Genomic DNA, 72,089 nt, shown 5'->3' with positions numbered 1-72,089 from the left:
TTACTAGTGATCTCCAGAACTCAGAGATCAGTTTCCCTGGAGAAAATGGCTGCTTTTCAGAGTTCACAAACCCCGCCTTCACCATGCTGCCCCCCAAAATGTCCAAGAGTTTCCCAACAGTTGGAAATCCCACATCATGGATGTAAGCACATGCTTATCATCTGGCAATCTGCCACTGGTGGGGTTGCATGATGATTAATGACTAAAAATTTTTAATTAAATTATAGTTATGTACCTTCATCTTTGTACATATTCTGCAATCTAGCTTTCACACTGATACTCTGAATCCTGATTTGCACTCAGATCTGAAACATCTGGACACCTGCATTGCTGGTTTCCAGCAACCTCATTGAGTGATGAGGTTGCTGCAGTTGTTGCTAAACCTGATGTCTGCACAGACACTAGAAATCTTAAGGTAGCTTTTAAAAATGTGTTTTTAAAGGCTTTTCCAGATTCTTCGCAAATATGCTGACAGTAGGGGAAAATACACAATTAATAAAACTTCTGTGGTCAGCTTTAAAGAAAGCACCTAAACACAGAAGTGACATAAGATTTATGTATTCCAGAAATTAACATTCTGTTCCACCAAAAATACTCTACTTCCTCTGAAACAGAGTTCCCTGAAAGAAGATATTTAGGACATTATTGTCAAGCACGCTCATTTCTAAACCACATTTTAGTATATAGAAAGCAGGTCATCAGCTCTCCAGCTCTCCCCATTATTTACAACCCAGAGGGCACGTAGCGAAGACATCTGGCCCTGGGATGTTTATACTAGAGGCTGGTCGCTGGTACCTCCAAGCCGCCTCCCCCCCGGTTTCACACAGACAACCCTTATCTCTTAACAGAGAAGTGTGAGAAGGTTTGATGTTTTCAATAGCCTAGGATTCCTTAGCAGTAAAATAACTTTTGAACCTGTGACTCAAGTATGCATCTGTAATGTAACCTTTGATGACATCCTATATAGCAACTGTGTAACCGTTTGTAACCGTTTGTAACCGTTTGTACCCCATTACTCCCAAGGCTCCTGAGTTTCTTACAATAAACCTATCTTTTGATTCAAAACAAAAGGACTGTTATTGGGAAATATCAGCGCTTGACAATTATGTAGCCAACATGGGAAATTCTAGGTGGGTCTTACGTAGGCTTGCCATTCCCCCAGTGGGGGATTCCCTAGCCTCCATTGGCATTCTCTGCACTGCTATATTCTTCCAGGGAAACATAGACATGGCATAGGGTAGCTCTAGGAATCACCAAAATAACTATGGTAAACATTCAACTGAAATGATGACCACCACTGTGATACTGGATCTAAATGGATGCTTAAGATCACTGAATGCCATCTTTAAACTGTATTGAAATTAGCACCAAATTATTTTAAATTGTTTTAATCTAATGTTTTAATGTAAATGTTTTAATTGTTATTCTACTATGTACTGTGAGCCGCCCTGAGCCTGCTTCGATGCGGAGGGCAGGATATAAATCCAATAAACATAAACATTTCTGGCAATTAATAGAGCTTTCATACACCACTTACTGGTTTTTCCAGGAAGTGATCTAGTGGCACAGAGGTTGTTACGTATACCGTTTCCATGCCAACAATCCTTCTGCTGGGCAACCCTAGTCTTAGGTCACACTTAATATAAAATTTCTGGGACATGATACAGTCACAATGAAGCCCCTTTAAGATAATATCAGTGAGGAAACTGAGCATGTATTTAAATTGCTCCCATTGAAATACATCTTGAAGTCTTGAAATACAGCAATTTAGAAAACTGACTTAAAATTAAAACCTATAATTCTGAAGATTCCATCCAGCCCAAGTGATTGCTTCAGGCTAAGTAGGACTGCTCAGGTCTTATCAACAGGGCTTGCTCCCAGGACAGCGTTCTTAGGATCACACTGTAAGATTAGGAATTCATCATGTCCTGTACCATTGGTGAATTGGAGCCATTCTACCATTATATGAAGGCTTTTTCTGCATTTCTTTTTATTGTTCATCTCTCCCTGCATTTCCATCACTTCAAAAATTCTGTTTCCGGATACACTCTCACATCCCACTTTCCAGTAGAATTTTAGTTTTCCTTCCACATTTTTCTTCAAACATTCTACGGTCACATTACTATTTGACCACAGTTTCTAAGACTGGTTCTTCAGAGGAGTATTTCCTTCTCCTCCATTTAGTTCACTTCCAAGCCTTTAAAAGCAGATACATTTCCTTGGACTTTTCTTCCCCCCACCCCTGGCAGACTAGTTGGTCTCTCCTTATTGGTCAATTTTGAACTAGGCATGTCTTTTGAAATAGATTTTTTTGTCTGACTTGTTTGCAGGAATGGCCAGTTAGCTCAGTGCTATTGACTAGGGGGGTTTTGTTTGATTTCCCTTTTGGGCAATTATGTATTTTTTTTTAAAAAAAAGTTTCCTTTTAAATTGACTCTGACCTCAAACATTTCAAACATGATAATGCTGAGGAACCTACTTTGGGGCAGCAGCAGCCTGTTTAAAAGAAAAAAGAAAAAAAGTCTGGTCCATCTCAACATCTTGTCTTCCCCTTTTGTCATCTTAAAATCTTCTAAATAGCAAAGTGGGGGGGACTCAGGCTGCAGAGCATTGACTTCTCCACCTCCTCCCTCATGAATCGCCTGCCAGTGATTTTTTTTCCTCCAGCCATAGTAACCCCACAGTAAATTCAGCTGGAAGTATCTCCTAGTTAATGAACATATGAAGCTGCCTTATACTGAATCAGACCCTTGGTCCATCAAAGTCAGTATTGTCTTCTCAGACTGGCAGCAGCTCTCCAGGGTCTCAAGCGGAGGTTTTTCATACCTATTTGCCTGGACCCTTTTTGGGAGATGCCGGGGATTGAACCTGGGACCTTCTGCTTCTATAATAGATTTGCATATTCACACCCAGTTAAAGATAGAGGTGCTTACAGGTAATGAAAATCTCTTTGGTTGGATTGGCTGTCAGATATTATGAACCAATTGGTATGAGGAAACTTGCAGACCTATTGAAATGGGAGTGATTATAGAAATCAGATTCCTAGCACTAATACAAAAAAGAAAAGAAAAGAAAACCCTGTTCCACAATGGTACAAAAGAGCAATTCTGTGTAAGGAAAAGGGCAGTACCCTGATTGAAAGATACCATTCTACTGGCTGAGAGCATGGCCCTTTCTGCATTCTGCTTTTCCTCCATAGTTTCCCAGCTCTCAAGTCATTATACCTTTGATTCGGGTCATTTGCTTTCATTCTGCATATGTTGAATTGCCTCGGTAGATCACACCTGGAACGTCACTCTCTCCGGATTATGCTTTCTGCATTTCCACCCCATGGTGGGGCAGGGGGAGGTGGAATCTGCAGCTGCTAACTGTAGAGCAAAGCACCTGGAGATTGGCAACCTGACTGATTCCTTTCCAATGGTTCTTGCACTGTTTCCCTTATGCCTGCATCCTACAAACCGTCCAAAAAAACTATTAAGGAGGTTAGGAAGATCTCAAGATGATATTAGTTGAATGCTGCTGGTGTTTTCCTCTGATGAGGCATGAAAACAGAGAATAGGACAGTGTACCTTTAAGAGGAAAGGAAAGCAGGCAGTCACTCTGATGACCTCACAGTTCAGTAAATTTTTTTCACTAGTGATCCCTGAGTTTTAAAAAATTAAAAGTTTTTTTGTTTTGTTTGCAAAATGTACCTGTCCAACACAGGGCTTGAACAGGCAACTCTTGTATAATGAGTACAAGGCTTTAGACTTTGAGGCAATTGGTTGCTTTGTTTAAACTGAAGAGAAAGGCGAGCATCTTTCAAAGCTTTTAATTGCAGACCCAACCCCTCCCTTCCTCTGTGATTCTGCGAAAAAATGGAAAGACTCTTTTGTCTTTGGAGAAGAAGAGAAAGAAAACAACAGGGGGAGGGGGGCATCAACATAAAGAGAGAGGCAAAACCAGGAGGACAGTGGGCAGCACTTAAATGCACACAGAAACAATTCTGCTTTAGAAAAGATTAGCGATTCAAAAGTGGATGAGAACAAAGAACACAGCAAAAGGAGTTTTGCTTATCATGGGGCAGTAGAGTGCTGGAAGCAGTCTGGATGCTGAATGATGATATACAAATACAGAGGACATAAGAAGGAGTGCAGAAAGAAAGATGTGAAAGTGGAGTACAATGTAGAAGATACTTAGATGTGCTCCAAAACCAAGGCAAAATACAAATGCAGAAAAGGCCCTTGTCTCTCTTCAGGGAAAAAATGATGTAATTTTGTAAGTGCAATGGAAGGGACTTTTAACACACTGTACCTGCACTTTAAAACCCTTTTCAGAGCAGGAAACACTGGTAACTATTGAATTATTGAAGTCATGAAGTTGTCCAGAGTTGCCAATTGGGATGGGCACAACTCAGGGAAATGAAGGTTCATCCCAGTTCATGGTTCATGAGGTCACACAAACCTCCCTGAACCTCCGCATTTACTGAACCAGTTCAGTGCATGAGGTTTGGGGAGATCTTCCCTCTCTCCTTTCTGCTGGTGAGGACTCCCCAAGGCCAACAGAGTGAAAGGGAGGGAAGATCTTGTAAAAGCCATTTAGAGGGAATGTTCCCTTTAAATGTTTTCTGCAAGCAGGCGCTGCACACAAGTGAACAGATACAAGCCATTTCAGTGATCCTTCTCACTCCCCCCCCCCCCACTTCCCTTCCCAGCATGGAGCTCATGAACCTCCCTGAAACCATATGGAGGGTTGTGGATACAGATTGGCACAAACTGGTGATGTTAATCATGCAGTTAGGTCTGTAATGAGGTTTGTGCACATCCCTAGCTGCCAATTCTGCCTTGGAGAATCCGTGGAGATTGGGGGGGGGGGGGTTACTGGAGAGGGCAGAGTTGGGGTGGGGGGTGGTGGAGGATCTCAGTTGTTATTTCCTGCAGGAGATAATTATCTTGGTAGTTGGGAGATCAGCTGTAATTCTGGAAAAACTCCAGCCAAGAGTTGGGAAATTACTGAAGAATTTTTTTGCCGGGGGGGGGGGCACCTGAGGAGTGTGGTGTTTGGGGACAGGAGGGACCTCAGTGGGATATAATCCCACAAGAGTCCAGGAGTTCCCAGGAGAAAATGGCAGCTTCAGCATGCAAACTCTATGGTATACTGTTGATTCTAGGTGAAATCCCTCCCCATACTCCCCCTTCCACAGGCACTGCCTCCAAATTTCCAGGAATTCGCAGGCCAGAGTTGGCAACTCTACTTAATCCTGGGCTTGCAAGACACCCCTGTGAAGGTGAGGGTCCCCTGGTTCCAGGCACCACCACCCTGCTGCTGATCAGCTGGTCTGCAGGGGGGGGGAACTCACCCTGAAAAAGAGGAAAAAGCCTCCCAGGTGTAGCAATCTGTCATATGACACAGGAGTAACACTATCATTTCTAGGACATTGTGGGTGACACTCTGGTATATGGGCAAAAACTCTATGGTAGAAATCAAGTTTACTATAGAGTTTTTCTCCAGTTATAAAAGTGTCATTCACAGGGTCCTAGAAATGATAGTGTCATTTGTTCTTATTTCACTGCCACAGGAGGTGGTGGCGGCCACAAGCATGGCCACCTTCAAGAGGGGTTTAGATAAAAATATGGAGCAGAGGTCCATCAGTGGCTATTAGCCACAGTGTGTGTGTGTGTGTGTGTGTGTGTGTGTGTGTATATATATATATATTTTGCCACTGTGTGACAGAGTGTTGGACTGGATGGGTCATTGGCCTGATCCAACATGGCTTCTCTTATGTTCTTATGTGACACAGAGTGTTGGACTGGATGGGCCACTGGCCTGATCCAACAGGGCTTCTCTTATGTTCTTATGTGACACAGAGTGTTGGACTGGATGGGCCGTTGGCCTGATCCAACAGGGCTTCTCTTATGTTCTTATGTGACACAGAGTGTTGGACTGGATGGGCCGTTGGCCTGATCCAACAGGGCTTCTCTTATGTTCTTATGTGACACAGAGTGTTGGACTGGATGGGCCACTGGCCTGATCCAACATGGCTTCTCTTCTGTTCTTATGTGACGCAGAGTGTTGGACTGGAGGGGCCACTGGCCTGATCCAACATGGCTTCTCTTCTGTTCTTATTTATGTGTCTTGCAGCCAATAATGTATACATGTTGCTGTAGGCTGGATGGGCCTCTCTCTGTTCCCAGTAAGTCCCCATCCCTCATCGGTGGCCAGGAAGGACCTGACAACCCTACTTACTCCTCACCAAGCACAGGGAAGCAAGTAACAGTGGTATTAACCCTGTTCACAGATCACTGTGAATACATGATCCATCCATGTACAGTATACACATGATTGTTCTTAATCCATGCATTGGGTACATGTTATATTCAGTGCATATACAGCTGAATGTGTGACATAAACCCCACATTTATCCAAGGATTGTTTCCCAGTTTCAGCAGCAAAGGGACTATGCAGGGCTTTTTTTGAGCAGGAACTCACAGAAATGCAGTTCTGGCTGGCTGGGCATTAGGGAGTGTGGTCTAATATGCAAATGAATTCCTGTTGGGCTTTTTCTACAAAAAAGCCATGTGAAGCAGCGGTGACATTACAGGGTGTGGCCTAAGGTGTAAATGAATTCCAGCTGGGCTTTTTCTACCAACAAAAGCCCTGGGGATATGCGTTGTCTCTTTTTTACAAACAGGTGTTCACAAGTGCACTGTAGCATATGAAAAAGGTCTGTACAATCTGGCTTTAGCCATATGTTGGATGTTGTGCTATTGTTGCACTATAGCAATCATTGACAACTGGCTTTTCCTCAGAGGTTGCAAACAATCCAGTTGCAAACAATCACCATCACATGATGGTGGCACAACACCCAACAGTATCCATCCTGAATTCTTCTATAATATAACCCTCTTCTTCATTGTCATTATCCCGAGGGGGTCTCTCTCTTTGTTTGCATCTAGGTGATTTTTCCCCTAATTGTAACCAGGGGAAATGGGGCAAACTTTTAGATTCCAATTTGATCTGGTGACCTAGGTCACAGAGAATTACTCCAGAGCTGAAATCCCATCTGTAGGTGGCACAGCAGCTCTGTCTGCATGCAATAAAGCACCCACCTCCAAACCACTATGAGGCCTCACCGAAATGCCCTGGATTCTCCTTGATTTCATTCTGCTGAGCTACTTAAGGCTACTGAAACATGCCCTAGCAAAACCTTTGTAGTTTTCCCCTATAAACCAAACACCAATTCAGTGGGAGATGACAGATTACTTCATATAGCATGCAAGCAAGCCCAGACAATAGCCGTAGCCATGACTGATTGCCTCGCTGTAACCCACTTTATGTTAAATGCATTCTTGCTGTTCAATTCCACAACTGTAATTTTGTTCTTCTGCATTGCTCAGCCCTCTGTGGACTAACCAGGTTCCTTCAGTAATGATTTCTTTTCTATTGTATTGTTTTCTGCATAATCAAGTTGGTAGGTAGGGGTTTAGGTGACACCACCATCTGTCAAGTTCATTTGCTCTGAAAATGCATGGGATAATGGCCCCTACAACTTGGGGCTATCTGTTATGAAGGGAGAATATCAGCTTTTGCCCTCCCTCACCTTATTGTACTTTTCAAATTACTATTTTTACCCACTTCTGCCATATAAAAATGCATAAAAGTCCCTCAGTGTCACTGATGAGGATTTTTTTTATTTTTTTTTAAAAAGCCATCCCATGATTGCCTTGTATAGCAACGTATGCAAGCAATCCAATTAAGGAAAACAAAACTAACATCTCAGCTAATGCAGCTGTCTTGAAATTAGAGAGGCAGCTGCAAAACAGAAGCACCACAGAGTTATCGCGGCTGTTCTCCCTGACATGTTCTTAAAGTTTGCATAATGCAGAAAGGTAATGCAGGCTGGATGATGCTGAGAAAAGAGGGAGAAAACAGTGATTCACTTCTCCTTGCTCAAATGAAAGAGCTCATAATAATACCAATAAAACCGTTATCAAATGCTGAATGTTTACTGAACTGACACTTTTTCCTAGGGAGGAATAACATTTAAAAAAGAAAACAGCTTGCTGTGAAAATGTTTCACTTTTACTAGGTATACAGCTGAACGAGGCAAAAATTGCTTGCAGGTGGTACTCTGATGATGCTTTCTCTTGGAAAGAAATAGAAGCCTCCCAGCTGATTTTTGCCTGAGCACTCTTCCTGAAATGGATGGCATTCCAACTTTTGGTTAGTTCTGGGCAGTCACCAATGGCCACCACTCCATATGAGCAAAGGTGGCCAGGTCTGGGCTCTGCAAACCCTCCGCTGCTGCTGGGAGGAGCAGTGAAAGCAAAGCGAGAGAAAAGGCAGGACTGCTGCGAGGTCTCTTCTGGCAACATACCTGAAAGTGACATGGCTGCACTGTGGCAGTGCTCAAGGAATTCCCCAAAGCTCTCCATAGAGATTCAGAACAATTCTAGAATGCTGTTGTGACATATTTTCCAGGCACGCTATTAGACGTGACATCACAGTGTTGCATACTGAAATGGCACTATGCCCTATGTCTGGGGGAGGCCCCGCCCACCTCCTCACTTCCTAACCTAGGAAGGAGCAGCAGCAACCTCTCCCTCAGGTACTGAGACGATCAGCCAGGTTCAGAGCTACTAAGGTTGCCAACCTCCAGGTGGTGGCTGGTGATCTCCCAAAATTACAACTGGTCTCCAGCCAACAGAGACCAGTTTCCCTGAAGCAAATGGTTGCACTGGAAGTTGGTCTCTGTGGCAATATACCCCTGTTGAAGTCCCGGCACAACATTCTGCAGGAGTGTGTATGTGGGGGTGGTGTGTGACGGAGAGGCCCCAGGAGAAGGCAGCACGGTGACTGGCAAGATCTCAAGAGACAGTGCAGAGGGGACCTGAACTGAGCATCCTGGGGGAGTAGGATTTCCAATCTCCAGGGGGTGCCTGGAGATCTATTTCAACTGATCTCCTGGTGACAGAGATCAGATCAGCTGGAGAAACTGGAAGGTGGATTCCATGGCATAACACCCAATTGAAGCCCTTTCCCTTCCCATGTCCCTCCATCCTTAGGTCCCATCTTCCAAATCTCCAGGTATTTCCCAACCCCAAGCTCTGAGAGCCAGCAACCCTAATTGGAGACTGATGGGCAGATGTATCCTTACTTGTGCAATGCTGAGGGTAATTAACTGAGAGACTCTGGCATTACACTCCGTCTGTCTCCTCTCAGGCTGGAGGCGACCTTACAGAATCTTCTTTGAAGTGGGCCCTACCTCAAAGAAGTGGCTGTACTGTTGCCTTCAGGCTTGAGAGGAGACAGAAGGAGCATAATGGCCAAGTCTCTCAGTTAATTGCCCTCAGCATTGCACAAGTAAGGATACATCTGCTCATCAATCTCCAATTTTGAGAGAGAGAGAGGTAGGGAGGGAGGGCTATGGGCCTCCTGCTCTGATTGCTCAGGCACAGGAGCATCAGCTGGAGAAAGAAGAAGGATGGCCACCGGGTGGTGGCAGCTCCCTCCCCGCCTGTCCCCTGACATATCTACATGCAAGTTGGGTGTGTGTGCAAGGAGCAAACTGAGGGCAGGGGATCAGCACACTACTTCCACTGTGATGCCTCTGCTGAGCAGAGTCTGAGACTTTGCATGCTCTGCAACTGTTCCCCTCACAGCAGCAGGGCACTGGGCTAAAATGTCAGCTAAGACTGCTGTCATGTGCTGCGGCTCTCCTGCTCCCTTTACAATCCTCATCACGGCATGAAAGTTTTTAAAGTGCATGGAATTAATCCATTAATGGATTAATTTTGTTGCAAGCAAAGACAAATTAAGGACAAGGGGTCCTGAGAGATCTCACCCCGCTTCTTCTCCCACCAAGTCCTCCTGCTGGTCTATTTATTTGTTTGATTTGATTTATATCCCGCCCTCCCCTCTGAAGCAGGCTCAGGGCGGCTCACAACATAAAATCCCACAAACAATTAAATTAATTAGTATTAAAATTACACATTCAGCAATAAAATAGATATGCAATGATTAAAACAGTTAAAACAGAAAATATATATATATTGAGTAGGTGCTATTCCGGTGGCGACGGCCTTCTTTCACTTCTCTTAAATACCAGTGACGAGTCAATTGAATTCCAGCCGGAAGAGGACAATCTTGCAGGGGCTGTGGAACTGCACAAGGTTTTGCAAAGCCCTCACTTCATCTGGCAGTTGGTTCCACCAGCAGGGAGCTACAATTGAGAAGGCCCTGTCTCTGGTTGATTTCAATCGGGCCTCCTTTGGCCAGGGGATTACTAATAGATTTTGTGATCCCAATCTGAGTACTCTCTGGGGAACATGTGAGGAGAAGCAGGTAGGCAGGTCCTAGGCCATATAGGGCTTTAAAGGTAATAACCAGCACCTTGTAATGAATCTGGTATGCTATTGGCAGCCAGTGCAGTTCCCATAGTCCCAGCTGAATTTGCTCCCACCTGGGGAGCCCCAATAACAGCTGGGCGGCCACGTTCTGCACTAGCTGCAGCTTCTGGGTTCGGCACAAGGGCAGCCCCATGTAGAGGGCATTACAGTAATCCAGTCTTGAGGTGACCATTGCATGGATCACTGTTGCCAGGTCACCGTGCTCCAGGAAGGGGACCAAGTGCCTTGCCCGCCTAAGATGGAAATACGCGGATTTAGCAGTGGCTGCTATCTGGGCCTCCATTGTCAAGGCAGGCTCCAGTAGCACCCCCAAATTCTTGAACTTGTGCGCCATTGCCAGTGGCGCACCATCAAACACTGGTAGGGGAATTTCTCTTCCCAGACCACCATGACTCAAACAAAGGACTTCTGTCTTCGCTGGATTGAGCTTCAATTTACTCAGCCTAAGCCATCCAGCCATGGCTTGTAGCGCCAGGTCCAAATTTTCTGGGACACTCAGGCTGGCTGTCCATTAGTAGATAGAGCTGGGTATCATCAGCGTACTGGTGACAACCCAACCCATACCTCCAGGCAATATGGGCAAGGGGGTGCATGTAAATGTTGAACAACATTGGGGAGAGCACCGCCCCCTGAGGCACCCCACAGTCAAGTGTGTGCCTCCAGGAGAGTTCACCCCCAATCGCCACCTTTGTCCCCGACCATCAAGGAAGGAGGAAAGCCATTGAAAGGCCAACCCCTGAATCCCTGCGTCAGTGAGACGGCAGGTCAGCAACTGATGGTCAACCGTATCAAACGCTGCCGATAGGTCCAACAACATCAGTACCACCGAGCTGCCTTGATCCAGATGCCGCTGGAGGTCATCCATCAGGGTGACCAGCACTGTCTCCATCCCGTGATCTGGGTGAAAGCTGGACTAGTTAGGGTCTAGGACGGAAGTGTCATCCAGAAAGCTCTGTAACTGTAGTGTTACTGCCCTCTTAATAATTTTACCCCAAAAGGGTAAATTTGAGAACGGCTGGTAATGTGCCAATTCGGCTGGGTCTAATGTCGATTTTTTCAGGAGGGCGGACCACAGCCTCTTTCAGAGGTGTTGGAGAACACCCTTCCACAAGGGATCTATTTATGATATCCTGTATAGGATATCTGAGCTCCCTCTGGCAAGCTTTAATTAGTCAGGAGGGGCAAGGGTCCAGATCACAAGTTGTTGGGTGTAAAGTAGTGAGGATCCTGTCAACTTCCTCTAGGCTGAGTCTATTGAAGCGGTCCAGAACAGAACCAGAAGACAGGCATGAGGCCTTGAGTTCACATACTGTCTTCAATGTGGTGGGGGGGTCGTGGTGCAGCGACGAGATCTTATCTGGAGATCAGCCTCACAGCTGATCTCCAGTTCCCTAGAATTTGGCCTGCCTTGTGGCAGTGTTGTAAGGGTCCGAATTGTACCGGGCATGAAATTGCAGACACAATCTTGGCCGTAAAGTAAGTTTTCTTTGTGGCTTTGACTGCCATCTCATAGGACTTCATAAACTCTCTATAAGATGTTCTAGTCGCTTCGTCTCGAGTATGTCGCCATTGCCTCTCTAGCCGTCTGAGTCATCTTGCCAGGACTGAGTCAGGTCATTCAGGGAATCACCAGGGGGCCAGGAATCCCGTAGAGCCATTTGGAACCATTCTGGGTCCGTTTGGCTCCGCGGGTGAGTTAAAATGTGCTCACTGCCTAAATGGGCTTGGGGTGGAACATCCACACGAGCCTTGAGGGCATAGTGGTCCGACCATGGCACTGCTTCAGCAGTAATACCCTCCACTAAAACTCCTGCCGCAAAGATCAAATCTAGCATGTGCCCTACCTGGTGAGTGGGCATTGTAACAAGTTGGGAGAGTCCCAGTGTCACCAGGGATGACACTAGGTCCATCGCCTGACTGCAGGTCACGTCATTGGAATGGACATTGAAGTCACCCAGGATCAAAAGCCTTGGGTACTCCAATGCCCAGCCTGTTACGGCATCCATCAGGGATGGTAAGGCGCTGGCTGGTGCATTAGGCGGACGGTACACCAGCCGGATCGCAAACCCCTCCCCAACATCCCACGCCAGACTGGCACATTCAATGCCATTAATCTCTGGGGCCGGAAGAGCCCAGAAGGAAGCCTCTCGTATGAATACAGCCACCCCTCCCCCCCACCAGCTAGTCCGTGACTGGTGAAAGACTGAGTATCCTGGGGGAATCGTCTGGGAGAGAGCTACAGTCTCCCCATCTCACACCCAGGTCTCAGTCACGCAAGCCAAGTCCACATCCTGCTCAAGCAAGAACTCCCGAAGGATTGAGGTCTTATTATTTATGGACGTGGCATTACATAACACCAATGACGGAGGTGAGTAATTCAACCTGACCCCTCTACATGCCACCATCGGGATGGGACGCAGACTGGAAGGGGGCCGAGCGCTATCATGTCTCGGCCTCCTTCCCTTATAATTCGGTCTGTTCCCACCATCATACCTTCCCCTCCCCAGGAGTACTGGAATCCCCAGGCCGGTCATCCCCTGCTGGTCTCTGCTACAGCCTCAGACCAGCTGTGAATAGGCGCGGCTCATCACCCTACTCTGGGTGTTAAACAACAAGCTAACTCCCCAATCCTCTCCTCTCTCGCCAATCAGTCAGTTTCCTAATTTAAACTAACCTGCTAATAATTTAATCTAATAGTTAATTTAATCTAAAACCCCAACCCCACAATCTTCCCTTTATTTAATCAGCTAAAATAATTTAATGAATTCTGATGGCTCCTTAATTGCAAAGACCCTCCCAGCCAGTTACCCTCCCCCAATTAATTTGCCAGAAATATAAAATTCATTGGATAGTCAGTTAATTAACCAATAGTCCAAACTTAATTAACCAATATGACAATTCCTTAACAATCAATTTAGCAGTCAGCAATTCAAATTCCCCTTATGTATTGGTGGTTAAGAACAGGTTAAAATGGTGCTGGATAAAAACGCTGTAGTGCTTATGGTGCAAGGTGTTTTTAAAGTGCAAGGTGTTCTTAAAGTGCGGTAGTGCTGTCCGAACTCCAGCCCCCCCCCCTCGCCCCGCACAGTTTAGGAGACCCGCGTGGGTGGAAGCCTCCACAACTCTTTCCCTCCCAGACCCTGCTTTTCTGCCCACCCAGATCAGCCTCCAGGGTCAGAGTGACCAGGCATTGTGGCTCAAGCAACAGCCAGTCCCGGGGGCCTGGGCTGAATGGGAAGTTGGGGGGTCTTGACAGGAAGTTGGGAGTAGGACCCCAGGGGATCCACCAGCTACAGTCCTGTCCCCCCCCCCACAGTGGCTTAGACACAGCGATCCATACAATGGTCATCTCCAACTGTAACTCGGTCTATGCAGGGCTGCTCTTGACCCTACTCCAGAAACTTCAGCTGGTTCAAAATGCAGCAGCATGCCTGATGACTGGGCCATCTTGTGGGTGGAAATGCGGCTGGTGTTGTGCCAGCTGCATTGGTTGCCATTCAAGAACCAAATCAAGTTCAAGGTTATAGCATTAACCTTTAAAGCCCTATATGGTCTGAGACCATCATACCTGCAGGGCCGACTCTCCCCATACATTCCCCGGCAAGCTTTGCACTCCTCTGAACACCTTCTGGTGGTCTCTGGCCCCAAAAGCATCTGCTTAGCCACAACCAGGACTAGGGTCTTTTTGGCTCTGATCTCAGTCTGATGGAACGCCTTGCTGGGTGAGATCAGGGCCTGCAGGACTTACTACAGTTCCACAGGCCTTTGGCAAAGGCGGTCGGTGTCCAGTTAGACTGGCCTCCCTGGCTTCACCTGTCCCTTCCGTTCCATCTTAATCATTCCGTCTTCCACCCCCCAATCAACTGTTCCATCTGGCCATTCACACAGTGTCCTCTGGGAGCTTCTGGAATACTTTTTGTCATCTTGTGGTTATGCTATTGGGGTTTTAAACTGGATTATCGTTCAACTGTTTCAAAATGTTAATTATTTTTCCAAATGTTTTTACTCTCTAGAATTTTGTTGTAAACTGTCCTGAGCTTGCTTGCAGAGGAGGGTGGATTAGAAATAAAACAAACAAACAAACAAACAGGATCCTTCATAGCCATCCCATGGCCTACTTACTCAGCCGTGAGTAAAACCTGAACTGGAACTGCTCTAGATTCAAGTATCCTGGAACTATCACAGGTATGATGCCAACACAATCCTCTTGGATTCAAACAAAACTCATTTCCCCTTCCCTGCCCCCTCCCTCTCCTGCAGGCTGCAAGGTTGAAATGCCTCCACTAAAATGATTTTTTTTAAAAAAAAATCAACAACAAAAAGAACCCCACCAAAAATGGCAGCATTGAACATAGCTCTTTGGAAAAATTCTGCCGTATAACATTAGCATGCATGTGCCTCATATAGCTGACAAATTTTGTAGCTAGATAATTGTAGCTCTATATCATCTATCTATCTATCTATCTATCTATCTATCTATCTATCTATCTATCTATCTATCTATCTATCTATCTATCTATCTATCTATCTATCTATCTTTATCTAGGATGTGGAGAAGAAAAGTATATTATTATGCAACTGGAAGCAACAGGGTTGACTGGGAAATGATAACATTTTTATAAACTCTTATTCGGGAAAGAACACAAGAGGAAAATAAAATGAATGGGGATGAGATCAGACCAATGCTTTAGAAGAAACATGGGCCTGCTACCTAAAAAAAAATGGTATCCCTGCATCAAGATCTCCCTATTCTCCTCCATAACATTATCATGAAGCTGATCTCCTATCCTGATGTCACACCCTTTATACATTTGTTTTTCTCCTAATCACCAGTATTGACAGCCCCTGGAATGCTCCAGAAAATGACTCCCTTTATTGACTAAGAAGAAAGGGATTGAGATGTAAAATTCAGGACGACTGCCTTCTGCAGTGTTGCCAAAGCAAGTGTTCTCAAGCTCTGAATGAATAAGACAGAATCTGTGAAGAAAATATTCATTTCAATTTTTTTCAAGGGGAGAAAAATGGCAATACTTTCACACATTCAACACTGTCCCATAGATTTATTTCCCTCTCAAACATTTCTCACAAATTTGCCAAAAGCTTCTCCCTACCTCTGCGACATGGGTAATCTCCCACCTGTCGAGCATTAATATGGTGTACAGAATGGCAGATTTATGAGTTGTACCAAAGACAAGCATGAAACGATATATTTTCCCTTTGCTTGATAGAGACTCGGCATGAGATCAACTAATATATTACTGTAGCCAAGCGCTCTTGTTAGCCATTTCCCTTCCCTGAATTAAAACAAAAGGGAAGGGGAAGAGAGAAGGGGGGGGAATCCATCCTGCATTGTATACACTCATCCTGGTTACTGAGCCTTTAAAGTTTATTAAAGTTTATTGACCATGTGTATACATTTCTGGATTGCGGCTCAATTGCTTCTCTCCAAGCTGGAACATTGAATTAAGATGCAGAGCCTCGCTGTGGCTCTCGTGGACTCCAACTGAGCTACAGGTAGCAGAAGTCTCCTTCAATTAGACATAATCATCACTCACCGTCAATAATTGTGCTAAAGGCAGCTTTCAAATCTGCGAGGGATTCGCATTTAATGTACTGATTCAGCTTGTCTGAGCCAAATTCACTGTGTACTGAAACCAAAGCAATTTAGATCTTGCCTACGGCCCTTCTGGCAGTTCATCTAGTACTCAACACTGTTAGGACTGTGAGATACAATTTAATCGGAGACATCTGTGCACAGAAGAGAGGACCTTCCCCCCCCCTCCCCATTGTAGAGAAAAAAGCTAAGTAATGGCTAAGCTGTAGCTTTATTTGGAGAACCATACCTTATCTCTTCCCTGAAAAATAAAATATTTAAGATACAGCAGAAAGGATTTTTGGTTTTGTTTTTTAAATGAAATCTTGGGTTTAGGAAATGCTCACTAAGGGTATGTGTAGTTTTTTTTCCCCTCTCTAAATGGCATAAAGTACCTTTGAGCCTTGATTGTGGATAAACCATGTAAAGACATTACAACCTTTATCATCAGCTGCAACAAGCCGGGAAGATATGTTATTAAGGATGAAAAGGAGATGACAACTCACTCTGCAAATCTCTTGAATATCTAACAGTGAAATCCAAAGCAGACTTACACCCTTCTAAGCCTATGAAAGTTAATTGCTTCAGTGGTAGGGCTGCCAGTCTTCCAGTGAGGGCAGGGAATAACCTGTTCCCAGCTGCTGCCTCCTGCCACATTGGCCAGTGGGGGGGGGGGGCTGAGTGGCAGCGAAGGGAGGCCTTGACTGGCAAGGCAGTGATGTTGCTGGTTATGTGGTAACATAACTTCTGGCATTCACTGGAAGTTATGTCATTATGTTGCTAGTAACATGGGATGCTCTGGTATTTGGGTAATAAAAAAGGTAGTTCCCTGTGCAAGCACCAGTCATTTCCAACTCTGGGGTGATGTCACATCACGCTTTCACAGCAGACTTTTTTATGGGGTGGTTTGCCATTGCCTTCTCCAGTCATCTACACTTTACCCCCAACAAGCTGGGGATTCCTTTTACTGACCTCGGAAGATTGGCTGAGTCAACCTCAAGCTGGCAACCTGAACCCAGCTTCCACCGGGATCGAACTCAGGTCGTGAGCAGAGAGTTTGACTGCACTACTACAGCTTTACCACTCTGCGCCACGGGGCTCCTTATTTGGGTAATAACTCTATGGTCAAATGGCTGCTACCATAGAGTTTTTGCCCAGGGTGAGAACCTGAAGTGATGTCAGTGGCATCACTGTTATGATGCCAGGGTGCCCCCCCTTGATGCTATTAAGTTCCTCTTGCTTGTTGTCAGGGGGAGCTGCCCAGAGGGGACCTGGCTGCCCTATGGTGTAACTCTGTTTAGAAATGCACTGGAGATTTCTCTTACAGAGAGGTGTCTGGGTCTGCATGTATGTGTTTGGTGTGTTCCAGAAGTATTTTAGAAGGCTCACTTTTTCTATGTGACCTTTAGTGTTCTGCATTAACATACATAGCACATAATATTTTGGAGTTTTCATACCAAAAAAGCTAGTACGATCACCTTCATATTTCAGTGTCTTAAACTAACCAGTTAAGCAACTATAGACTGAAAACAGAATTACTTTTTTCTTATTTAATCATTTAATGCTAAGTATTAATTATTTGCCTCCTTTCCAGGGAATGAAGTGTTCTGTCCAATTATTCACACAAATACTTTTCACATTTGGAGTGAATGTGGGGGCGGGGCGGGCAGCATTTCAGTTATGGAAAGATCAGACTATGAAAGTGATGTTGGATAAATATCATTTCACTTTTCAGTATTAGTTCCTGGTTTTGTTTGATATTTTTTTTCTCCCATGAAATTCAGCTCAAGAGATGCCTCTTCCCTACTGAGGGGTGTCATAGGGTGCAGTCAGATGGGGAGTTTGCCATGGCAGTATCTTGACTTTAAATATGCCACTTGAGTTTGAGGTGGTTTATGTCCATCAGACAGCACCCCCTAAGCCGGCATCATAGTGCCACTGGCCTGTGGTTAGTCATCCATATCGCTAATACGCTGCAACCGCAGACCTGCAGCTGGGTTGTTTTTTCCCCCAGATTCTCTCTGTGCAGTGTGCAGAAGCAGACAAGTGCACAGATGCTCCTGGCCATGTTCTATGGGGCTGCTGAAGCATACGTTGGAGTGGGGTTGGGGGGATGACATGCCAGAAAGGGAGTGGAATGACCATGCCATTCATAGATGCCCAGAAACCTGCCATGGAAGCATTTTGCCAAGGTAGTCATTTGAATTTGCCAGTGGCTATTTAATTATTGTGGGAGTCGTTGTAGCATGAGGTAAGGATGAGTGGGGCATGGGAGCCAGATGTGCCCGTTTGATCATGCCCATTTAATCTGGAGGGGAGTGGTAGCCATGTCAGGCCAAACTACTCATGTGATCACACCCATAGTATGGATCTATGCCAGCTTTATATATCAGGGGAAGCACCAATTTTCCAGCACCGGTCTCTGATCATTATTGCCTCCAGAGAAATGTTGAGCTTGCTTTTTAGTGGTGTGTTCATAATACATTATTGCTTCAAAACACACTCACCCCAACCTTCCTTTATAGACAATAGAGTTGAAAGCTGCTAACCTTTGAGGTTAACTGTAATTGGAATACCCTTAAATTAGGGCTCTAATGGGTAAATAAGATCATTATTGTTTAGGTCAGCTTCTGCTAATTTAGTTTTGTGTACTGCAGGTGTTTTGCTCATCTTAAAACAACAGCAGTAATATGATTATGGCACCCATACCCACCCTATGCAATGTGGGCCATGTTATCCTGGGTGCCAATTTGGCATCTTGTATGCATCTTCTTAATAAGGTGGGAAAGACATTGTGCAGCTAAGTTTATCTTCATTTCATAGGCTGCCATATTCTGTTCAACAACACCAAACATACAGCCTCACTGTGAAATGTGCTGCAAACAGCTATATGTTCTAATACTGCGTGCAAAAAAACATAATAAAACATCAATAAAGTTATATGAAAATTCAATATATTTGTGTGTGTGTGTGTGAGGAACAGTCAGGGTTCACGTGTTAAATTTTGTCCCCTTTACCCAGTACCTCAGAACCAGAATTAAACCTTGTCAGAAAATAATGAAGCACCAAAACCCAAAGATTGAGGTTATTAAGTACAGAAAGCAAGCAAGGAATGAAATAATAACTGTTGGATGGTTATAAAAATCAGTTGACAGGCAGGAATTCAAATTGCAAATAATCTGAGTACACTAAAGATGTTGGCAGGCTGAAGTTGTACTATAAAAACAAATGAAAGTGTTTCCCTCTCACTGGTTAACACTCTTAATTAGAGAAAGATTTATAAAGTAGTTTCAGGCTTTTCGTATATAGATCCACACACTGAATCACTGACACAGAGGACTGACTGAACCTGTGACAGATACATCCCTTCACAGACCCTTTCCTCTAGTAATCAGGTACACTCCAGTTGGTAGAGCAATACCCAGGAAGTAACACCCCTGAGAGCTATTCACTCCAGCACCTCAATCCCCTTGTGTTAAGTCCCACACAGCTAGGATCTCTGACTTTTGGGATTTCCACACAGCCCCAAGAACCCTTTTTGTCCCTCTCCCAGTGTGTTTGTGTTCTATATTAGAACCAGGAGTCTGTCCTTTGGCACTGACAGAACTCCTCAGCAGAGCCTTAAAGTTTCCCTCTGCCTTGTGACACGATGTGCCACAGCTTTGAGAGCTTTCCTTCAGAAACAGCTTTGGATTTGCCCCTTCTCACAAAATAATTCTCTTCCAGACAAAAACTACAAAAACCATTTCTGTCTCAAGGAACTGAGCTGACAGTCTGTTCTTAGCTCCTATCTCCAGCTGAACTTCAACTGAACTCAACCCTGAGGAGATTTTCCCCCTCTGCCAGCCTCCTTCCACTAGATACATTCATTTCCATGGAAGCGGCTCAGCCAATCAGAGTGAGTTTTTCAACCCTCACTCAGATAAACTGCTTTAAGCTTTATATTTTATCAAAAATCAATATTTTCCTCAAAAATCCACCATGTATCATTGGCACATAGGTGATACTTTAAACAACATATATACAGATTGGAAGCTGTACAATGACCCAAATATCTATATTTCAATAAATGATGCTATGGATAGTCAACAATTACTCAGTCCATTTCAGAAACCACTGTTCTTTTTTCAAGGGTCCAAATGTATCCAACTCTTCTGGTCATGCAACTTCAGTAAGGCTTCCCATTTTCTTAAGGTCTGCCATTAGATTGAAGCATCTTATATGTATGTGCTCTAGAAAAAGTGTTATAAATATTGTACAAAGCATAACCAAAGTCTTCTAAGATTTGTAAAAAATTATAAAACTGGGTACAATTCACATTTACTCACCACCACAGAGACACTGGGTAGAGCTTCTACACAAAATCAGAGAAGTCAGCAATTTTTTGGACAGTGTCCCAAGAGGGGGAGGGGGGGAAAACCTCAGTAGTAAATTTATCCCATAGCACACTGTCCCAGATAGAACTTAAAGTTCTAGGTCAGGAACATAATTTCATTCTGGCGCCACATTATGATGGTTTTCAGGTGAGAGTGGAATTGTTTAAATTGCTGAGACTCATCAAATTAAGAGCTTTTTAGGGGAATAAGAAAAAATTAGATTAAGAAATTACACTTGTAATCAACATTTTAACCTCAAGTCAGTGATCCAGCTATACCTACATTTGAGAAATTGTTACTTAGAGACCTCTCGTGTTTGGAATGTAAGGATCGTAATAGGTTCCAAATAGGTAATTGTCTACTATCTGTAGGGTCATTTATGAAAATATAGATATTTGGGTCATTGTACAGCTTCCAATCTGTATATATGCTGTCTGAAATCTAGCCTATGTTCCAGTGATACATGGTGGATTTTTGGAAAAAAATATGGATTTTTGATAAAATATAAACAACACATACAAATATAGTGAATGTTTGTATAACTTTAGTGAAGTATTTATTATGGTTTTTTAAAGTAGTAGCAGAACATACAGCTGTTTGCAGCACTTTTCCAATGAAGAAATTCCACACACACTAGATAGCAACTGCCATGGAGAGCCCTTCTTATTCCATTAAAATTTCCATGCTCTGCAGACTGTCCTTCATGCATGGAAATCATTCATAGGATCTAAGCACTTGTTTCTTACAGCAAGATGTAGCGACTATGTTAGACCCATATGAGGTATGATGTATGTAAGGGCTGTCAAGTTGCAGCCAAATTAGGGAACCCCTGGCAAGGGTCGTTCAAGGCAAGTGAGAAGCAGAGGCACTTTGGAGTCTTCTGTGGTGGCCTCCCAACCAAGCTCTGAGCCTGCTTAGCTTCTGAGATCTATTCCAAGTTGCCTTCCCTCCCAGATTCTTATACAGGACTGGGCTATGGGGCATCATTTTGAGCTCCACGGCTGTGAGACAGTACTGAAGAGGGATTTTCAGAGTATTGCAGTTTTTGTTTTTATTGCATATATACAGGGCTTTTTTGGTAGGAAAAGCCCAGCAGGAACTCATTTGCATATTATGCCACATCCTCTGATGTCACCATTGTTTCACATTGGACACTTTTGTAGAAAAGGCCCAGCAGGAATTTATTTACTACTACTACTACTACTACTACTACTACTACTACTACTACTACTACTAATAATAATAATAATAATAATAATAATAATAATAATAATAATAATAATAATAATAATAATAATAATTTTATTTCTATCCCGCCCTCCCCACCTCGGCAGGCTCAGGGCGGCTAACAACATTTAGGCCATCCCCCTGACACCAAGCCAGCCGGAACTGTGTTCCTGCTCAAAAAAAGCCCTGCATATATATTATCTGGCTAAGACTGATGTCAATTTTTTTACTTTGAACCTTTGAGAATAAAATTAGACCCATCCAAAATCATCACTGCCCTTTGGGAGGCAAAGCATTGAATGTTCTATTAAGAATTCTTGATTTCCTTCTTGGATCTTTTTAAGTAATACAGATGGCATACTTGTAATAAGAACAAGACAGCAACCACCTCACCAAATGTAAAAGTTGGGAAAAGCCCTGTTTTGAGCCACAGGTCAAGAGCAGACTGCTGTTGTCAGACAAACAGGTCATAAATCCCATCTTGAAAGCATTACACTTTCTACACAGGAAGTGACAAGTTCAGCGATAATTAGTTGCATCTTTACGGTGTGTTTAATTTTCATGATGCTGCAATCACTCTGACAGCCTGATCACAAAGGCAATAGAGTTGAAAGCTGCTCACCTTCGAGGTTAACTGTAATTGGAATACCCTTAAACTAGGGCTCTAATGGGTAATAAGATCATTATTGTTTAGGTCAGCTTCTGCTAATTTTGTTTTGTGTACTGCAGGTGTTTTGCTCATCTTACAACAGCAACAGTAATATGATTATGGCATCCACACCATGCAATGTGGGCCATGCTTGCCTGTGTGCCAATTTGGCATCTTGTATGAGTCTTCTTCATAAGGGGGAAAGGACATTGTGCAGCTAAGTTTGTCTTCATTTCATAGGCTGCCATATTTTGTTTAACAGCAGATTACAGCTAAATGGTTTTTAAAACAAGGAATTTCATGTTTAAGGGCCAGTTCACATTGCCTTCAAAGTAGGTTGGGAGTCAGCTTGAGAGAATGCATATTGTCCTCATGAACTGGTCACATCATAGGCACATAGCGGCTGCTTTTGTTTGGGGATCAGCAGAAAACTTCCTTTTGGATCATGACTCAGAAACAACATCAACAACAAAAAGGATGTGTAGCTCCTTAGAATGAGGGAACACCATTCATGCCAACTGACTTAAAGATGCTACTGGACTCAAATCTGGTTAACCCCAGTGAGAGAGAGCTTTGAGGTTTGAAGTGGGGTTTGGAGACAGCACGTGAAACAAGCATACTAAAGTAACATCCTTTACTTTCAACTTTGATTTGGCAAATTCATCCATGCCCACCTTGTTTTCATGTTATGGAAGGCAGCAGGTGGTGGGTGGGGCACCAAGTTCATGGATGGTCTTGCTTTTCAGTCTTAGTAGATTTTTAAAAATCAACACAATAAACATGGATGTTGACTCTGCGGCATATAGAACCCAACATGGGTTTCATAATTATTTTTTTTTCTTTTTTAATAGGGAAAGGGTGTGTGGTTAGATGGCATCCTGTTTTGCTTTTTCCTGCCAAAAGCCTCCACCAGATAGTAGTAAAAGGGCCTGTAAGGTTAAAGACAGATAAGTGCAGGGACACAGTTCAGAGTGCTGAAGTTTGAAGTCATCTGCCAGTATAACTAATCTTCAGTTATGTGTCATCTCCCAGGCATGGTGAAACGCAACATTACTTTTCACAATAAACTACATGAAAAGTAGCTATTAGGAATAAATACTTTCACTTACTGAACTGTTGATGCTTGCCCTTTGTAAATCCCAGCATTGCAAAATTTCTCCTAAGATGAACAGCACATAAAAAGGTTTATTGTTTCAGCAATCTGCTGATTACACATTCCTTAACCACTCCTGGGTTGCAATCCTCAGAAAATGCCGGCTCCCTCCCAGCGAGCGGCCAATGGCTGCTAAAGCTGAGGGCCACCCGTTGCTGCCCCGGAAGGAGCAGAGGCAGGCCGTTCCTCCCCAGCCATCTGGGAGCTTGGGGGGTGCGGCACAGCCCTTAACTAGGCCAGCCCCGCCCCCTGTGGCGCACTTTGAATGCCGCTCTCGTCCGGGAAGGAAGCCTTTTGCTTCGCCAGTTTCACAGCGAGGAGGATCCCGGGGTGAGGCTTGGGGCCCGCATAGCCAAGCTCCAGTGAGACGGGCCAGTCTGTGGGAACCTTGGGCATTGCAGGGGGGCTAGCAGGCGTGGGGCAAGCAGTGGCCCAACGGTAGGGTTCTCTGGAGGGCGTTTCAAGGGGCATTCACCCAGTGCATTCCCCTGTGCCCCACTTCCCTTTTATCCTTCGAGTGGCCTTTGGATTTCCTAGCTGGTGGGCCTGAAGGGTCCTGGTTAGGTATTAGCCGGGTGTAGGGCAGTGTGATCATGGCACCCAAGAAGGACCAGGGCAAGCAACCGGTCAAAAGCCCACCAAGTGTCCACTTCCCCCCCCCCCCCAGCCTATGTAAGAAGAAGAGGAGGACAGCCAGATGAGGCAGGCCATCTTAGAGCAACTAGTGGCTCTTGAGGAAGCTAAGGGTGTAGGTGGCCTGTTGCGCAGATTTGCAGGGCTGAAAGATTCGGAGCGGGTGGCAACTATGTCTTTTCAGAAGGAGGTGCTCGTATGTTTATCTGCTTTACAGGAGGTGGGTGAAGGCTGCAACAGCGCTATGGATACAAGACCAGTCGAGGAGGAGACTGATGTGGTGGCAGTGGTCCCCCCCAGAGGTGGATGGTAGGTTGGGCATGACACAGCAGGATCCAGTTTGGCCATGGGGCACCTGGGGACCAAGTGGGGCAAGTCTGCAGGTCCCAACTGTGGTGGCAGCGAGCCCTGTGCCCAGTTGATTCCTGATCCTGACCTACTTGATTTCCTTGGCACTCTGACTTTTTGGCTTTTGGACACTTACTTCTGATTCTGGTTTGTGATTCTGCATTGGTGACTTGACTCCTGCTTGACTTCTTGGACTTTGACCTTGGACTGGCTTTGGACTCCTGCCTGCCTGCACCCTGAGAATGTGACACTTTACGAGTTTCAGAATTGGTAGTTATGTCCCGTAATGATGCCTCAGTTAGGGCCTTGCAGGTGGGGGACATCAAGTTGGAAGATGATTAGGTGGCCCTATATGTGAGATGGTCTAAAACCTACCAAAGGCAGAGGGGTTCTGTCGTGACCCTTGGGGTCTGCTCGGAAAAGGAGTTCTGCCCAGTACTCGCCCTCAAAAACTATACGAAGCTGCGGGGGGACGGGTCAGGCCCCCTGTTTTGTCATGAGGATAACATTCATTTGACGAAATACCAGTTCTGGACAATCATGTGTCAAGCATTGGCTGTGCTGGGTTTGGGTGGCGTGAAATTCGGCACCCATTTTTTCAGGATTGGGGTGGCTTCTACAGCAGCAGCCCTGTGGTATGGGAGTGACGACATTCAATGAGTGGGCCGCTGGAGGTCCAGGGCTTATCGAACCTATGTTCAGCCCCTGACTTTGCAGTGATACCAGTTCCTTTCCTGTAAGCTGCAGCCCGCCCCCCCACCCTCCGTCTACTTTTCCTACTGTTTAGTTATCTGTTAAAGTTGATGTTGTGAACCCCTGTTGACTATGTTTCCTTATAGGTGCTGTGGCCCATGCTGAGAGGAAACGGATCCTCATTTGTATGATCTTTTGGGCTGTGCATCAAGCCAGAAGGATGGCGGTGAGGTCGCGGCTGGGCCTGAGCAAGTGGGCCGTCATTGAGTGGCAAGGATGCCGCGGCATGCAGTGGCCGGGGATCTTGCCACTTCTTTTTGAGGGGTTAGGGTTAGAAAATGTGATGATTCTGAGTTTACAGTTTATGAAAGGGCTCTCAAGTGCACCAATTTATGGTTTCCCCCTAGGGGTTTCAAGGCAAGAGATGGTCAGAGGTGGTCTGCCATTGCCCTTCCTCTGTGTAGCAACCCTGAACTTCTTTGACAGTAGTAACTAGGCTTCCCAAATCCCCCGCTTTGCCTGGTGACCCCCGATTTGAAGCCTTCTTCTCCCGCTAGCCAAAACTCTGGAAAGCGGGGGGGAATGGCGGCCCTTTCCACCCAGCCTCGATCTCAGCAACTTTTCCTTGCCCTGCCCTTCCCACCCAGCCCCGATCGCAGCAGCCTTTCTTCAGTTTTCCCAGGCTGCTTCCGGTCCCAATCAGCTGGCTGGCGGGAGAGGGGGGGAGAGAGGGAGCCCCGCCGGCAAAGGACCATGTGCCTTTGCACCTCCAGAGGCTTGACTTGAAAGGCTTCCATTTAGGATGGTGTGTCTGTGTGTGTTTCTGTGAAGAAGCTGGCAGCAAATGGTGAGTTGAGAGGCTGATCCGCTGCTTCAGACTGGCCAGAAAGAGGGGGGGGGGGGAGAGGGAAACGTCTTCATTATTTCCTATGTGATCGATTCTCATAGGGTATAATGGGGAATTGTTCTGGAGGTTTCAGGGGCTCTGGGGGAGCTGTTTTTTGAGGTAGAGGCACCAAATTTTCAATATAGTATCTAATGCCTCTTCCCAAAGTACCCTCCAAGTTTCAAAACGATTGGACCAGGGGGTCCAATTCTATGAGCCCCAAAAGAAGGTGCCCCTATCCTTCATTATTTCCTATGGAAGGAAGACATTTAAAAAGGTGTGCTGTCCCTTTAAATGTGATGGCCAGAACTCTCTTGGAGTTCAATTATGCTTGTCACACCCTTGTTCCTGGCTCCACCCCCAAAGTCTCCTGGCTCCACCCCCAAAGTCCCCAGATATTTCTTGAATTGGACTTGGCAACCCTAGTAGTAACCAGTACTAACTAACCAGGGCCTACCCTACTTAGCGTCTGAAATCTAACAAGACTGAGCTAGCCATGTATAGAGTTAGGGCCTGGTTTTGCATCTGCACAGTTGGTGGCATTTGCCTTATTGGCCCATGCTTTCAATTGTTGAATTGCATATAGGTTACACACACATACACGGACCCCTAGTAAGTGCCTTCTGAATATAAATCAGTTGAAGGTCAGTGTATCATATTTTTGATATGACATCTAGATGTTACTGGAACCTTTGTAAAAATAATAATGTTCAGATGGAGGAGGGAAGCCTTTATGAATCAGGTTCTCAAACCAAAAACCATTTTAATGGTTGAAACACTGGCTAAGCACAGTTTATGAGAATGATTCATAGAAAGCCTGAAGGATTGGCATTTTCTATCATTGGCTGCATTATCTGTACTTGATACATGTTCTTATTAAGATTAAACTACTTTGGTGTGTGGCAATAATTGCAAGTTAAATCCTGGGTGTGATTTATTGCACTGGATGGCAACATGATACATTTTAATTCTGTCAATGAACATGTGGCAGTTATTAATATATGTATAAAAGAATGATAAATTACCGGCTACATTGGGCATATCTCTCACAATTAGTGCACCAGTTCTATCTTGGGAGGGGGGGGGGGCTTTGCAAAAATTAGGCAGTGCAATAATTGTAACAGATTGCTGTCTGACAGACACAGGCTGTGATGGTATACTTATGGATGATTCCAGATAAAGTCTTAAAATTCAAATAGCTATTCATATACCCGGTCCTATATGTATTTCTGTATTATCCTTCCTGAGTGATGATGAGATAGAGGGAAAGCTCAGTGGAAGATCCACCATATGTAGAGGACTGAGAAAAGACCTCTGCTTGAAATTCTGGAGAACAGAGTACTCAGCTCTGATTTAGGCTGAATCCACACCATATTGTGCTATCCTTGTCATTCACAATTAAGTTTTCCATTATGAACAAGACAATCAATAATTACTATAGTGTAACAATAGTGCAATATTTATCAATGGATGGATTTTACATGGTCACATGGTTTAGTTATAACCTTTATATCAGGGGTGTCGAACATGTGGCCCAGGGACCAGATCAGGCCCCCAGAGGGATCCTATCAGGCCCACGAGCAAATCAAAAGTAGGTTTGCAACTTACAGATACACACTTGAACAACACCTGAACAGCATACTCAAGATTGCTACAGCACAGACAGTGTCTCCAGTTTTTGATGCAGTAATTCAGAACAAGAGGCGTCAGTTATTAGGGACTGTTAAATAAACAAAATGTTGCAAGAGTGCTGTGTTAAGCATGTTTTACATTTTTTTAAAAAAAAATCTTTAATTGTGTCTGTGTCTGCTACCTGGCATTACATTATATGACACACATGGCCTGACCCAACAAGTTCTCATTTATGTCAGATCTGGCCCTTATAACAAATGGGTTCTACACCCCTGCTTTATATGGTTAGACAGGCATTTGACCTAGCACACTTTAGTACTAAAGGCCAAGAAATTCCTGGTACAAATGTCACTTTATTAATAAATTGACTGAGTAATGTGACTGCCTAGCATGACATGGAAACCAGCAGGAGAGCTGGCTGGGGGGAAATGAGGGGCCCCTTTTGGTGATGGCGTGATGTGACTTCCCTGGAGAACATGAAAGTGATGGCATGCCTCTCATAATTGCTGGAAGCTCTATTATAAAGCCACCATTGAAACAGCCCTCTCTCTGGGTGCCAAGAGGGGGCATCAAAAACAAGATTTAGGAAGCAGATCTTAGCTGGTGGCTAAACACTTTGGGAAAAGGTGGTCCTTCAGGTAACCCCGTCCACTGACAAGGTACATATGTTGCATGTAGGTCAGATTTTTTTTTATTTATCTAAGATTTATATCCCGCCCTTCCCACTAGGTGGCTCAGGGCGGCTTACAACACATAGATGTTAGGAAAAGATCAGATGTTTGAAATTATTGAGTGTAAAGGCTTTCATAGCCTGGGACCAACATACCTAAACAATTATCTTACCCCAAACAAGGCCTTCAATAAAGTTGTCAGCCTCCAAATGTGGCTTGGTGATCCCCCCAGAATTACAACCAATCTCCAGACTACAGATATCAATTCCCCTGGAGAAAATGGCTGCTTTGGATGGTGGACTCCATGACATTGTACTCCAGTGAAGTCCCTTATCCCACCCCCCACCCCAATGCTGTCCTCCCCAGGAATTTCCCAACCCATTGTTGGCAGCCCCGGTGACTTCAGGTTTCCACTAGGGGTGTGCATTCAGGTCTACCCAAACCAAAAATATATTCCAAAAACAACTTATTGGTATATTTCAGCATCCCAAATATATCTGGGATTTTTTTGGGGAGAAGACAAAACCCCCAAAATCCTGGATATATTTGGGAATTACCAGCAAATTCAGAATGACAGTTGAAGGGCTGGAGAAGATCAATCCTACCACTCAGCTGTTTTATGGGTTTCTTCTGCAGTCCCTTTAAATGGGGTGTTTAAAGTGATTGCAAAGATAGCCCATAAAACAACTGAGGGGAGGCACTCTTCCCATTGGCTCAGCTGGGGCTCTTTTGGGGCTGTTTGACTGAACTGCCAAAGAGAGCCCCGGTGGAATCACAGAATCAACTGCTTTGCAGGCTCTACTGGGCAATCCAGGTTAAACCCAGTGGATCCTGTGTGGAGATATCTCCCTGGAGTATCAGCTACTCTGTGAGCTCTTTTAGGTAGGCCAGAAGAACTGTTCCATATAAAATAAATCTCCTCATATTAGAGTGAAAACTAAGGTGAAAAGCCTTCTCTCCTCCATTTAGTTTTCTATGTAGATATGTTTTTTAAGACAGAGAGAGCATTCTATCATAGTTTCCTAATTATAGTCTGAGCTAATATAGCCCAGACACAACTTTACCACAGGGTGGCCAGTTCTTAGTTGGGAGTGAGGGACAATTCCAATTGTGTACCAACTATATCTCCCAACTGTATCTCAGCACCATTCAGAGCAGTGGTGGGAGAAAATGGCCTTTGGGTGAGTGATATCACTTCTGGGGTTAAGCAGAAGTAATGTTACATCTTGGTAGAAACTGCTTGCAACTCATGTTTTATCATAATATTTCTGGTGATTCCTAGGGAGGCATGACATCACTTTCAGGTTTTCCCTGGAAGTGATGTCATACCATCACCAGTAACCACTCCCTTATATTGCCATGCCCCCATCTCCCACTGGTTGACAGGCCTTGACTGACAACCCTAGTTTATCCCCTCAACTAGGACACAGCAAGAAACAAGGAGTGGGTTGAGGTCAAGTAATCACTGACAAGCCAGTTATGCAGTTCCTAGAAATCCTAGATCGAATTACATTAGGAATAGTTCATACATGCATGTTTATCATATGTTGAGTGAAATATCCCATATCAGCTAGCCACTGTGAAAGAGCTAAGACAGTAGCCTACAGAGATTCTTTGAATCACTCCAACACAGATATTTTTTCCCTTTCTTTCAGTGACAGCAGTTGGTAAGCAGAAGGTCCCAGGTTCAATCCCTGGCATCTCCAACTAAAAAGGGTCCAGGCAAGTAGGTATGAAACACCTCAGCTTGAGACTCTGGAGAGCCACTGCCAGTCTGAGTAGACAATACTGACTTTGATGGACCGAGGGTCTGATTCAGTATAATGCAGCTTCATATGTTCATATGTACACATCCATTGGTGAGTCAGTATGGCCTGGTTAACACATAACATGTTCACCACTAGACAAGGAAAGGTTTGGAAATACATATGGGACTTTTATATCTCAAACATTTCAGGGAAATACATTTCACACATTTATCTACCAGTCATCACAAGTCAAGGGATATACACACAGGTGTGAACCCTCCCTATTGATCACTAGATGAAGAAGCTTCACCTATTCCTTGTCTAATTCAGCAGTTTAATGAGCATGCATACACATCCCATAATTATATTGTATAATCAGAATAAGATTTGAAGATATAGATATAAAGATACTTTAAGAGCTAGCATACTATAGAATGTTGAACAAGGATCTGGAACTCAGGTGTAAAGAAGAATAAGAGTTGGTTTTATACCTCCTGTGCCATGTAAGCTCCCCTCTGGGGTGGATCTGACCATCCTCCAAGTACTTTCCTCCAGCCTGAGATGCTTTCCTCTGACTTACCTGGCACTTCTTAATCTTTGGCGGAAAACTTAAAATTTAAGCCCAAAGAAGATGTGGTGTATAAATGTCTTACTTCAATCATTAATTAGTAAACTGTGCTCATTGGAGTAGCAAGTTACTACCACCCACCCTTGCCTTATGTCAGGTGTGGCCAAACTGTGGCTTGGGAGCCACATGTGGCTCTTTCACACATATTGTGTGACACTCAAGGCTCCCACCGCCCCATCGGCTGGCTTGGAGAATGCATTTAAAGTTGCTTTCTTTCTACCTTTCCATCCCTCCCTCATGTTTTTGCTTTCCTTCCTTCTTGTGGCTCTCAAACATCTGATGTTTTTTCTTTGTGGCTCTTACAGTAAGCAAGTTGGGCCACCCCTGGTCTATGTGATCTCACCAGGGCTTTTGTTGAGCAGAACGCAGTTCTTGGTGTCAGGGAGTATGTCCTGATACACAAATGAGTTCCTGCTGGGCTTTTTCTACAAAAAAAAAAAAAGCCCTGGATTTCACAGACTAGGACTAGATGACCCTGGAGGTCCCTTCCAACTCTATGATTCTATTCTTTCTTATAAGAGTAAAAATGGAGGAGTGGAGAATGATACTGTGGGACGCTTTGGGGAGAAAAGCAGAGTGCACATTTCTAAAATAAATAAACCATCTCATTACAATTATGCTTACATTCATTAAAGGGACGGCTTGCCTCCCATCAGTCAGTAGAGTGGGCTTCTTGCAAGTCTCTGCCATTGGAGGAACTTTGCTTGAAACACAGGAAGGCTTTAAACTGCTGCTACCAATTCTAGGCTGGGGAATCCCTGGAGACTTGGGAGTCAAGATCAAGAAGGGTGAGGTTTAGAAAGGGGAGGGGACTCAGGAGCGATGCGACACCCTACAAAGCTGCCATTTGCTCTGGGAAATTGATCCCTGGAGATCAGTTGCAATTCTGGAGATCTCCAGGCCCCACCTGGGGGTCGGCAGCTTGATTCCATTTATTAAAGGAATGGCTTGCATCCTATCATTCAGCCATGTCTAGCCCTCTGGAGGCCTCTTTAGAGTCTCTCTCTTTGGAGGAGATCTCCTTGTACCAGAGGAAGACTTCAAACTCATCTGAATGGAGTTGTGGGATAAGCTGGTATGTTGTGCCTCAGCCTTGGTAAGTACTTGTCTAAAATTCATTTTTCAAAGCAATCCTAAACAGAAGTACACCTTTCAAAGCTCATTGACTTCAGTGAGCTTGAAAGAGTGTAACTTTGTTTAGGATTGCACTGTTTGTGTGGCAGCCTGCATTCAGCTGGTATTTTGCAAGGAAGCAGGGCTTTTTCTATAGCAGGAACTCCTTTGCATACTAGGCCATGCACCCCTGAAATAGCCAATCCTCCAAGACCTTACAGTAGACCCTGTATGAAGAGCCCTGTAAGCTCTTGGAGGATTGGCTACATCAAGGGTGTGTGTCCTAATATGCAAAGGAGTTCCTGCTCAAAAAAAAAAAAAAAAGCCCTGCAAGGAAGAAGGAGCCTGCTTTGGCTGATCTGCATCAATCCATCATGAGAGGGGGGGGGGGAGGATAAACACACAAAATAGGGTTTTAAAAAATCATTCTAGAGTATCTGAGCTTGTCTTATGGCAGCCTTAGAGTTCATTTTTCTAGAACCTATTGCCAGGGAAGTCAGAAAACACCCCTCTCCTGATTCTGCAGTGGCATTGAAGGCAGATGCCTGTGCAGCTTCCTTTTTGCCAGCAAAGGTCAGGCATAGTGTGAAGAGAGCACCCTCGGGTCAGACTAATACAGTAGGAATTGGCGGGGGGGGGGGGGTGGAGGCACTTAGGTTAGCATATTGTCCGGAGGTTAAGAGCCTTTTCTGAAGCCCTGATCCATCTTCATCCTTGTAATGAGGCTATTCTTACTTTCAAAGAAACTGTTGCTACGAAACACATTGGCAAATTTGCAGCCTGCTTATTGAAGCACTCAGCCCATTGTTCCAGGCAGTGTAATTGGTGATCGAGAAAGTTATAAAATGGCCCAGCCATTAGAATGGCCTGAATTGAAACTGAAAAGGAGAGTGTTTATACACTGGTCACTGCTGAGGCAACTTTCACCCTCATGTGAACCAGAGTCTATGGAAACACCCCCCAGCATCTCTCTTGTTTAACCTCCAGGAGAACTTGGGGGGGGGGAGGGGGAATCAAAAACTGAAATGGAATTAATGGGCCTTCACATATTGTCCTGTTTCTTTTGTTGTGAAAAAAGCTGGTGGGAAATGGAGTCAAAAGGGGGAGGTTGGACTACAGCCTCCATTAATATCAGGTTATAAATTCTACAAAACATTAACTTCATTACATAGCAATTACAATCTGTAATTGGCAGAACAGAAGATTTTTCTTTCTCATCAATTGCTGGTTGGAGAGGACTCAGCATTTTTCTCTCTTGCCAGCAAAGGTCAAGCCACTGAGAATACCTTCATGCAAATAACAATTTAGAAACAGAACATTTTCCTTCTTTAAAAACTATATCCAGTTATTGTGGGATGTGGATTAGTGGTCAGGAACCTCTAACTTGGTCTGAGGCCTGTGGGCAAATAAAAATGATTGGAAAATATGGGCATTTTTTTAAAGGAGAGAGAACAAAAGAGAGTGCAATGTTACTTTAGAGTTATGCTGTTGTATTGGGATGGTGTGGTGCATTTAGCCAGAGGAGAACTAAGTTTGATTCCTTTTAAAATTTGTATTAATTGTATTTATTTTACATTATTTGTAGTTCACCTTTCTCACTTGGAATTAAGATGGATCACACAGAGCAAGTTAAGACAATCAAAAGGAAGGGACATTCAGTAAACAACACAATAGGATTAGGGCTTTAGAACCAGAAGTCTAAAAAAAAGAACTGAAGCAAAGCATAACATGACACATTTAAATGATGCAAAATTCCATAGCAGGATCCTAATTTCAACAAGCACACACAGGAGTACAGACCAGAGTCTATTTATCCTATTAACTTTAGTACAGTTTAACACTGTTGCTTGCATCGAAAAAGTCCTCTTGAATCATTCCATTTTGCATCATTTGCAGAAAGTCAGGAGAGTGGGCGCCTTCTGAACCTCTCCAGGCAGGCAGCTCCAGAAGGTGGGGACTGTCACAGAGAATGCACATAGACAGGCAGTTGTTGGCTTGGTCCACTCCATATGCAAGTTGGCACCAACAGAAGGGCCTGCTCAGATGTGACAAATTTGTTGTGGTGGAGTGGAGGGGAAGAAAGGAGGAGGAGAGTTAGTTTTAATATTCTGCTTTTCTCTACCTTATACCAGCCTTCCAGCTGAGTCCCCAGCTTGCTGGGGGGAAAGTGTAGATGACCGGGGAAGGCAATGGCAAACCACCCCGTAAAAAATCTGCCGTGAAAATGTTGTGAAAGCAACGTCACCCCAGAGTCAGAAACGACTCATGCTTGCACAGGGGACCTTTCTTTTCCTTTCTCTACCCAAAGGAGTCTCAAAATGGCTAACAATCACCTTCCCTTCCTCTTCCCACAGCAGGCACCCTGTGAAGTAGGTGGGGTTGAGAGAGCTCTGAGAAAACCATGACTGACCCTTCTCAGTTCTGGTGCCAGCCTAATGGAACATTCTCCCAAGAGAGATCTGGGCCCTGCAGGTCCTGCAAAAAGGAGATGTTCTGCCAGAACTATGGTTGAACAACAGTATACACAACTCAGTTGTTATAGTGACAAATTACTATGTAATAAAGTACATATACAAAATACAAAACATAATTCATGAAATTTCTTCCACAAAGTCCCGGTGTGCAGGCTGTTGACGTTAAAAAGCCCTGCTTCGATTGTCACTCTTCCAGCAAAGGGTGCTCCATAAATTTTCAAAACTATAATACAAAATTTGAAAATTACATCCTCTTATAGAAAAGGTGTTGTGATCTCAGCTCCAATACACTTATATCTAACCACAATGCTCACAATGCCCATTCAACACTGCTCACTGTTGATCTTTCCAGTGCGTTGCTTACTGCTAAACTATGATAATGAAACAATAATAAAACAAGGCATAAGCCACTTCAACGGAGACATAAAATTTTACTCCCTTTCTCAGAATGATACCTACTGTTTTTTAAGATAGTGTGGGAATGTAACTTCTCCAGGAGGATTCCAAATAGGCATAATGCTCTAAGGCGGCTGAAGGCAAACTGCTGCCACCACCCGAACCTTCTTAAAGCTGTAATCATCAACACCTGTTCTTACATAGGAGAGGTCACTAACATACTTACACACATACCCTTATACAATAATGTCACAGTGCTCATACAAAAAATCATTTTACAATTTCATAATATTACAAAACCATAATATTACAAAATCAGCCATGTTACAAAGTCATTTTTCAAATGTAGTTTTTACAAAAAACAAGAATAATCAAGACTACTGTTCAAGTCATATGGTATGACTGAATTTAATCTGTGGATCCAGAAACATTCTTCTCTAAGTAAGTGGGTTGCCTCATCCTCAGGGTCACCCCACGGTTCATATTTATACAATACAAAGAATCTAAAGCTATCATAAGAATGATTTTTTTTCCTGGAAATGGCTCACAAGAGGTGCGTCCATAACTGAATTCTTAATTCTACTACGGTGTTCCAAAATTCTCACTCTCACTGGATTAGTGGTATTTCCAATGTAGGGGTGCCCACATCCACATTGGATTAAATAAATGATAAGTGGCACAGGTAGAGAAATGATTCAAAACAATAAGAGGACCTCCATCAGAGGAAGTAAACTCCGTAATCTGCATTGACTGTAAACATGCTGCACAATGCTTGCATGGATAATGTCCTTTTAAAGGTTCATCTTCCTTGTTTTCACCTCGCATACCCGAATGTACCAACCTATCTCTGATACTCTTAGGGCGTTTTCGCACTGACCTTAACAGCAGCGACGTCCCTCTTCACCGTGCAGGATCTGTGCGGATTTCGCACCAATTGCTGCGGAGCACTCAGAAGAGCCGCAAAGTCCCGCGGCTTTTGCGGCGCAAATGGAAACTGGTTTTTGGCGGTTTCCATTTGCACCGCAAAAGCCACGGGACTTTGCGGCTCTTCCGGGTGCTCCGCAGCAATTGGTGCGAAATCCGCGCAGATGAAGAGGGACGTCGCTGCCGATTAAGGTCAGTGCGAAAACGCCCAGAGTTTTTCTTAACCCAATATATGGTGTAAGTTGGCAACTGGGTATATCACTCAACAAATGCCAATGTCACAAGATGATTCTACGTATCTCATCAGACAAAGATGTGTAGTCAAAACCACACATGACACGTTTACTTTGTTGTCTTTCTATATTAATAAACAATGACTTACGATCCACCCAGTGTGCTCTCAACCTAGCCCTTTCCACCACTTGCCTGGGGAAGCCTCTACTCTGGAAATTATCAGCCAGCCTCTTGCTGTCATTCACGTAGTTTTTTTCCTCAGCACTATTATGTTTAAGTCTCAAAAACTGTCCAAATGGAATATTGTTTCATAAATGTACAGGGTGGAATGACTGATAATGAATTTCTATCAGTCACTTTGTAATATATACATATTGCCAACCTTCTGTTTCACCGCTTGTAAACACACGTCTCCAAAAAAGGTACTGCTTCTCTATGATGTTTCTCTGGAAATCTAATTGTAGGATGTATCCCATCTAGCCATTTCACAAGTTGCGTAACACATGTTTCACTTTTTATAATCAGGAACAGATCATCAATATATCTCTTGAAAAATACGATCTGTTCAAAAAAAGTATTGGTATCAGCATTACAAATCCAATCCCTCTCCAATCTTCCCATAAACAAATTGACTACACTTGGAGCGAAGCTTGAGCCCATTGCTACGCCTCTAGTCTGGAGATAAAAATCTTCCTTGTATTTAAAGAAGTTTTTTTCTAATATGATTTCTGTCAACTCCAACAAAAAATAAGTGGGTGGAGAAAGAACCTCCGTTTTCTTTAAGGTTTCCTCCACTACCGCATGAGCTTCCTTATGAGGAATGTTGGTGTACAAGGATGCCACATCTAATGTAAGTAAAACGCTTCCTCTGGGACACTAATCCTTTCCACCATGCTCACAAACTGTTTAGTAACTCTAATGTATGATGGCAATTTAATGACAAAACTTTTTAAAAAGGAATCCACATATTTGGACAGGGACTCAAGAATAGAATTAGAGCCTGAAATAATGGGGCGCCCAGGCGGAGGAAAGCCCGGTTTGTGAACCTTAGGGAGAATACATATTACAGGAGTCCTAGGGTATTCATTCCTTAGATACTTATGAGACTCATTCTTTATAATTCCTAAACTCTCAGCTTCTTCTAACACAATCCTAATGATTCTAGCAATATGTGGGCTAGGGTCACATTGTAACCACTTGTAGTTGTCAGTATCCCGCAGTTGTCTCTCTAACTCGCTACAGTAATCCTCTTTATTCAGAACAACAGTACTGCCCCCCTTATCAGCAGGTTTGATGATAATACTCTCATCCTGTGATAATGTTTTTAACACCACTGCCTCTTCTCTAGAAAGATTACTCCAAGTTCGATTGAAATTGTTCTCTGCTATTTTAATATCTCTCAGTACAACTTTTTCAACGATGGTTGAGGCAGCAGAGATCTATTAATACTGGCCTCCCCCAGCATCCTTTCATGTTATATTGTTTCTACTCATCTGCCCATCTTTCATATTAGCTACTGTCTACTGTGCACATATGTGGAGCTCACTCAGGTGTAAAGAAGACTAAGGGTGTTTTCGCACTCACGTTTTACTGGCGCCACGACCCTCCTGACGCCGGCGAATCTGCATGGATTTCGCAACAGAAGCGCCGGCGCTCCCAGAAGCGCCGGCGCTTTCCGTCGCTAAGCCAGCGCAAACGTTTTCCTGCATCTTTGCGATTTCCGTTTGCGCTAGCTTAGCGACGGAAGTAGCCGGCGCTTCTGGGAGCGCCGGAGCTTCTGGTGCGAAAGCCATGCAGATTCGCCGGCGTCAGGATGGTCGTGGCGCCAGTAAAACGTGAGTGCGAAAACGGCCTAAGAGTTGGTTTTATACCCCACACTTCACAAAGGAGTCTCGGAGTGCTTTACAATCACCCTTCCTTCCTCTTGCCACAACAGACACCCTCTGAGATAGGTGGGGCTGAGAAAGATCTGAGAGATCAGTGATTGACCCAAGGTCGCCCAGCTGGCTCATGTGGAGAAGGAGCAGGGAATTAAACCCCATTCTCCAGGTTAGAGTCCACTGCTCTTTACCATTACACCATGCTGGATCTCCAGAGGTGATAATTTGGTAAAATCTACCTCACAGGGTAGCTGTGATGATCATTCTTTCCTGTCATTTATACCCACCCTTCTTTCAAGCTACTCAGCATGGCATAATACTGATGGGGTAATCCTATTTTTTTTCCCTTACAACAATTTTTTGAGGTAGATTAAGCTGAAAGAGAATGATTGGGCCAAAGTTAGCCAGTCAGTTTCAAGGGCATTGTCTGTTTCTCCTGTGTCCAAATTTAACACTCTTAGCCCCTCACTGGGTCCCATTTATGCTACTCTGAGCTCTTGGATGGGGTGGGTATTCTAGCAAAAGAAATGTTAATTAGTTATCAATTTACTTCATTTATACCCCACTACAAAGTTTGGTGTAGTGGTTAAGTGCATAAACTCTAATTTGGGAGAACTCCTCCATGTGCAGTCAGCTGGGTGGCAATGTTCCATATCTCATCTCCCCCACCCCCAAAGCAGTTGGGACACAGAGGTCATTTGCATATGCGGCCTGATGGGTCCTCACCCACAGCATTCTAAACAGTATGCATTTACTATTGCGAGTCGAGGGGTGGGACGTCAGCTAGTAAGATAGTGGACTCAGAGTAGCTGAGCTCCTTTCACCCAGATCCCCTACCACCGCTAAAAACGCACAGATCCCCTACCACCACTAAAAACACACATCATAAAATGATGATGATTTCATACGGATTAACCCAGCTAAATAATGAGAAGAATGGAAACAACACAAAAATGGCTTGATTCTCCCCCCCCCCCCAAAAAAAATCAATAATCTGTCAATATCTAAAGGAGGAAAACAAAACCAAGAGAGCGGCGCAACGAACAGGCCCAAAATCCAACATGGCCACCATCTCAGAAGAGATGGAATCCAATCTGTTTTCACCAGCAAAAACATGTATGACTGACATACTCACTTCTTTTACAGACAAAATCCTTAAAGAAATAACTTAAATACACCAGCTCTTGAAACCCATGTCAGAGCAATTAAACATAATTCAAACAAATCTCCAAAAAGTAGTATTGGGAGTCACTGAATGTGCTCTGAGGTAAAATGCACCTCCCATTTTTCCTCTAAGAATTCACTAGGGATTTTACATAAAAGCCAGTATGGAAACTGAGCTTTTAAATGATCAGGGGAAAATGGTGCACAATTCTTTTTAGGGCCCATTTGAATATTCATCTCATATGAATATTCATCTCACATGAATATTCCAAAGTGTCCACCACACCACCTCTCCCTCAGGCCAACTCCCCCCCCCACACACACACACCCTCTCACAGCCCCCAAGAAAACTCATGGAATTTTTTGAGTAGATTATATTGGGGGGGGGGTGGAGAAAAGAAAACTTCTGGTATATGTTGCGTAACCAATGCTACAAGGAGGAAGCGACTTAGAGATACAGCAAAGAAATTTGCAAATAGTACTTACATATTGTAGTGAAGCATAGGTATCTAGCTATCTATCAATCTATCGGTGTTCTGATTTCACTTGTTTCTCTGATGTGATTTTATAATGCTTGCATGACAACCTCATCCACTTTTCCTCAGGGCCTAGATTTTCCCTCCATTTTTCTCCCTTTCTGACTTAGCAGCCATTTATCTATTTTCTTCTTTTGTGAAGTGCAATTATTGTCCCACGCTATCACAATGTGAAATTTTGCTGCTGGCTCAGCCCAGGGACAAGAGGGAAGGGTTGAGAATCCCCCTTTAACTTAAACCACTGAAAAGGTACTGGAGGCTTTTTCAGAGTTCAAAAATAACAGAACATGTCATTCAACATAAAGGGAACAGGTTATGTGAAATTGGGGGTAAAATATCTGAGGTAAATCAAGGCACAGACTGCAATTCATATATTCCAAGCAATTTAGTTTCTTAAGCTTTTCACAATGACTTTTAATCTTTATGATGAGAGTCTTTTGTTTTAGTGTTTCCCAAACATTCCAGTATACTTTTTTGAGTGTACTTGGCTCTTTTGGTTTCCAGAAGGTGTACCCAAATTCCTTCACTAAAATATCAGTACTCTTCTTGAGGTTTATTCACTCTTCAGCTTTCAAAAGGCAGTTTCTAAATACAGCAGACCTAGAATTTCTGTACTCTTCAGAGCTATCTCTCTGTTTTAACAAAAAAGGGAACTTCTCTCTCTCGAAGATGTGTCTTCTTTCTTTGGTCCAAATGGGTGTCTTACCTAACTACCCATTCATCCTTGCCAACCTCCCCAGTACTTCATCTGTGTTAAACTGCTCTCAGGGCTGAATTCAGATTGAATTTCTCCTCAGCATTTAGCTCTCAAATCTTTCTTGAGATGCTAACCAATCAGATTTTTTGGAGCAGCCAGTCATCACTCAAGATGCTCTGGTTTTGTGAAGAATTAACCGTTCACAGTTCTTCATCACATAGCACTTCTGAGATTTTAAAGTGCAGTCTGTCACAGCTTGTTTTAACAATTCTCCACTCCGGTGACCCTAAAAGGGACAAAAAGGCAAGGTACAGGTTTTTGGGGGTGGTGGTGGTGGTAAATATAAAATAAAAATAAATCAATGAATCCTGTTCTGCACAAGGGAGTAGTGAGAATTCATGAGACAGGAGGATGTACAAGCCCAACAGGAAGTTTAATCATAGGTAAAGTGGACATCTGAATGCAGTATATGTGTTTGTCAACAGTGTCCTGGATCTGACCTGAGTCAACAAGATGCTTCTGGGAAGCGCAACAGCAGGACAAGGAGGCAACAGCCCTCCCATTTTGTTTGCTCTTCCAAGCAACTCTGACTCTGAATATGGATTCCTCACTAATTGATTACACACTTGGTGTACACTTATGCTGTGGCAAACACTGTGTTTGAAACATGAGTACACATATGATGCTGAATCAGACCCTTGCTCCATCAAGGTTAATACGGTCTACTCAGACTGGCAGCCTATCTCCAAAGTGTTGGGTAAAAGTCTTTCACATCACCTACCAGTTGATCCTTTTAGATAGAGATGCTAGTGATTGAACCTGGGACCTTCTCCATGTCAAGCAGCTGCTCTACTCCTGAGCCACTGCTCCTCAGAAACAGTTCATTCATTCATTGCTCGTATCACTGCTAGGTGTTGCACATCACATATGCACGTTCATTAAATTATGGATTCTGTTTCACACTAATTACATTTATTGCCAGCCGTTTATATAGATCAATGTGGTCAGCCTGGAGTTTAAAACTGATGCAGAAGCTTTTGGACATGATGGATTTCTTCCTTGAGCCAAATGACCACTCTTGGTTGGAGTCTACATTGCATGTTCTTGAGAAGGGGGAAATTTGGCTGCTGGAGTAGATGATGACATAGGAAGGGTAGGTGATTCTTGCTGGTTCTCCAGTAACAGTTCTGAAAATGGCCAAGGAAAACATGAGACTGCTCGTTCATCCTCTGGTATTCAGATGAAGACTTCAAACTGTATAAAGGGTGGGGCAGTAAGAAGAATAGATCTTTGGCATAGCACTATGTTTAGCAAAAATTTACAGGCAGGCCTGGACATTTTGATGACCTTATTGCATAATACAGGTGGCCTTTCCTCAATGGAATCCAGCATCCTTAGTGTTGGAAGGGGTGGTGTTTATTCTCAGCACAGCAATGCCTTGTGAGGCTATGCCTTACTTTTCCCTGCAGCAATAAATTCATAAAGATATGCACACATGAAGATCAAAGCAAAACAAGTACTCTATTGGCCCAAGCACCTTGCACGGTGCATGTTTAGAACTTCTGTGAAGAGCACAGCTGACTGTCTATGGAATTCAGTGTTAAGTCATCCATCCAAATCCTTTTACGAAGTGCCTTGGGCTACTTCAGTGCATATTGCCATACATCAGATAGATATCTCCCATGTTCTCTATGAATGTATAAACATCTCGTTAGGACACCTCATGTTTCATCATTGTTTTCTTTAAGACCTATCTGGTATGTTTGGTCGGAAAGCAATGTTTTGCAAATGTTAAGGCATAAATGTGAGTTCCATTTATGGGTGTGTGTGTGTATTCCTTTTCAACATCTGAATCTATATCTTGTATGTATTCCTTTTCATGTAGTTTGAGTTTATCAAATGAGAAATGCACAATCTCTTTAGAATATAGATTTTGAGCATCATAGAGTGAGAAGCTCAAAGAGGTTTTTTCTCACACCTAGACAGAATCTGGATTTGTCTAAAAAGCCTGATAGAATTCGATGCTGTGGATTTAAGTAGACAATGCCACTGAAAGAGCAAAGGAGGGCTCACACATTTGAGCATTTCCCCATATAACAATACAGATAAAGGTGTACTGTTGTTATAAGTAGTTTGGTTCTGAAATCATGGAGAACTGCTGTGTATTTAAATGGAGTCCTCAGATAGACGGATGAAATGGAGTCCTCAGAAAGATGGATGAAATAGTAGAAGAGACTATCATATGACCTGTTGGTTTATTTTTCAGATTTGTTTCACTTTAATCTGTTTTGCTTAGTTTGTGCGTAGGCTGTTCCGTGACTGTTCTGTGACAGTGTCATCCTAAGAACATTTACAACCTGTGAAGTCCACTGTAGAAGGGTTCAACTCTGCTTGGAATTTCATATGAAAGGAGAAATCTTAAGCAAGTCTATCGAGATCCCACTTTATTAAATTATTCTTATTCCCAGGGAAGTGTTTTAAAGAATGCAGGCAACCCTCATTTTGTCCCTTAGAATAATCAAATGAATTGGGCCTTTATTTTCTCCCTTCATGTGCTTCCTCTGTTCTTCAAGAATAGATCACCTATCCATTTTCACATTCTGCAAAACACTGGTTTAATGGAAGATGTAGATAAGCCTCCTTTGAGTCCTAAGTCTTGAAATAAAGAAAAATACTTGTCAGGGAAATACATCTTACTTTGCTTTCATTCATTTTCTGATCGTTTTAATTTTACACAGCTGAGGAAGACTAGCAAATGGAATCAGTCAGCAAATCAGCTTTTTCTTTGCTCAGACACGTTGGTGATTAGACGTGTGCTTTGATAATTTTATATACAGGAGTTTATGAAATGATAAATGTGTACTTTATTACTTCTGCATCAGTAGAGCTTTGAGTTGATAATCATACGCTGCCTCTGTTTTTAATGACATGTAACAATTGGCAACAGTTATTTAATAGATATTTTACATTTCAAGGGTGCTTTAATAGCATGTTGTGACTTTAATAAACCTGTTGTCTACAATTTTGTACTGAGAATACGGTCTCTCACTTAACTACAAATCATCAATCACATTCAACAATCCCCATTAGTCTTGAAATGAACACACATCTTCTTGTAGTTTTGTACATCTTAAAGACCACAACAACTAACTATGTCATAAAAGGGGATCAAAACATATTTCTGAATCACTTTTTGCTCAGAATAATATTATTACAAAAATTAGACAAAACTCTGACATACATACACACACTGCAAAGATCTTAATCAAGTTTTTCTTCCTAAATGAAAAAGGCTTCTGTGATGAACCATACATTTAAAAAACTTAGCAGCACTGCACAAACTGCTGAAGGACTATGAAGGGTTACATTTTTCCAGAAATGGAGAGTCTTGGGAGACAGGCTACTCCAAGCAATTTGATTGGTTAGCAACTTAGCATCAGCTGAGCAGAGAGGGACTTTAGAGCTGAGCGATGAGGAGGAGAATTTATTTGGAATCCAGCCCTGAGAGCAGTTTAACATAGACAGGAGTACTGGAAAAAGTTGACAAGGAGTGAATAGTTAAACAGAGGCTCCCATTTGGACCAAAGAAAGGGAATAGAGAGAAGAAAATTCCCTACCTAGTCAAACAGGAAGTTAGCTCTGAAGAGTATAGAGATCCCAGGTCTGGTGTGATTAGAAATGGTCTTAAAAACTCAAACTGGTGTTTCAAGAGAAGGGTTTTGGGTATTGGAAAGAATGTACCAGCCTTCTGGAAACCATAAGAGTCAGAAAATACTCAAAGAAAATGTACTGAAGTGTTTGGGGAAAATACTGAACAAAAGCCTCGCAACATAAAGATTTTAAGCAACTGTGAATAGCTTAAGAAACTCTCATTAGCCTGAAACACAAGAATTAAAGTCTGTGCATGTACTGATTTTACCTCAGAAATTTCAACTCCTGATTTCACCTGACCTTTCCCCTCTATGTTGAATGAAATGTTTTGTTAATTTTGAATATAAAAACTTCTCAAGTGCCATTTAAGTTATATAATTTAAACAGGGCTTCCATCCCTTCCCTCAGGTGCCTGGGCTGAGCAAACAGGCAAAATAGCCAGATCCTGGTTCAGCCCTGTTCCCAAACTAATATTCTACACTTGAATCATGGAATCACAGAAACCAACTCTATGGCTTTATGATTCTGTGATTCTAGTGTAGAAAATCAGTTTGGGGACAAGGTTGAGCCAGGATTAAAAGTCTAGTGCGGAATTGGCCCAAAACAGACAATTACGTTGGCTCAGTACAAAAGAGAGAAAAACCGAGATAAAATTTTGTCTGTGAGGGAGGGAAGCGGACAGGGGTGTCACACCTCATTTTATGTTGTTTCTAATACAGGTCCCCTTTAGCTGAACATTTTTGTTGTCAAGAAGCAATTTTTCTCCAGGCCAGTTTGACCATGCCATCTTCTGGTCACTGGCGTGTGTGGTGGGGAGGTATTTGTGAATTTTCTGCATTATGCAGAAAATTACTCAGCATTATTTCTATAGTACTTGATTACTGTGCCTATGAATTTTGCCACTAAGAGGGATTTGGACTAGATGACCCTGGAGGTCCCTTTTAATTCTATAGAATCATAGAGTTGGAAGGGACCTCCAGGGTCCAACCCCCTGCAGGAAACGCGCAAATACCTACCCCAAATTCACAAGGATCTTCATTGCTGTCAGATGGCCATCTAGCCTCTGTTTAAAAACCTCCAAGGAAAGAGAGCCCACCACCTCCTGAGGAAGCTTGTTTCACTGAGGAATCGCTCTAACGGTCAGGAAGTTCTTCCTAATGTTGAGCCAGAAACTCTTTTGATTTAATTTCAACCCATTGCTTCTGGTCTTACCTTCTGGGACCACAGAAAATAATTCCATACCATCCTCCATGACAATCCTTCAAGTACTTGAAGATGGTGATCATATGACCTCTCAGCCACCTCCTCTCCAGGCTAAACATCCCCTGCTCTTTCAGCCTTTCTTCTTAGGACTTGGTCTCCAGACCCCTCACCATCTTTGTCGTCCTTCTCTGGACCTGTTCCAGCTTGTCTATATCCTTCTTAAAATGTGGTGCCCAAAACTGAACACAGTACTCCAGGTGAGTGATACCATCACATCATGTGATCTGGACACTATACTTCTGTTGATACAGCCCAAAATTGCATTTGCCTTTTTAGCCACCGCATCACACTGTTGACTCATGTTCAGCATATGGTCCACTAAGACCCCTAGATCCTTTTCATACATACTACTGCTAAGACAAGTCTCCCCCCATTGTACCTAAATGATTCTATGACTTTTGTTGCGCTCTTGCAATAACATGTTGAATTTAAAGTGCTGTTATTATAATGAGAGTCCAACAGGATGTTGTGCAAAGAGAAGCCAGCCAAGTCCTTGTACAACTTGCCATTGTGCAAATTGTGTGTGTGTGTGGGGGGGGGGGATGTTTAAATGCAACATACCACCCAATAGTAAGACAAGATTATTATGGAACAGAGACAGGATGAAGTCACAGGAAAACAACTTTTCTGTTTCTTGTAATTGATGTTGTATCCAGAGGTTTTTTTTAAACTATGAGTCCATAAGTTGTCTTCAGGACAAGACATGCCTTTAAAAAATGAACTTGGGGAATCTGCCTTCCTCATCACCAAAGTTATTTTCTTGATTTGGACTTCATCCACCAAGCCACCTAGGGCCTTGTGGTTTAACTGATGTTTGTATTATAGATGAGAAATGTTGAACACTGGAATGTGTTTCTTAATAGCTGCTTTTATTTTGTCTTCTGATTAGTGCATGATGAAACAAAACAGGGATTGTTTGGGCATCAGTATGCAGTTATAGGGAGGAACTCAGAGCATATGAAGGGAATAATTGTACTTTTCTTCAAATTATATACATTAAATGCTGTGATCAAAAGAGGCACATTGCTCGTCTGCTACACACAAGGAGTTCTGTGCAACCAAAAGGTCCCCCAATTCGAAGATGTGCCATATGAAATAAGGAAATTGCACAGCTTCTTGATGTAGGCTTCAGATCCATTATCAGCAATCTGCTGCACCATTTGATGTGGTGGTCACCATGGACTGTCCCTTTCAGATGGTCTTCTGTCGGCTAAGAACCTTATCCAGTTCATCATGTTTGCTGCTGTCTCTGAGAATCCAGTAACTACTAATATTATGGACTTTAAGGTGAACATGGATGGCCAGCAAGCATACTGTTTTTGACAGCTGCCAATTTCCTCACTTCACTGCCGTTCAACTTGAACAGCTATGGAACAGTCTTGCAGCTGCACAGTAGCGGAGTGGAGTGGTGGAGTTCGTTTCCTTCTGCCACACAGCTGCTTTTGCATCTGCACAGGCTGTGAAATTCTCCACTAATGTCATGGATGGTTTGGTCAGGTAATTAAATGATGCAGGGTGGGGAAACTTGAATCCCAAGCCAAGGGTCCTTCTCTGACATGCACAGCATCTTCCTAATGAGTGGTCCCTGCAACCATTAAAGCAGGGCTGGATCGGACACAACTGGGATTTCGTGAGGCCAGGCCATGCGCATCATAAAATGCAACATGAACGTACTCAAGAAAAATTTACTGTGCTCTGGGTCCAAATAATGGAATATCTCACCAAACATAATATTCTCCCCAAAAACCATTTTTATCATGATATGCTCTATTTCTAATATGTTCTGGGCTCACTGCCTCTCCTCCTGGTCTGAATACAAAAAAACTGTGAGCTCTAAATGGTTGAGTTTGATTAACTGGATTTATTAATATAATATTGGGACAGTTATTTGCACATTCCTACAGTAGAATCAGTCAATAGGATGCATTTTCACTGGAAAAAAATAAAATAAAATGCAACATGAGGCAGCAGAGATATAAACTTTATAAAGGACACAAACACAGTTTAAGCAAACATGCTTAAAACTCTTGCAATAGTTTGTTTAAAATGGAAAAGTGGGGGAATCGTGGAATTTGGCAATGCAGTTTTTAAAATAAAACATCAAGAAAAAGCACAAGGATCACAGCAGAAAGTTATATATATATATATATATATATATATATATATATATATATATATATATATATATATATATATATATATATATATATATATATATATGCCCTGAGCCTGGGAAAACAATGACATTGCATAGCAAGTCCCACCCCCTTCCAGGTCTACTCAGATTGGCCAGGGCTTTTCAGTGTAATATCCCCCTTTGGCTGTGGGTTCCCAGGTTAGAGTACTCACTAGGTCAGGTCCAGAGACAAGCTGGCTCAAAGCATCAACCCTTAATTTTGAAGGACACAACTCCAGGAAGCATGAGTTTCAGCTGACTAAAGGATTGCAGAAAGTGAACTGATCTCTGCTCAACTGAAGCACATTGCAGCACAAACAAAGTTGCAAGGGAAACGTGGAATAGATTTTCCGTTAAGGTCTCTGGGCCCTATCTTTCTGGGCACAGAGACCTTAAAGGAAAATCCATTCCACGTTTTCCTTGCAGCTTTGCTTCCTGCTGCAGCTGGAAAAGACAAGGCAGAAAGAGCAAGGAGCTTTGTCAACCTCAGAACTTCAAAAGGGGAGGAAGGGAGGAGAGGGAGAAAAGAGCTCTGCAGGCCTGATAAAGCCCTGGGCAAGCCAGTTCTGGTGCATGGGTCGGACATTTGACACCCCTGCACTAAAGTGGTGTCTTCTGGACTTTTTCTAAAGAACTCCTTGAATTGCAGAGGTCAAGTAAAGCAGGGATCTGTTTCTTGCCTCAAGGAAAATATGTTCTTTAGTTGCAGTTTCCAAAGCATGCGCATTTCCAAGCCCCAAAACCTAAGGAAGTCTGTATCTCTGTCCATGTCAGAGAAGCACAGCTGTGAATCACCTGCCTGGGATAAACTCTTTTCATTTCATTTCATTTTATTTGATTTATATCCTGCCCTACTCCACCAAAGCGGGCTCAGGGCGGCTCACAACATAAAAATTCTAACTCAGTGCTTTGCTAGCCTGCAAGTAACAAGCAGACTTTTGGGATTTTATCCCCAAGATTCATGATGCAAGAGGGTGCCATGCCACAAAATAGTGGTGCATTGGTGATAACTGCTCTAACGGTGTTTTTGCACTACTACGTCCTCATCCCGTCCTCTGGCCTCTGTGGGCCAGCTCAGAAAGCTACCACTTCTGAAGAGGTAGCAAATTTCTGAGCTGACAGCCAGTCACCCTGTCTGCATCTGGAAGTAGAAAAATGCAAGGGAGGGCCTTGGTGGTGTGAAACCACCAAGCTGCCCCAAACCATTTCTGGCTTTTCTTTTTCTTTTTCCAAACCTAACCAGAGTGCTTGAGCACATGAGTGCACAGGCACTTGACTCTTCAGGGGAGAAAAAGAGCACACCAGCTTCTGAGGTGCCTTCCCATCTGAACATGCCAAGTTGCCTTGCAGACGGGATGTGGTTGCCTCCCCAGGGAGCCTGTGGAAGCTTCAGGGCAGCACTTTTTGAGCCAGCCCAATTCAGAACACCTCCCAGCTCCCCCAAACTGCCTCTGTTAGCAGCCATCAAGTACTAATCAGAAGACAAAATAAAAGCAGCTATTAAAGAGCCAGTTGTGTCTGTTGTGGGGAGGGGAAGGGAAGGAGATTGTAAGCTGCTCTGAGACTCCAAGTGATGGGTGGGATATAAATCCAACTTCCTTCTCTCTTTCTCCTCCTCCTCCTCTTCTAAAAATAAGTAAGTGTTCATGTGTTTCAGGTATATTTTTTCTCCGCCTTAACTCTCAATCCATTCTCTCCTCCTTGGTATTTCCCCATCATCTGGTCCTTTTGAAATAGACTGGGGAGGGTCCATGACTCAGTGGTAGAGCAACTGCTTGGCACACAGAAGGCCCCTAGTCTGAGAAGACAATACTGAATTTTGTGACTGAGGGTCTGATTCAGTATAATGCAGCTTCATGTGTGTTCAAATGGTTAACAGGTATTGGAGGAGGAGCTTGGCAGGATTTATTAGTCCCTCTGATAGTTAAATGTGAATGGTCACATTTCATCCTCTTGGAAAAAGCTTTGCATTTGGACCATTGGAACAATTATTGCTGCAAGGCTGAAAAAGAAGAAAACCCTTAAATACCGGAATATAGACGTCAGTTACAAAAAAGCTAAAATTACATTCTAACAATTAATCAAATACAAAATTAATCAAATTCCAGAGTATTTGGAAGTTCAAGTTTGTTTGAAGGTATTATATTTATAACACTAAAATAATTATGTGTCCTTCATTAGTAAATTTATAATTAAAAAAGATCAGGAAGTTCATAATTAAATGCAATCTATTCAATTATGTGAAACATCACATTGAAGTGGAAATGATGAATGGAATGCCATGTCTAAACCTAAGTAAAAATATAGCTTGGCACAAATTAGATCTATGAAATTAATGGAAATATTAATTTGCAAGCCTGATAGTTAATGTAGAATGATGTTATTGGCTTTTTACACCAGGAAAAGCAAATATGCAGCATCTTGGAATCCCACTTCTTTGCCCTCCACGTTTCATTCACAACAGATGGTAATGGTGACAAGCATTTCTTTGTTCAGTTTTTTTTTAAAAAAAACATCTATGAGCATCCTCATTTCAAGAATAGATTTCATGGTCAGGTAGACAAGTCTATACTTTGCAAACTAACAAACTCCCCCTTGCCCTTTTGGTCCTGGGATGGGTTCATTGACTTTGATGGAACTTCAGCAAGTATATTCCAGGGAGAAAATGGCTTTCATATTGAGAATGCTACATCTTTTAATATGATTTATATGGACCTGCCAACAGTTCCCTTGATGAGCTGGCTGAGATTTGGATTAGAGGTCTTCAGGAGGCTATCAATCAGATTGCTCCCCAGTGCTTTCTGTACCCTCATGTCTCCGTGGCTTCTTGGTATCATGACAGTCTAAGAGATTTTAAGAGGTTGCTCAGACAGCTAAAGCAGAACTGGCAACAAACTTGGTACAAAGCTAAGAGAACACACTGTGCAGCCCAACTGAAGGCCTATGAGGTGGCAATACAAGTGGTGAAAAGAGATTATTTCACTGCCTCCATTATGTCTGCTACCTCACAACCAGCATAATTATTTAGATTGGTTTGACAATTGACCACCCTTTGGTGTGTGCTGAAACTGATGCTGATTTGGCTCTCAACTGGGATTCATTTGCAAACTTTTTTGTGGATGAAGTCTCTAAGCTCTGCCTGGAGTTGGTTGCTGAATTTGATAACAGTAGTGGGATGGGGGCTCTGCTTGCACTGTCTGGCTCTTTTTTGGACTCGTTTTGCCTGCTCACCCTTGTAGGTCTTCACAGGATCCTGATAGCTGTGAAGTCAACTACCTGCTCCTCGGATCCTTGTCCCTTATAGATGGTAAAATTGTGCCAGAAAGTGGTAAGTGGCCTTTTGAGACAGATTATTAATTTCTCTCACACACAGTATCAGAACTTGAAGAACTTCAAACGAGACCCAGTACTTTGTTGCAAAAGTATAAGGCATTTATTGAGAACTGTGTTCATGGAGGCACAGATTGACTCTGATAACAGGCTCAACGATTGTTACAAATTTTATGCAGTTGTTACAGAAACAATAAAGCCATTTCTCACACTCTGTGAGACAGTTGTCTGTTCCCAGGGTCCCTTATCTGCAAAGGGAGGAAGGAGTCCTGCTGTGATGCCCGGGCCGGCTGGCTTCAAAGGGCACCTGCAGATGTTTTCCAGAGGCTATCTGTCACCCTTCAGTGGTTACAGTTTATTTGAAATGCAAAGCATTTAGTTAGTGGGCCTAGCTACAAGGACAGAGGGTTAGTATATGATTACAATATGGAGTCGGTTAGGCTAATACCATCAAGCTCAGCATACATGGCAGATACAAGTTCTGACACACAGGGCTATTTCTACAGCTCCCTTAAGGAGGCAATTGTTAGACCGTTGCTAAAGAAACCATCCTTAGATAAAAAGGAGATGGCCGACTACCACCTAGTGTCTAATCTACCTTTTCTGGGGAAGGTAAATAAGTGAGCAGTGACTGAACAGCTCCAGGTTTTCCTGGAGGATGAGACATCTGCCTTGGATCCTTTTCAGTCAGGCTTCAGGCCTTGCTCTGGGACTGAGACAGAGCTGGTCACGTTGGTTGATGATCTCCATTAGCATCTGGATAAAGGCATGCTAGTGCTGTTCATCCATCTGGATGGCTTTTGATACAGTTGACCATGGGTCCTGATGGACCACCTTGTCTCCCAAGGGATAAGGGGCACTGCCCTTAATTGGTTCTCCTCATTCCTCCAGGGATGATCTTTGAGGGTTCCTATCAGGGAGGAGAGGTCATCCCGATGAGACCTGAACTGTGGGGTCCACACAGGGTTTGATCTCTCCAATATGTGTATACACACATGCATACGCAGGGGTCTCCCATAGGACTGTGATCTCTGTGATAACCAGGTGCTGAGTCACAGAGGACCTTGAAGTCCTCAGAACTGGAAAGGGGATTGAAAGTCCTGTTCCTCTCAGTCAGGACCCCTAAACTGAGCAGGTGGTGGCAGCACACCCTAGTGGCAGGAAGAGGAATAGAGCCATCGAAGAAGCGGCAAAAGCCCAGGATGGGAGCTGACTGAACCGGGTCTGAAAGTCAAATCAGGCCAGTTTCCTCACAGCCACATATCTTAATATTTTTAACATTTTAATGTTAATATTTAATATTTGTTATTTGTTTTATGTTATTTTTGCCTCGGTAGTTTTTATGTAAGTCACTGTGAGACCTTTTGGATGAGTGGTAAGTAAAAAAATCTAATAGATCAAATGATGAAGGATGGTAGGATCTACATCTAAGAGTGTTTTCACAGACACTAATAGCACACTTTCAATTCACTTTCAATGAACTTTGCAACTGGATTTTACTGTGTGAAATGGCAAAATCCATTTTTGCAAATGGTTGCGGAAGTAGATTGAAACTTACTATTCAGCAAGTGTGAAAGCACCTTTTCTGAAGGAACAGAGTGATGTCAGTTTGCAACATGTTATTCCATTATTTTTTCTTGTTTTGTCCACTGCTTAATATGAAATACTTTCTATGTTAGTTTTTATTACAGACAATTGCCATAGGGTACTTTTAATCCCTTATACAAACATGTGTGTTCAGTGGCACTTCTGATTTATGGCAACCCTATAATCTCCTCCAAAATGTCCTATCATGAACAGCCTTGCTCAGACCTTGCAAACTGAAGGCTGTAACTTCCTTTATTAAGGGAGCTTTCACATGTGCTAATTAATGTGGTTTCAGTCCACTTTGATCAATTGCAAATGGATTTTGTCATTTCACACAGTAAAGTCCAGTTGCAAACTGGATTAAATGTACATTATTTAGTGTGTGAAAGCACCCTAAGATATCATGCAGTGTCATAAACATGTTGGGTTTCAGGCAGGGAAATTGGTTTCCTATTTGTAGTGATAAATAGACAAGTCAGTGGAACCATTTGCCCACTCAGGAAGGGACAAGAAAGATCATTTTTGTGATACCCTGAGTGAGGCCTTAAAAGAGGCATAAGCCTTGGTATGATTGGAGAAAGGTGCAAAGATGCAAATGTGGTAACTCAAACCCAAATCCAGGATGGGTCATGGAGAAACCCTGCCAGCTGGGAGGGTAAGAGTAAAAAAGTTTAGTGTGCTCTCTGAAAGGCTTACTAGCCAAGGATTGGGACTGGGGAGGGGGGTGGATGGAGAAATGAAGTCTGCCTTGACCAGCCCCCATTTCAAAATCTCAGCTTTGCTTGTGTCCATTTCTCAGATGGAACTGATGGCCAAAGTAAAACCCAGTTAGCTTCATGGTTTTCCCCCCCTTTTTATTAGTTCTATAACAATTCTGAAATGTTTTATATAGTTTTCTAGTGCTTTTTGTGCTCTAGTGAACAGAGATGTATTTTAACAAATAAAGATAATTGTTTTCCTTCTAAGAATCTCAGACTGTGTTCAAAGATCTCACCCAGAATGCCTGACTACTTGTCCACATATAGACCAATAACTCCTGTCTGGACCAAGAACACGTAGGGGACAAGGGAAGAGGAGTGTGTAGCAGCTAACATGCACAGACACAACCTCTATTTACACCTTAAACTGTGGACAGCAATGAAAGGACAGGGGTGGTGGCAGCTACCTGAATAAGACAAGAGAGGGAGGGCAAGACAAGAGAGGGGAAGAAATCTCTCTTACACACACAAATTCTTCACCTCATTTTGTGTATTCTTCGGCAAGAATGAGGAAGGGGGGTGGAGATTATCACACAAGGATCCTCAAAAGGTATTAATCTAGCATTTTAACCTCCATGCTTCTTCCCATACTTCTCAGTCAAACTCCTCCCTTGACATGGATGGAATTGCCAAATCAAACAGAAAACATACCCTAGTTTTTCACACATAATGCAGCCAAATCTCTCCCCAAACCTCAGCACCATCATTCATTGGGTGTGCAAAGTTAGCAGATGTGGATACCACCAACCTCTTCCTAAGTCCATTTGGGTTTGGGCTTTGAGTCCACAATGCAGTAGAAAACTTCCTGGTGAAACTTCCAGGAAAGTTGGTAGAAACCATTATCAAAGAAAGAATGAGTAGGCACATTGATGAACACAAGTTATTGAGGAAGACTCAGCATGGGTTCTGTAAGGGGAGATATTGTCTCGCTAACCTGTTACAGTTCTGTGAGGGGGTGAACAAACATGTGGACAAAGGGGACCCAATTTTTTTTAAACAGAGTCTGGAGAGCCAGTTTGGTGTAGTGGTTAAGTGTGTGGACTCTTATCTGGAAGAACTGGGTTTGATTCCCCACTCCTCTACTTGCACCTGCTGGCATGGCCTTGGGTCAGCCTTAGCTCTCTAAGAGCCAGAGTCTGGCTCTCCAGACTCTGTTGTTCACCTTGACTTCCAGAAAGCTTTTGAAAAAGTTCCTCATCAAAGGCTCCTTAGTAAACTCGAGAGTCATGGAGTAAAAGGACAAGTCCTCTTGTGGATCAAAAACTGGCTAATTAATAGGAAACAGAGAGTGAGTATAGATGGGCAATTTTCACAGTGAAGGGTGGTAAGCAGTGGGGTACCGCAGGGCTCAGTATTGAGTCCAATGCTTTTTAACTTGTTCATTAATGATTTGGTGTTGGGAGTAAGCAGTGAAGTGGCTACATTTGCAGATGACACTAAATTGTTCAGGGTGGTGAGAACCGGAGAGGATTCTGAGGCACTCCAAAGGGATCTGTTGAGGCTGGGTGAGTGGGCGTCAATGTGGCAGATGAGGTTCAATGTGGCCAAATGCAAAGTAATGCACATTGGAGCCTAGAATCATAGCAGGACCGGATCTACATGATATTTGAGGGGGGGGGGGCAAAATCAAAAAATGGCACCCCCTTATGGGCCATTATATTTTATTGTCCCATAGAATACAATGGGTTCCATACCCAATTTGGTGCCTCCCCTCTGTCGGCGCCTGGGGCAATCGCCCCCCCCCCCCCTAGATCTGGCCCTGAGTCATAGAGTTGGAAGGGACCTCTAGGGTCATCTAGTCCAACCCCCTGCACAATGCAGGAAACTCACAAACACCTTCCCCCAAATTCACAGGATCTTCATTGCTGTCAGATGGCCATCCAAAGAAGAAGAAGAAGATATTGGATTTATATCCCGCCCTCCACTCCGAAGAGTCACAGAGTGGCTCACAATCTCCTTTACCTTCCTCCCCCACAACAAACACTCTGTGAGGTGGGTAGGGCTGGAGAAGGCTCTCACAGCAGCTGCCCTTTAAAGGACAACCTCTGCCAGAGCTAAGGCTGACCCAAGGCCATGCCAGCAGGTGCAAGTAGAGGAGTGGGGAATCAAACCCAGTTCTCCCAGATAAGAGTCCGCACACTTAACCACTACACCAAACTGGCTCTCCAGACTCTGTTTAAAAACCTCCAAGGAAGGAGAGCCCACTACCTCCCGAGGAAGCCTGTTCCACTAAGGAACAACTCTAATGGTCAGGAAGTTCTTCCTAATGTTGAGCCGGAAACTCTTTTGATTTAATTTCAACCCAATGGTTCCAGTCCTACCATCCGGGGCCACATAAAACAATTCTACACCCTTCTCTATATGACAGCCCTTCAAGTACTTGAAGATGGTGATCATATCACCTCTCAGCTGCCTCCTCTCCAGTTTAAACATCCCCAGCTCCTTCAAACTTTCCTCACAGGACTTGGTCACCAGACCCCTCACCATCTTCATCACCCTCTTCTGGACCCGTTCTAGTTTGTCTATATCCTTATCCTTCTTAAAATGTGGTGCCCCAAACTGAACACAATACTCCAGGTGAGGTCTTACCAGAGCAGAGTAAAGCAATACCTTCACATCACGTGATCTGGACACTATACTTCTGTTGATATAGCCCAAAATTGCATTTGCCTTTTTAGCCACCGCATCACACTGTTGACTCATGTTCAGCATATGATCCACTAAGACCCCTAGACTCTTTTTGCACATACTACTGCTAAGACAAGTCTCCCCTATCCTATAACCATGCATTGGATTTTTCCTACCTAAATGCAGAACTTTACATTTTTCCCTGTTAAAATTCATTTTATTGATTTTAGCCCAGTCTTCAATCCAGTCAAGGTCATCCTTTATCCTGTTTCTGTCTTCTTCTGTGTTTGCAACCCCTCCCAATTTTGTATCATCTGCAAATTTAATAAGCATTCCCTCTATTCCTTCATCCAAATCATTGATAAAGATGTTGAAAAAAACAGGTCCCAGGACAGATCCTTGAGGCACTCCACTTTTCACTCCTCTCCAAGAGGATGAGGAACCATTCACACGCACTCTTTGGGTGTGATCTGTCAACCAGTTACAGATCCACCTAATGGTAACAGGATCCAAACCACATTTTACCAACTTGTCAACATGGACAGTAGGTGGAACCTTATCAAAAGCCTTACTGAAATCAAGATAAACGATGTCTACAGAATTCTCCTGGTCCAGCAAGGTAGTCACTTTCTCAAAAAAAAGAGATCAGGTTAGTCTGATATGACTTGTTCTTGAGAAACCCGTGCTGGCTGTTAGTAATCACATCCATTCTTTCTAAATGTTCCAGGAACAACTGTTTGATGATTTGTTCTAAAACTTTTTCAGGTATAGACGTCAAGCTGACAGGTCGGTAGTTACCCGGATCGTCTTTTTTCCCCTTCTTGAAGATGGGGACAACATTTGCCCACCTCCAGTCTTCTGGCACCTCTCCTATTCTCCAAAAATTCTCAAAAATAATAGCCAGAGGCTCAGAAATTACATCTGCAAGGTCTTTTAGAACGCTTGGATGCAATTCATCTGGCATTGAGGACTTAGTTTCATTTAAAGAAACTAGGTGTTTATGTACTACACCTATGCTGATCCTAGGTTGGAACTTCATACCCTCCTTATATGTTCTGTTTTTGCCATGTTGAGCACCATTTCTCTCAGAAGAGAAGACTGAGGAAAAGTAGGAATTGAGCAGTTCTGTCCTCTCTTCATTACCTGTTACAATTTCACTTTCTTGCCCTCGCAATGGGCCTACCATGTCCTTGCTCTTTTTCTTACTCTGAACATAAGAAAAGAACCTTTTTGTTGTTGTTTTTAGCATCTTTGGCCAGCCTAAGGTCATACTGAGCTTTAGCTTTCCTAACTTTTTCTCTACAAGCACTGGTGATTTGTTTATATTCATTCTTGGTTATAAACTCCTCCTTCCAATTCCTAATGGAGTCTTTTTTATTTCTCAAGTCTTTAGAGAGTTGTTTATGGAGCCACTTCAGCTTCTTTAGGCTTTTTCCATTTTTTCTTCTCATAGGAATCATCTGTGATTGCGCTTTCAGTATTTCACTTTTAAGAAACTCCCACCCCTCCTGAGCCCCCTTCCTCCTAAGTATTTCTGACCATGGGATTTTTCCCAGCATAGTTCTAAGTTTATCAAAGTTTGCCTTTTGGCAAACGTATAGCTTTTCCCTTCCCTAAGACTGTAAATTCCAAAATCACATGGTCACTACTGCCCAGGGTGCCCACTATTTCCACTTCTTCAATCAATTCTTCCTTGTTGGTGAGAATCAAATCCAAGATAGCAGATCCCCTTGTTTCCTTCTTCACTTTCTGGAAAAGGAAGTTGTTAGCAAGACAAGTCAGGGATCTATTTGACTTTTCATTTTTAGCAGAGTTGGACTTCCAACAGATGTCTGGGTAATTAAAATCTCCCATGATCACTATAGCCCTTCTCTTGGAGACCTTGCAATCTGCTGTAGAAGTATCTCATCCGAGTCCTCTGCCTGACTTGGTGGTCTATAGCAGACCCCCACAATAATATCACTGTTATATCTTACTACTTTTATTTTTACCCAGAGACTCTCAACTGAGCTGCCATGCTCAGATTCACATATTTCCTCACAAGTATATACCAACTTCACATATACTGCTACGCCTCCGCCCTTTCTCATTTGCCTGTCCCTTTTAAATAAGTTGTACCCTTGAATTCTAATATTCCAGTTGTGAGTGTCATCCCACCAAGTTTCTGTAAGGCCTATTAAGTCATAGTCTCCTTCCTGTATTAGGACTTCCAGTTCCTCCTGTTTGTTTCCCATACTCTGTGCATTAGTGTAAAGACATAGGAATCCACGTTTTATGCATCCCGACGGTTTAGTTTCCATATAAGCCTGCAAGTTATCATTACCTAGCGTATGTGCCACCCTTTGCAAATCTTTAATGTTCTTGTCCCCAGTTTCTGGTATCATACGAGGCTTTGAATTATTGTCTCACTCCCCCATACAATTTAGTCACAGCTACAAATACAAGTTGATGGTGTGTGAACTGGCAGAGACTGACCAAGAGAGAGATCTTGGGGTCGTGGTAGATAACTCACAGAAAATGTCAAGACAGTGTGCGATTGCAATAAAAAAGGCCAATGCCATGCTGGGAATTATTAGGAAGGGAGTTGAAAACAAATCAGCCAGTATCATAATGCCCCTGTATAAATCAATGGTGCGGTCTCATTTGGAATACTGTGTACAATTCTGGTCATCGCACCTCAAAAAGGATATTATAGCATTGGAAAAAGTGCAGAAAAGGGCAACTAGAATGATTAAAGGTTTGGAACACTTTCCCTATGAAGAAAGGTTAAAACGCTTGAGGCTCTTTAGCTTGGAGAAATGTCGACTGCAGGGTGACATGATAGAGGTTTACAAGATTATGCATGGGATAGAGAAAGTAGAGAAAGAAGTACTTTTCTCCCTTTCTCACAATACAAGAACTCATGGGCATTCAATGAAATTGCTGAGCGATCGGGTTAGAACAGATAAAAGGAAGTACTTCACCCAAAGGGTGATTAACATGTGGAATTCACTGCCACATGAGGTGGTAGCGGCTACAAGCATAGCCAACTTCAAGAGGGGATTGGATAAAAATATGGAGCAGAGATCCATCACTGGCTATTAGCTACAGCATATTGCTGGAACTGTCTGGGGCAGTGATGCTCTGTATTCTTGGTCCTTGGGGGGGGCAAAGTGGAAGGGCTTCTAGTCCCACTTGTGAACCTCCTGATGGCACTTGGGGTGTTTTTTGGCCACTGTGTGACACAGAGAGTTGGACTGGATGGGCCACTGGCCTGATCCAACATGGCTTCTCTTATGTTCTTATGTGACACAGAGTGTTGGACTGGATGGGCCACTGGCCTGATCCAACATTGACAGTATATGTCACTTTAAGGCTTCATAATACTGTGTAAAGATTATGTAACTCCCACTATACAGCTGTAACTAGATTATAGGGTGGCCATAATTTCTGCAGGCCAGCCAGGGAGACCTTGAGGGGGGAAGGAATGTGTGTGCGCGCGCGGAGCATGTGTGCCGCCGGAAACAGGAAGTGACGTAACTTCCGGTGACGTCACTTCCGCCGATGTCATGGCACTGCCGGAAACAGGAAGTGACATCACTTCCTATGACGTCATTTCCCCCGCGCCACCTGCCGGAAACAGGAAGTGACATCACTTCCAGTGACATCATTTCCCCCGCGCCACCTGTCGGAAGCAGGAAGTGACATCACTTCCTGTGACATCATTTCCCCCCAAATGACATCATTTCCCCCGAAGCACGCCGAAGCAGCCTGTCACTAATAACACAGGTCGAGATGCAGGACAGGAACCCAGAAGTGACCGACAGGCTGCTTCAGTGGGCCGCTGCGCCGGCCCCCTGGGCCCCACTACAATGGGACCGATGCCACAGGGACGGGCTCGAAACACTCTATAACCCCGTAAAAGAACAGCAGTCTAGCTCGCTTCCCCCGAGCCCTGCCGCCATAAGCCTCAAGGGGGCTCATTTTGCGGCATCTCCCGGTGGGAGGGTGGCACCCGCACGGGACACATATCAAATGAAAGAGGGGGCGCAGGGCTATCAGAAACAGCCAGCGGAGGGAGTCGGGAGACCACCCCACTGGGGGATCTACACCCCGAAAGTGATGAAGGTGGCGCAGATAGAGCCAACAGAGCAAACAGGACAAAATAAATAGGCTGCATTATGCAGCACAGTTGAGAAAGTGCCTTATCCCATATACTGATGAAGTCAATACAGGATTTGAGAACAAAATTGCACCAGAAGACACAAACACAAAGCTCCCTTACACTGAATCAGTGCTTGGGTCCACCAAAGTCAGTATTGTCTATTCCAGGGGTGGCCAGAGTTGCTTAACAAAAGAGCAACACAGAATAAAGGTCAGATGTTTGAGAGCTGCAAGACATGAACATCGGATATTTGAGAGCCACGGAAGGAAGGAAGGAAGGAAGGAAGGAAGGAAGGAAGGAAGGAAGGAAGGAAGGAAGGAAGGAAGGAAGGAAGGAAGGAAGGAAGGAAGGAAGGAAGGAAGGAAGGAAATCCGCCCCCTCCCGCCAGCCGCCCCCCCCGCTTTCGGCCCCCTCCCTCCCTGCCTGCCCTGCTTACCTGCTTCCAGGGCAGGTGGAGGCCAGCGCGCGGGGCCTGGCAGCTGTGGCGGAGAGGCCGGGGAGGCGGCGGAGAGGCCGGCGCTGGTCGCTGGAGGGCCTCCAGCGACCAGCGCCGGCCTCTCCGCCGCCTCCCCGGCCTCCACCTGCAGTGGAGGCCCGTGCGCGGGGCCCGGAGGTGGTGGCGGCGGAGGCCGGGGAGGCGGCGGAGAGGCCAGCGCTGGTCGCTGGAGGGCCTCCAGCGACCAGCGCTGGCCTCTCTGCCGCCTCCCCGGCCTCCGCCTGCAGTGGAGGCCCGCGCGCGGGGCGCGGCGGCGGTGGCGGAGGCCTGGGAGGCGGCGGAGAGGCTGGCACTGGCCTCTCCACCTACTCCCCAGCCTCCGCCACCGCCGCCGGGCCCCGTGCGCGGGCGGGGAAGGCAGCGAGTGAGGGAGGGAGTGTCCCTGCGCATGCGCAGAGCCCGCCACAATCGCCCTGCGCATGCGCAGGGATGCTCCCTCCCTCCCTCGCCGCCTTCCCCGCCTGCGCACGTGGCCCACCGGCTCTCTGGCTGGCTAAACCGGGACCTCTAATGGTCCCGGTATAGCCAGCCCGGGAGCCGGGAATTGGGGGCCAGAACCGGGACTTTCCCGGGAGACCGGGACGGTCTGGCCACCCTAAACTAGAAGCATGTAGTAAAACATGTGAAACTCATTAGCTAATTGAGTAAAGGGATTGGCTAATGAATGTATAACAACAGTAGCCACACTTCTAACTCTTGTGGGTGAATATTGGAGGAGAGACGTGGAGAGGAGTTGGAGAGTGGCTTGTTATTCTGTTGGATTGATTGACTGTATTGGATTGATGGACTGGTAAATGACTATTCTTCTGGGCTGTGATATTGTACCATTGAACTGGCTGGACTGAATGTTAGTGACCTGACCGTTGGACTGACTTTGACTTATGCTTATTGCCTGAACCCAAATATACTTGTTGAACTGGCTGTTGTTGAGTTAGTCTTCACTAGAACTATAGCTGGGGCTGGGCTGACCAGAGTGCTCTACACAAGGAACTTCCTACACTCTGACATCCATGGCTTCTCTTATGTTCTTATGGTAGACCACCTACTGAAGAAGTCACCATAGACCCATAAACCAGGATTCATCAAAACTAATGCTGGACAATATAAGCAGCCCAATTTCATCACCAGCAGGCCCCACACCTCTGAGATAAGATGAGGAAGAATGTTTGGGATCAGAAGAGATAACTTTAGGTAGATTTAACTCCAGTTTATAAGTGAACATAATTCCTCAGTGCATTGTTGTTGTCTTCCTTTTGAAAAGGAATTCTATTCTGACTTCTAATGATTACATTCCATAAACAGAAGCAATTAAAGTTTAGGTCATGGCATGCACTGTTTTAAAGCCTTTCCCCCCATTATCTGTCATCCCAAGGAAAGGGATTTTCTGAAGAATTCACAATATAACATCAAAAGGCTATTATAGCTAACACCACTGACATGCAGGGATACAAGAACAGAGACACTCCAATGGTTTTAGAGGTATGTGTCCTGATGTGCTTCTACTGTGAGACTGACTAATCACCTTCTGATGCTTTCTCTGCTGTTACGTTACACTTCTGGGATTATGTAAAGCAGAAAATGTAAAATAATATCCCATGTGCTGCATTTCAGTGGGCAACAATGTTGTATCAAACAATAGCCTACTTCATTGTGTCATAATTAAAAACAAGGCCCCATCATTAGCTCATAGGCCTCATAGATGTACAAATGTGGATGCCAGTGTGATGTAGGGTTGCCAGCTTCCAGGTGGTAGATGGATATCTCCTGGGGTTACAGTTGATCTCCAGCAGCAGATTTATTTATTTATTTGGGATATCAGGAGATGGCCACTTTGGAAGGTGGATTCTATGGCATCAGACCCCCTTGAAGTCCCTCCCCTCCCAAAACCCCGCCCTCCTCAGGATCCACCTCCAAAGCCTTCAGGTATTTCCAGACCTGGAGCTGGCAGCACTATGAGTGGTGTAGCATTTCAAAGGTTTGGTGTAAGATTTGAGAGACCCAAAGTCAACCTTCCTGTTTAGCCAGGAAGGTTCTTGGCTGACTTTGGGCCAGGTTTATTGGATTACCTAACACAGGAGCCAACTTCCTGACCTGGAAGGATTCCATTCTTTGCTCCAATGGCTAAGCTGGGCTATTTGGGTTGCTCAGTGAGTTATGAAGACTTTCCTAAAACTGGACTGGGAGACAGCTGAGCTGGCAAAGGAAGTGGAATGGCTAGGCTGGGAGCCCTTGCAAGGACAGCAGGAGGCACAGCATGCCTTATCCATTGCCTGAAGGGATTTCCACTGAATCGGAGGTAGAGGAAGGAAGTGACCCTCCCTGCTGTGAGAAGGAAGGAAATGCTGGTGAAGTGAAACTCCAGCTATGCTTGCAAGAGCCAGGAGGACAGGGACTCAAGTGCCTGAAGGGAGGTATAGAGAGCCACCATCACATTCTCTGAGGCAGTGGAGCCTCTTCCCAACAAACACAGAAGATGTAAGTAGAATACACATGGTCAATTAACAGTATCAATAATAGCGACACCAAGAACAAGCCTTTAAGTTGCTGAAGGAGGCAGCAAGAGAGATTTCACCTGAGGAAAACTGTCAGCAGCTGTTTAAGCACAACTGGGGAAAGAGAATGTCAAACCAGTCGGAATGGCAGGAAGATGTACATCAAGGTTTTGTTTGTTTAGTTAGAAGCAACCTCTTTCTCCTGGGAACAATGAAAAATTTATACCAAGTATGGTCTGACAAAACAAAAGAGACCCCACTACAAAAAGGGTAGTTATACCCTTGACATTCCCACAACACAGAGAAATAGGTTCTGAGCAAGCATTTTAAAAAGTTGGTGCCTGCAAACCCAAGGGCACCATTAAAAGCAGAGCTCAAAAAGAATCTGATAAATAAATAAATAAGGTTGTTAAAATTCCATGCTAATGAGTGGGGAGAGAAAGGATGCAAATAGCACATGTGTTGAGGTGCCAAACCGAGAAATGGGGTGTAGGGTGGCAGATGACTGAAGTCTCTTGTTGTGTGTACATGAGATTTTCTGCAATACAGAAATGATCTGAGGGGATAGGTTATGCTCATGTCAAAATGGGCCTGTCCCACCCTGCAATGTCACTGAGAGATCACACAATGTGAGAAGAAGTACACAGGTTTTTAAATCAGTGTGGTGCAATTTCTTTAGCATCTTTTTAGATTCAAAAAAGGAATGATCCATGGTTGTTGTGACAGGCCACCAGACTAGGGCTGCCAAGCTCTAGGAAGTCTGAAGATCTCAGGAATAACAACTGACCTCAGATATCAATTTCCCTGGAGGAAACGGCATCTTCAGAGATTGGGTTCTATGGTGTTATACTCCATAGAGAACCCTTCCCTCCGTAAGCCACACCCTCCCCTGACTGCATCTCCGAATCATGAGGAATTTCCCAACTTGGAGTTGGCTATCCTACACTTTACTGAATGGATAGCATTTTCTCCCATAATGGTTTGTACTAAGATCATGGCTCCAGTAGCTTGCATAGTGATGTTTAAATATCTACTGGTTTGACTCATGTTCTATTCATGGATTGCATCCACAGAGCTGTACAACTCTCTTTGTTTGGGTGGATAGCCATGTTGGTCTGAAGCAACAGAACAAAGTTTGAGTCCAGTGGCACCTTTAAGACCTACGAAATGTAATAGAAGCTTTCATGAGACCATTGTGTGAAAGAGCGGACTATAAATTCGCAAAATATGGTTCCTCGTCCTCTTGGAGAGGAGTGACAAGTGGAGTGCCTCAAGGATCTGCCCTGGGACCTGTTTTGTTCAACATCTTTATCAATGATTTGGATGAAGGAATAGAGGGAATGCTTATTAAATTTGCCAATGATACTAATTGGGAGGGTTGCAAATACAGTAGAAGACAGAAACAAGATACAGGATGACCTTGACAGGCTGGAAAATTGGGTTAAAATCAATAAAATGAATTTTAACAGGGATAAATGTAAAGTTCTGCATTTAGGTAGGAAAAGTCCAATGAACTGTGGGCCCCAGTCACTAATAAACTTATACGGGAACGAGTGTAATTTCACCACATGTTGGAAAAATAATTGTGCTAATTTCTTAGCTGTGGGGATTTGGGTGCATGGAATAAATTGAGCTTGCTTAGAAAAGGTATCCACTACTACCAGAATTACGGTTTTCCCCTGTGAAGGAGGTAGCTCCACAATAAAATCCATTGAGACTACCGACCAGGGTCTCTTGGCTGTTTCCAAAGGCTGTAATAGACCGGGGGGGGGGGGAGGGGGGTCCTCCCCTTCTCTTGGCCATTATGCATATTGGGCAAGAGGCAACATAGTTTGAAATATCTTTCTTCATGAACAGCCACCAAAATTGTCTATTCACTAAGTGCAGGGTTTTAACATATCCAAAGTGCCCTAGCTCCACGAAGACTTCTCCTTTTCTCATAGTAAATGGCTATGAGGGGAAACCTTTCCCTTTATTGCCTGGTGGAGCAATACCAGAAATACCATCATCTTTTGAACAGTGGTGGGGAAAACTGGGGAAAGCCTGGAAAAGTATCCAAGAGAACCTCGAAATGGTGAAGGAAACTTATAAAAAACATTATGACAAAAGTCATGCACCTGCCTGGGATTTTAAAGTGGAAGAAGCAGTATTTCTGTCAACCAAGAACTTACCATTACCGCAACCATCTAAAAAACTGGCCTACAAGTTCTTGGGACCGTTTCGTATTAAACGTGTAATTAATAAAGTGACAGTAGAACTTGAACTGCCTAAAATGTTTAGTAAGATAAACCCCATCTTTCATTGCAGTTTACTTCAGAGGGACCCTGGAGCTATGCCTTGGCACCCTTGACCCCAAGTTTCAGAACCTATTCCAATTGGGGATCAGAATCATCATGAAGTAAAGGACATTCTAGATGCAAAGCTGAAGCGGGGTGTATTGTATTTTCTGATTAGATGGAAACATTTTTCTGTAGAACACAATGAGTGGGTCGAAAGCTCAAATGTAAAAGCACCAGAATTAATTAAAAGATTCTATGCCAAACATCCTTCAAAACCTCGAAGAAGGGCTTGGGGGGGGCAGTACATCAAGCATGCAGATTTCTGTGCACCGTGATAGACCATAAGACAAAGAGCAGGACACTCCCCCCCTCCTCTTTCTTCTTTACAACTTAGGCCAAGTAATAAAGGATGTTTAAGTTAGCTTTGATGTGAATGGTGCGATGCGCCTCTCCCCCAGATTCACACAGCCAGGTCTTATCTGCTCTCAGAGAAAGTGTGAGAAAGGGAGATGTTTGTAACAGCTTGCATTCCTAAGTAGTAGAAGAGATATTAAGTAGTAACCTTTGAACCCGTGAGTCAAATTACATCTTTATGTTACTCTTTGAAGGTATTCTATAAAGTATCTATGTGGGTCTGTGTACATCATTACTTCCAAGGAATCTGTCCTTGGCAAAGCTATGGAGTTTCTACAATAAAGCAACTTTTGACTGAATAACAAAAGACTGGTTATTGAGAAATATCAATGCTTGACACTAGGATTGTAGTTTTATATAGTCTCCAAGCTTCCCCAGGGTTTTGACTTTTTTAACCTTTCATTTCAGTTTCCTCTTCACATGCCTCGTCATCTCAGAGAAGTTACGCCCTTTAAAGTTAAAAGTAGCTGTGTTTGTCTTTTTGGGCAACTCCCTATTTATACAAATGGTGAAATGATCAACATTATGGTCACCATTCCCAAGTGGTGCAATCACTTCTACATGGGTCATTTTATAGAAAAAGAGGTGCCAGAACTCATTAGCATAACTCATTTGCATACTTATTTGTATATGCCACACACCTCTGACATCACCGGAAGATGTACTAAATTATATCAGCTCAGCTTCTACCTTAAAATGCTTCTTGAATTATAATTGTCATAATGAAATCTTATTCCCATCATATTTTTAAATTACTTTCTCCTATGTAGCCACAGTGGCATGATGATGATTTCCATCTGCCTGGCTTTATATGAGGTGGGGGATCTCCTCTAGTGGAACCTTGGCAACATATCTTTCTTGCTTGGCCTCCCCTAATCTTCATAGAGCCTTCATGTTAGCTCACTTTAATGTCCTTCCTTCTGCTGTGCTGTATGGGAGTCCAAGCAAATAGGTGTGAAAAACCTCAGCTTGAGACCTTGGAGAGCCGCTGCCAGTCTGAGAAGACAATACTGACTTTGATGGACCAAGGGTCTGATTCAGTATAAGGCAGCTTCATATGTTCATTTGTTTTTGAAATAAAATTATTTTATTTAGAACTGTATGGGAGGTTTAAGAAAATTCCATATTCCAACAGGTTTTGTGGTTGTGGTTCAAAGGATAAAGAATTCGTCCCAACTGCCTGCAGCCTCGCTATAAGGATGGAGGGACACATTTGCCACCTGTGGGGGAAGAGAGGAAGATTGACAGCCCAATGGGCTTGAGCTTGGGAGTGGGGCTGGCTGCAGGAGCAGCACACCTTCCCCGCTCGTGCCACAGTCTTCGTCTAGCGATTGGTCTAGGCAGGAGAGCTTTTAGCTTGCTTCTGCTTAGATCTTATCAGTTTCAGTTGTTTTTTAGACGTTCCTTAAGCGAAGATTAGATGGCTGAGCAGGAGCATTTTTGCTTGCTGGCTCTGGTCTTGTCAGTTCCCCTTTTCTTCCAGCTTTTGGATGTTTTAAGAAAGATCGGGGGCTGATTGAGTTGCTGATAAGGCAGGGCAGGAGAGCTTTTAGCTTGCTCCTGCTTCATGTCAGTTTCCTTTGGCTTCCCAGCATTCAGGCTTTTCAGTGGAGATCAGGTCACTGATAAAGCCTATGAGCTTGATTTTAACTGCAGCGTGTTGCTGAGGGTCGGAGCTGCTGTTAGGTCTCTGGTGAATACGAGGATGTGGATTGGATTGGCGTATCTCCATTATATGGCCAGTTTAACCCTCCCCCCCCCTCTTTTTAAAAAGGTGTTTCTTGGGTTAGGCTTTTTGCTAGCGTGAAGTACAAACTCCTCTGGGGGTTGGGTGTGGGGGCAGTATTGTGGAAGCCATTTTTTCCCTTGTTGTTATTGGAGCAGGTAGTGGGATGTGAAAGGACTCTACCAAAAAACGTTTTTTGGGGGTAATTTAGCTAGAGTGTTGAGCAGCCATTTTCATGTCCCCTTTGTGGCTGTCTTTTTGAATCAGAGGGCAGCCATTTTGGGAGCTGTAGAGAAGGGGCCATTTTGGCTGCAGCTTTGCTATTGTCCCTGGCGGCTTTCTTGCTGAAGAAGGCGGCAGCCATTTTAGGTGCTGTGCAGAAGCAGCCATTTTAGTGGAATTTTTGGCAGTTTTTTGCTCTTAGTAGTGCAGGCCGTTATTGTTAAAATGCCTGGAAAAAAGGGGATGGGGAAGTCCAAGGGAAAACATCCCACACCTAAGGCTTCTAGGGCCCTGCCTAAGAGGCCAGGTTTTTATCATATTCGGAGGAGGAGGGTGATGAGTTGGTAAATGCTGCTATTTTACAAAGGCTTAGGGCTCTGGAGGAGGCTTCCAGAATTCCTCCCTCACAGGATTTAGACTTAGGCTTGGGAAAAAAATTCTAAGGCTGCATTTCAAGCAGGTATTTTAACCAGGTTGTCTATTCTCGAGGGCAGGTCTGCTGGAAACATCGCGGGAGGAGCCAGCAGTTCCAATGGCTCACAAGGGGGTTCAGCTCCATTTCCTATGGATTCTGGAGCAGGATCGGCACTGGTACCAATTGGATCTGTGGGTAAGACCAGAGACACGCCACAGTCATACACTGGGCCGGCTTGGCTGTGGGGCCCATGGGGGGGGGCTTCCTTCCCCTTTGTGTGCCTCTTATGGAGCTGTCCCTTTCACCACCTTACTTATTGGAGACTTAGCACTGCCTTTAGGGCACCATTTGCTGCCAGCAACGAAAGATAAGATTCTAAAAGAGAAATATGTGGATGTCTTCACCCTCCTGTTCCGAGAGCTGGAGAAGAAAGACAAAGAGGATTTGGTTGATAAGGAGAGAGAAAAATTGAAGAAACGGAAAGTTGATAGGACTTAGGCAAATTGGCTGCCTGGGTTTTTCATATATGCTGGGGTGATAGCATGGGCTCAGCCTTGGAGGAGTGCTTCACTCTTACAGTATATGGATATTATTTATAAGGGGTATACGATGTTTAATGGGCCCGCCTGGCTTCAATATGACCAGGAGTTCAGGATGAGGGCTGCTCTATACCCTTCCCTTCAGTGGGATCGTATCCACCAGCAGCTTTGGCTCCAAGTCATGTCCCCTGCTTGACCAAATTTGGGCGACCGCTCTGATAGCGGTCATTTGGGGGCCAGGGCATCTGTGACTTCTTCCTCTTCTTCCAGAAGTTCTGCAGGGCAGGCGGTTCAACCCCGCTTGCTTTGCTGGGAGTTTGGCTTCCAAGGAGTGTGTAGCAGGAAGGCTTGCCAGTACAAGCATGAATGCCCCTTGTGTGGTGGCTCTCACTCCTTTAACAACTGCTCCAGAGCCCAGCCACGTAAGGGTCAAAAGAAGCAGGGTGGGGGTGGAGGAAATTACCAAGCTGGAAAAGGGGCCCAGTCAGATAAAGGTGGGACCTCTTGAGCAGTGCCTTGCCCAATATCTGCACCGTATTAATAGGATTTAAGAACATAAGAGAAGCCATGTTGGATCAGGCCAATGGCCCATCCAGTCCAACACTCTGTGTCACACAGTGTCCAATATATACATGTGTGTGTACACACACTCACACACACACACACACCGTGGCTAATAGTCACTGATGGACCTCTGCTCCATATTTTTATCCAATCCCCTCTTAAAGCTGGCTATGCTTGTAGATGCCACCACCTCCTGTGGCAGTGAATTCCACATGTTAATCAACCTTTGGGTGAAGAAGTACTTCCTTTTATCCGTTTTAACCTGACTGCTCAGCAATTTCATTGAATGCCCACGAGTTCTTGCATTGTGAGAAAGGGAGAAAAGTACTTCTTTCTCTACTTTCTCTATCCCATGCATAATCTTGTAAACCTTTATCATGTCAATCAAAGGCCTTTTCAACATCTAAAGAAAGAAAAATTGTAAAATGTGTTTTTTTACAATGATGAAGGACATTGAGAGCCTTAAAGGTGTTGCCAGCAAGATCTCTATTCATGATGAACCCTACTTGGTCTGGAAGGATATAAGATGAAATGAATGTATTAAGTCTTCTTGCCAGAGTAGAAGCAGAAATTTTAAAGTCCAAATTAAAAAGAGAGATTGGACAATAGGATGCTGGTGATAAGGAGTCTTTATCTTTTCTTTCTTTCTTTCTTTCTTTCTTTCTTTCTTTCTTTCTTTCTTTCTTTCTTTCTTTCTTTCTTTCTTTCTTTCTTTCTTTCTTCCTTCCTTCCTTCCTTCCTTCCTTCCTTCCTTCCTTCCTTCCTTCCTTCCTTCCTTCCTTCCTTCCTTCCTTCCTTCGCAATACAACTGTTGAAGCATGATACCAAGATGGTGGTAAATCACCAGAATCTAAAATATAGTTGTCTGTAGCTGTTAAAGAACACTAGACAGGGTACAAAGTGTTTATAGACCTCATAGGGGAAACCATCTGAACCAGGTGTATTACTGGTTTTAAGTGCTTTGATGTAGTTTCAGTAGACTGGAGAGAACTCATTTACATTTGATAACATTATTAAGTCCCCTGACATTGGAAGAGAATATTTTAAAATCTTAGACATTATGCAAATCTCATAATAGTACAATAGGAAGCAGTATCATATTAAGAAAAAAACAGCAAGACTACTACCTCCAGTATAATATGTCAGTGACTTCCTGTAGAACTTAAAAACAGACAGCAGGTGGCAGTATAATTAATGAAAGCTATATAAACCATGTCAATATAGAACCAAAAGGGCAAAAGTTTAATGAATGAAAATATAATAGTAAACATAAAATGAAATTACCGATAGAAAACTAATTCTTCCAAACATTGCCCAAGGTGAACAGATAAAAAGAAAGTGCTAAGAATCAGTGTTGTAGCCACCTCCAAACCTTAATTATCTATGTCAAAAGTGCAGAAATTAGCAGCAACAATAAATAACAATTACAGCTATCAAATTTGTGGTATAAAGATCAAGTACAGTAATTATCATGTGTTATATGAAGTTATTTAGATATAATCAAATTAGAATTAATCACTAATAGTAAGGAATCACTAAATTGATTGCTAACTAGTAATATATGATAGTTTAAAAACACCAAACCAAATAGGGAGAAAACAAACAAAAGAACAGGATCAATCCATTTGTAACAGCAATCAGCTTCTACAAGGTGAGCAATAATTGGTTTCAGTTCCCACCTTTTTTTCAATGGCTTCTGGCAGGAGATCAGGATATACTTCAACTTTTTCACCCTAATAACTCTTTTGGCTTGCTATCTCTAGTACTTTTTTCTTAAATATGAGATCCAAGAAAGAAAAAAATGTCTCCAGATGCACAAAGTTTCAATTTGTCAAGAGACCCAATTTGAAAGGCTTTCATGACTACTGGTATTAAGTCCCCCTCAGAATCCACCTCTTGTGCTAGCTATTGAGAGAAATATCAGGAGGCCTATATTATCCCCCGCTTTCTCAGTCAGTTCTCTCAGTTTAAGATTATTTTGTCTACAGAAGGAATCCATCATGGAAAGTTTGTCTGACAGTAAGTCCCCCCCACCCACTGCAATTTCTGAATTTCATCTTGATGTGCCAACCTCATATTCATTGCACTATCTGCTATAGTACATGTGTCCTGAAGAGATGTTTGCATTTATTTATTTATTTAAATATTTCTCTCTTTTGTAGAATGCAGATAAAGAGATGTATTTCCCACATATTACCGCATCAAGAGAAATGCCTCAGTCTAAGTTGTGATCAAAATAGTCTTTAATACCCTTTTCAATTGAATCAGAAGGTCTTTGATCTAGAAATAAAGATTTGTTCAACATCCAGTTAACTTGTCTACAGTGCTGGTTTTGGTCTCTCAAAACACATTCCACTGGTGTGTGGTCTGACCCAGGAGTGCCCATACTTGCTTAACATGAGTCATATAAAATAAATGTGAGATGTTAAGACATGAACATCAGAAGTTTGAGAGGAGGGAGGGAGGGGAAAGGCAGAGGTGGAAAAAAAGCAACTTTAACTTTAAATGCATTCTCAAAGCAGCCAACTGGCTTGGCTCAGATAAATGATTTAAAGAGACAAATGCCTTTTGATCTGGCCAGGGAATTTGAGAGCCACACAATATGTGTGAAAGAGCCACATGTGGATCCAAAGCCACAGTCTGGCCGCCCCTGGTCTGACCAATGCCAGATACCAATAGAAGAAGAAAGGGCTTTGTGTGTCAGTGAATCTGAAAGTAAGATATAGTTAAGTCCGGAATAGCTATTATATTTGTCAAGCATACAAGGTATTCCTAATAGAAAGCTGTATTGTTTATTCTTTTACTTTGCTGGTGCATATCAAAGCTATGTAACCCATTCTTTAGTTCACACCTCTTGTAACAGATGCAGGAATGCCTGCTTTGAAGATAATGCCTCCCCGGGACAATTCCCAGGCCTGAGCCTTGGACCCAGGATGTTGCTAACCACAAAAGATAGCTGAACCCATAATTGTAGCTTTTCACATGCCTATGTTAGAATTCCTAGTGATCTCTAGTATCTCTTTGATGTATCCCTTAAAGCCAGCTGCTATGTGTTATACTGTATCACTTTCAACCTGTTCCATCCAGGAGCACAATGGATTATCAATAAACTAAGACTTTGTATCCAAATCATTGCTTGGTTCTTTTGAAACTCCTATGCTTGACAATATTGTGAGAAGAAAAAAGTATAGTCTTTGTCAGAGTCAAGCAATAATTGACAGATGTCATTCTAAATAAGTGTAGAAGATCCCTAAGAGCAGTCTGTTGTTGGGGTGCCACATGTCGGGCAGAATGAGGTAGTATGTTATAAGAGAGATCTTTTGCTGTATCTACAACACAAAATCTCCTCCCAAGGTTATTGG

General features: G+C 43.6%; 1 long non-coding RNA gene across 1 annotated transcript; it reads right to left on the bottom strand.

The window, feature by feature from the left end:
* Positions 1-33,279: 33,279 nt before the first annotated feature.
* LOC132582398 (uncharacterized) lies at positions 33,280-34,784 on the bottom strand. Its single transcript, XR_009556187.1, has 3 exons — positions 34,672-34,784; positions 34,149-34,213; positions 33,280-33,773 (listed from the first exon to the last, which is right to left on the bottom strand). It is a non-coding gene; the product is annotated as an uncharacterized LOC132582398 (long non-coding RNA).
* Positions 34,785-72,089: the final 37,305 nt, after the last annotated feature.

This window comes from Heteronotia binoei, chromosome 14, assembly GCF_032191835.1.
Source record: "Heteronotia binoei isolate CCM8104 ecotype False Entrance Well chromosome 14, APGP_CSIRO_Hbin_v1, whole genome shotgun sequence".
NCBI lineage: Eukaryota > Metazoa > Chordata > Lepidosauria > Squamata > Gekkonidae > Heteronotia > Heteronotia binoei.
Note: the sequence above shows the minus strand (reverse complement) of the source record. Positions and strands in the feature narration are given on the sequence as shown.